This window comes from Staurois parvus, unplaced genomic scaffold (assembly GCF_062004578.1).
Source record: "Staurois parvus isolate SC_StPar_1 unplaced genomic scaffold, SC_StPar_1.0 ptg000195l, whole genome shotgun sequence".
Lineage (NCBI taxonomy): Eukaryota > Metazoa > Chordata > Amphibia > Anura > Ranidae > Staurois > Staurois parvus.
In genome coordinates, this window is record NW_028317991.1 from 8,572,646 (window position 1) to 8,644,734 (window position 72,089).

A 72,089-nucleotide genomic window follows, 5' to 3' on the forward strand; every position below is an offset into this window, starting at 1 on the left:
AAAACCGATCTCTTCAGGGAAGCCTATCCCGCCCTCTGCTAATACTGGAATCCTCTACTCTTCCCCCACAGTTATTACCTTTTGTACCACTAACCCCTCCCTCCTAGATTGTAAGCTCCAAGGATCAGGCCCTCAAATCCCTCTTGTATTGAACTGTATTGTTGCTGTATTGTCTCGTGTTATTTTGTAAAGTGCTGAGCAAAATGTTGGCGCTATATAAATCCTGTATAATAATAACTCACATTCATACATACACATACCAGGGCCAATATAGACAGGAGCCAATTAACCTACCAGCATGTCTTTGGAGTACCCAGAGGAAACCCACACAGGCACAGGGAGAACATGCAAACTCCAGGCAGGTGGTGCCGTGGCTGGGATTTGAACCGATGACCCTAGTACTGCCAGGCGGAAGTGCTAACCGCTTAGCCACTGTGCTGCCCATAGGTTTGCCCTCATATTATATTTTTTTTGGTAAATCCAAAGCAAAAATCTCAAGAAAATTGTATAATGTATGGTTAGCCTAAATCTACTGCAAGATGAAAATATACCATTTACATTTGTTTCGTAGCGATGCATTCCCACCCCCCCCCCCGGCTTTTCTGTTGAAACCAATGGAAACACATCAAAACGCATGTCAACAAACATTATTTTGTGCTGTTGCTTGTTTTCAATGAGCATTGCAATGCACTGTATTTGATGTTAACAGAAGTCATAATGCGCATTGACGTGCGTCATGATACATTAAACTTTACGTGTGTTGTGACATGTAGCTGTGTATCCTGTTATGTGTTGAGATGCGTTTTTGGTATGTCTTGTATGATTTCAATGGAAAATGGCATCATGCAAAGATGTGATTCAGCCTAAGGGTCCTTTCTCACGGGCGGTCCGTTTTTTTCACCAGTTTAGTCATGTTTTTTCCAAGAAAAGACAGATCAGTTCACATCAGTTTTTTCATCCATTTTTTTACATATGTCTTGATGTGTTTCCATTGGTGTCAACAGAAAAGCCATTGGGGAGGGAATGCATAGCTACAAATCCAATGTAAGTGGAATTTTTTCATCTTGCAGTAGTTTTAAACCAGTCCTTGCCATGACTTCTAGTAATGCAAAAACGAACCGCATGTCCGTTTACATCCATTTTTCGTACATTCACTTGCATCCGTTTTTCGGCCATTCTTTTCTTCTTTTTTTTTCATGGAAGAACAATAGGGTTTTCTTCCATTCAAAAAAACGGATGTTAATGGATACGGACATTAATGGATGTAAACAGATAGTCATCCGTTTACATCCGCTAGTCCATAGAAATACAAGGGTGTCCATATTTCATCCATAAACGGACAGATGAAAAATGGACATACGGAACGCCCGCGTGAAAGGGGCCCTAGACTAGTTTCACATCTCTGCAATGTGACAATCAAGACGCACTGATGTGCACTTTACATGCATGACTGTGTGTTGCATTAAGGCAACCCATATATTTGAATGGGCTGCCCAACGCAGAGAAATATCACCAAAGAAGTTCATGTACTTAAAAAATGAGCACACCACAATGCATGGAATACATTTTGGGGTGCTGAAACGCAAGGTGCAGTGGGGTGCCATTAGAAATGAATGTCACCGCAGCACACCTACAATTAAAGCATGCATTTTTACATAGCTCCTAACTGTCCCAGATTTCAAGGGAATGTCCCTCATTTGGAACAAAATTCTGCCTTCCTCCTCATTTGGTCTGATCTATATATGAGGGGTCTTCAAGTCATACCAGGACTTTTGAGTTTATATAATTAAAATAACAAATTGCAAGGAGTGTAAACTGCATTTATTTTTCAACATACTCCCCTTCTACAGTTATACACTTATCCCAGTTTTTAAAAGAGAAGTATCCCCCCCCCATTATACTTACGTAGGTGGATGAAGCATCAGTCCAGTGCTTCATCTGTCCCCCCGGCAGCTCTAAGGATCACATGACCCCTAATCCTTGAGTTCTCCTCTCCGCTCTGAGAAGACAATGGGACTATCATTCAATGGGGACACTAGTTCCAGTGAAAACTAGGAATTCCCTTACTTTTACGGATTTTCTCTCACTTCCTGTTGTGGTCATGGGACAGGAAGTGAAGGGAATTGTCATCAGTGGGACAGAGATGGCAAAAAAAAAAAAGAAATTGACAGGGGTTATGACCCTCCCTATCCAAAATAAAAAATAAAGTTTTGCCATTAGTTGTACTTTAAAATAGATATAGAAACTAAATAAGCGAACCTTGCAAATTAAAGCCGAGCTCTAGTTCCATCTGCCTTCCCTCTCTGCCAATCCCTCCACTGGCTTCCCATTGCCCAACGAATAAAATTCAAAACATTAACAATAAGATATAAAACCATTTATAACTCTGCCCCAAATTACATCACCAATCTTGTCTCCAAATATCACCCAAACCATCCTCTCTGCTCCTTCCACAACCTCCTGCTCTCTAGCTCCCTTGTCTCCTCCTCCCATGCTTGTCTCCAGGACTTCTCCAGAGCCTTCCCCATCCTCTGGAACTCTCTACCACAATCTATCCGACTATCGCCTACTCTGCCCACTTTTAGGCAATCTCTGAAAACATATCTCTTCAGGGAAGCCTATCCCACCTTCAGCTAATAATGGAATCTTCTATTCCTTCTACCAGTCCATCCCCCACAGTTATTACCTTTTATACCACCAACCCCTCCCTCTTAGATTGTAAGCTCCCAGGATCAGGCCCTCCTAACCCTCTTGTATTGAACTGTATTGTTGCTGTATTGTCTCTCTTTATATTGTAAAGCGCTGAGCAAACTGTTGGTGCTGTATAAATCCTGTATAATAATAATAATAATAATCTGCAAAAAACAGACAAAAACTGTAGCTGCTGACTTTTAAAAAAACAGCCACTCACCTGTCCCACCAACCAGCAGTGTGTTTACAGCAGCCAGGTTCACCGGCTTCCCCTCTCCCTCCCACCGACATCTTAAGTGTGACAGTTTGCAGCTTCACCAGCTTCACAGCCGGGCGCCCAATGTGGGGGGGAGACAACTTCCGCTTCCTATCACCTAGGAGGTTGGTACCTTGGGATACCCCCCCCCCGCTCCCCAATTCTTCACAGGTCGCAATTGAAAGAGCCAGGGACCTTAAAGCATAACTTCCCCTTTGGGTTGGAGCTCCACTTTAAGTCCCCATTCACACGTTTTGTATCTTACAGGTCTATTCTGGTGTAAATGAGGTACATGAGTTAATTTTGAAGCAGATTTTTGTCCCTTTGACTTCAATGGCAGCTTGCAAAAAAATAAAAAAAACCTGTTATGCATATTTTTCAGATGCTCCCATAATATTCAGATAGACAAAAATGTGCTCTACTGCTAATTACTTGGGGGACTGGAAACTGGGGCTCTGGCCCGCATGCCTTTAGGCCAGAACAATAATCTATGGATACAATGAAGCTGGCTACCCGGAGCAGGGGCGGACTGACAACTCATGGGGCCCCCGGGCAATAGGGGATCATGGGGCCCCTGTGTCTTTGCCCAAACTCAAAAAAGCCTATGAAAAAGGTACCAGGGGCATCTCATGGGGTCCCCTACTGACCCCGGGCCCTCGGGCAGTGCCCGAGTTTCCAAATGGTCAGTCCGCCCCTGACCCAGAGTCATCTATCGCAACGCGTTTCAGTGTGTCATCCATTGAATTGCATTTCAGCCAGAGCCTTACTCATAGCATGCTGTAGCAAGCATTGCAGAATACTGTACATAACAATAGTCGAAGCTGCACATTTGTATCAGTATTATATTTGTTGTTGTTCTATTTCAATTGCAGGTCAATGAGAGAAAAGCTCCGGGAAAATGGCCGCCTCCTTCACTGAGGACACTCTGAGTAGAAGCAGAAGTTTGGCGTTGTTTCTAGTGTCAGTGATGTCATGACTGAGCAACCAATAGATAGCGGCGCTTAGAGCGGCAAACCGGAAGTGGAAGTGTGTCTCCCACGTGTGGTCTTCACTCTGTCCTGTGCATACAGAGAAGTGAATGTATTTACAGCAGGACGCCGTACTGTGGCCGGGCGTGAGCCCTCTCCACCCACCATCACAGGGGACATAGCATGTCTAAGAGGTACACGATGCATGCTTGAGGGGGTTTTGCTTTTTAAACGGATAACCAAGTTAATAGCAGCTGTCATGCGCATTACCAATGAACCCTTTCGTTGCCAGAGCAAGTTTTGCATTTCTTGCACACATGGGCTAAAAGTCTAGAAGATGCAGAATTCCAGTAAAAACACGTGTGAATTTTAGGGTTAACAAATGCAATAAAATTCGCAAATTTTTAGTAAAATATAAAAGACGAGGTTGTGCCGAGTAAATAGATACCCAACATGCTAAACCTTAGATTTGTGTGCGCCCATGAAATGGTGACAACCTTCAGTACCCTATATTTACTACAGGGGGCGCTTCAAAAGCCCCCTATAGGTCATCAGTTTAGTGTTACGGAGGAGGTCTGGTGCCAGAAATTATGCTCTCACTCCGGCATATGCAGCGATATGTAACATGGATCGCAAATTATGTTTTAACGTGTAGGCATCCAGATGTGTGCGTTTATGTTCCTATGTGCGTTTATGTGGTGGGCCTCAAAAAACATTTTTTTTGGGGGGGGGCTGTTATGTGCTTGGGTCTAACTTTATTCTTTTGCAATAGAAAAAATTTACTTAACTTTTTTTTTCATCACACAGTCCCCTACGTGATGATTTTTAAGTGACAGGTTCTCTAAAAGATTCCCAATGTCTCCTCTAGGCTCCATTCAATGTATTGCAATGCAGACCGGCTGTGCTAACTGAGGAAGCGGCAGCGATGACCCAGAATTGACGTCACACACGTCGCCTTCCAGGTCTCAGAAAGAAAGGGGAGGAGAATAGACTCTCCTCTTCATCCGCTGTCACCCAATATGGCGCTCCCCGGGCCCACAAATGGGCAAGAGGGACCCGGATACATGGCGAAAGCATGCGCGCCAGGGTTGGTTACCGGGGGGCTGTGGAAGCGATTGGGCGGCAGCGTAGCTGCATGTCTGCTTCCATCCGACATGCAGGAGTCTGCCCGTCAGTTTTATAAACAATCCTGATGGCTGTAACCACCAGATTGTGTATGAACCCCTCCCCCCGCTGTCAGATCTGTACATTGTACAGACCGGGCAGCGAAAGGGTTAAACAACATACCTTACACTTACCATATACAAACATCAAATACTTTTACGTGAAAAATAAAATAGTGTTTTGAATAAGAGTGGCTATGCAAACAAGGGCCCCCAATAGGGGCTCTGAAAAAAAAAAAAGAATTCCCACAAACGTTGTCACCCTTTTGCTGCCAGTTCTCTTTTTGCTTTTTTTTTGCACACATCCTAGGCCTGAAGATTAAAGCAGAGTTCCACCCAAAAGGGGAAGTTCCGCTTTACAGATTGGTCCCCCACTCCCCATTAAGGATTGGCACCTGTGGGGGTAAGGGGGTACCCGAATTTGACAGGTACCTGCTCCCACTTAAACTGTGATCGCCTAGGCGATCGGAAGCAGAAGGTGTCCTCTCTCCGTCCCTCCCCGTAGTGTTCTGGGACACGTGACAGGTCCCAGAAGACTACAGGACCATTCAGGAAGCTCAGCGCTTCTCACGCATGCACAGTGGGCACCCAGCTGTGAAGCCGCAAGCTGTCACAGCCGGGTGCCCACACTGAAGATGCCTGTGCCCAGGGAGAGAAGACGGCTGGTAAAACGAGCTGCAGGGGACACACAGTGGGACCGAGAGACAGGTAAGTGTGTGTTTTTTTAAAAGTCAGCAGATACAGTTTTTGTAGCTGCTGCCTTTTATTTTTTGACAGGGTGAGTGGAACTCCGCTTTAAGTACTACCCTCAAAGCATATATTTACTGAAAGCAGACACCCTAGAGAATACAATAGTGGTCGTTCCAATTTTAAAAGGCCCACAATAAGAGTGCATCAGTTTACGAAACTTAACATTTCAAAAATGCATTGAATTTTAGGGCACATAAACCCAATATATTACCTTATTTTTGGTAGAATAGAAAAGATGAGGTTGCGCTGGGTAAATAGATACCCAATATTAAAGCAGTGTTAAACCCAAAAGCAAACATTTGTTATATTTCAGCTTATCAATTCTTAGATGTGATTGCTGCATTAGTTTCATTTGTTTAGGTTTTTTTTTCTTCCATTTTCATTTGGTGATCCAGACAGCAAGTCTGTTGTTTTTCACAAGCTCAAGCTTTCCAATAGAATATCAGTTTACAAGGATGAGATAAACCGCTTAACGCTGGCAGGGGTGTGTACAATGATCAGCTTTTATTTATTCGTGCAAAATCTTTATCCCAAAAGGAAAAAAACTGTTTGCTGTAACTTATTATAAAGTGTGATCTGCAGTTTGGCTTCAATTTCTTATTGTAGCTAAATCTGTTAATACATTTAACACTCCTCTCCCGCAGGCTGACAAAGCTGCTGTCTGCTGTGCCTCCAGCGCTTATTCCTCCAGAGTTGTGTGTCACTAATGCAGGTCGTGTGTTAATGGCCAGATCACCAACTGAAAAGAGGGGAAAAAGCCAAAGAAAAGAAAACTGATGCAGCCACCACATCTAATGATTGATAAGCTGCAATATAATAGATTTTTGGGATTGGTTTAATATCTCTTTCAGCCTTAAAATTGCGTGCTTCCGTGAAGCAGCAACAAACTTCAGTACCCTATATTTTCCATAGGTAACAATTTAAAAGCCCCTACAGGTTATCAGTTTAGAGTTGGTCAAGCAGGTAAGCAACTCCAGTGTCTTCAGACTCTGCATTAAAAACCCTGCCTGTTGGCCAATTTGTTCTTTTTTTTCTTTAAATTTACACTTTAACTTGTACTGTAAACGTAAATAAAATATGTTCTGCATTTCAGGCTGGTCAGTGGTTCTTCTATGTCAAGTCTATACATCTACCCTGTAGAGTCGATATGAAGAAGAAAAAAGGGCGCACAGGCCGACGGAGGACACGGAAACGCATGGAAGTATCTGCAGGTAGAAGAGCAGCCTCTGTTTTGTTCCATAGAGTCATTCAAGCCAAAGATACTATAGTGGGAAGAGGAGAATTAAAGTGGCGTTCCACTCACGCTGTCAAAAAATAAAAGTCAGCAGCTACAAAAACTGTAGCTGGTGACGTTTAAAAAAACACCCACTTACCTGTCCCTCGGTCCCGCAGTGTGTCCCCTGCAGCCCGTTTTACCGGCCGTCTTCTCTCCCTGTGCGCCCGCATCTTCAGTGTGGGCACCCGGCCAGGGGCGTACTGACAAATCATGGGGCCCCCGGGCAATAGGGGTCATGGGGTCGCTGTGTCCTTGCCCAAACTCAAAAAAGCCTATGAAAAAGGTACCAGGGGCATCTCATGGGGCCCCCTACTGACCCCGGGTCCTCGGGCAGTGCCCGAGTTTCCAAATGGTCCGTCCGCCCCTGCACCCGGCTGTGACAGCTTGCAGCCTCACAGCCGGGTACCCACTGTGCATGTGCGAGTAGCGCTGCGCTTCCTGAATGGTCCTGTAGTCTTCGCGTGTCCCAAAAGACTACGGGGAGGGAGGACACCTTCCACTTCCAATCGCCTAGGCCAGGGGTAGGCAACCTGCGGCTTTCTAGCTGTTGTGGAACTACATTTCCCATGAGACATTGCAAAATTGACAGTTACAGCTGTGACTTGCAGAGGCATGATGGAACTTGTAGTCCTGCAACAGCTGGAGAGCCGCAGGTTGCCTATCCCTGGCCTAGGCGATTGGAGCGGAAGTGAGAGAGGGTACCTGTCAAATTCGGGTACCTACTCCCCTGCCCCCCAAAGGTGCCGATCTTTAATGGGAACGTTCCATTTTGGGTGGAGCTCCGCTTTAAGCAGAATGTCATCCAACATGCTATGTTTGGGCAGCTTATGCCTTCATAAGCTTGCCAGACCATTCCTACTATTTATATTGGCCTACCTTTCTGCAGATGCATGACCCATAGAGCTGATTCACATATATGCGGTGCGGATTGCACCTCAGGTTTCACAGCTTATTGATACAGTAGCTGTTCACAGGTTCACATCAGGTTTACATCATGTTCAGGACAGGATTAGCTCAGGCTTTTATCTTGTTCATACATATGCGGTTTAGGAATGGTTCCCATATAAGTCAATAGCCTGTAATCCGCATCTTTACTGGACCGCACTGCTCAGACATCGAACAGGACTCTTTTTAAAACTGCACTGAATCTTCACCGGCCATGCACCAGACATATGTGAACAGGCACCATATGAAGCAATGTTATTTCACGTGTCATGCAGATTGGATGCGGTTCTAACCGCATCCAATCCACATATATGTGAACGGCACTCACAGATATTTAACGTTCAGCTTTTATCATCTCTTGGCTAAAAAAGTTTGCATATGCTCATTTGGCATTAATGCTGAGTACCGGGAAAAGATCAAAACTACCCTTGTGGTGGGGATTCCCCCTCCTTGCAAGGGTTAAATGCTTATTTTTGTTTAGGGCAGTTGTTGACAACTCATTTGCTAAAGGGGACCACAAATGCAGCCCTTGGCTTCACCAAAGGGCTGCTCATAAAGTTCAATATATGGTATGTAATGCCTAAGAGGACCGTGAGAAACTGCAGACCTTATAGAGGTCCTGAGGGTCAGAGAGTGTGGATATGATACATTTTTGGTTGGGGATAAATTGCAGACAATATGAAATTGGGAACTTGTCATGAGGCTAGTAGAGTTCAATGCTGGTATCCTAGTCAATGTTCCCACTACAGACTGCTGAGGTCTGAGGGCTGCACATCATATATCCAAGGGCCTCATGCAGCCCTTGGGTCTCAGATTGGGCACCAAGGGTCTAGGGTATCATTCAAGAGAAACTTTATTTACCTAATCCCTCACTCCCACAGGCTTCCACCTCTTTGCGTGACGTGTCCCTGAAAGACTCTTCTCTTTGGTGCTCCTTTCAGTTGCACTTTGACATTATCACATACAATGGAAAACCAGCATTACACCATTGTAAGACTTCAATCTGAAGGGTGCTGGCCATTTGTTTATGGGACTTGAGCTGCCAGGTGCTGCAAGAAGGCAGCCCATGTAAGTGTATGTGGATGCAGCGACTGCACGGACACATCTGATTATCCTAATATGACAGGTGTGTGGGTGAGTGGCCCAGGACGCACACATTTTGGGTTTGGGATCACCTACTCCTGCACACCTGTCAAATTAGGAGAAGCAGCTGTGTCCGTGTATCTGCTCTTTCTCCATACACTTACATGAGCTACCTGCATGCAGCGCCTGGTGGCTCAAGTCGCATAAACAAATGGCCTGTACATAGTCTGGCTGAAAAAAGACAAAAGTCCATCCAGTTCAACCATAAAATATAAAAAAAAAAAAATAAAAAGTTCTAATTCTATATCCACAGTTGATCAAGAGGCAAATAAAACCCAGCAAAGCATGATCTAATTTGCTCCTGCAAAAATTCCTTCCGGATCCCCCAAGAGGCTTTTATGGTGTATGGGCCTCACCGCCCATGTGAATGAGGCCTAAGTGAGGATGCCGAGGGTCTGCCCTCGGAAAGAGGAGAAGCTGGCTGCCAGGGGAGGGAAGTGAGAAGTAAAAGTGCTTGTCACTGGTACCCTAGACAAAAACAACAATTTATCCGTTCCAGTGTGGGAGAGCCCCACTATAAGGGTAGTTTGAAAATTTCCCAGGAGTTCAGCTTTAATGACTGCTCATCATCAGTTGTCATTGACGTAAATATGCAACGCTCCAAGAATCTGAAAAAATCCAACCCAGCCAAGCACAGATGTCACACCTTGCTGGTTTTGTGAATGGAACAGCAAAGCTTGAAGTGTTATTATTATAATACAGGATTTATATGGCACCAACAGTTTGTGCAGCGCACAGTTTGTGCAGTTACAATACAACTTAGTACAAGAGGAAACAGAGGGCCCGGCTCCTTAGAGCTTACAATCTATTATTCTTATTATACAGTATTTATATAGCGCCAAAGGATATGCTCAGCACTGTACAGTAGCAAGGGGGACATAACATGAGACAAGACAGTAACAATACACTACACGAGGGGTTCGAGGGCCCTGCTCTTTGGAGCTTACAATCTAGGACAGCGGTTCTCAACCTGGGGGTTGCGACCCCTTTGGGGGTCGAACGTCACTTTCCCAGGGGTCGCCTAAGACCATCGGAAAACACATATTTCCGATGGCCTTAGGAACCGAGACACCGCTGCTCTATCCGTCTCCAGGTGTGGGCGGGATGACATGCCGTCCCTGTCATCTGGGCACACCCCTGGGATCAATCCTTCGCCGGTGATTGGCCGCCGGAACTGTAGCTCAGGAGAGGCACACGGGCGGCCAATCACCGGCGAGGAGGTGGAGCTTGGAGAGGAGGAGCCGAGCGGCACCGCGAAGATCGAGCGAGTGAAGAGGAGGAGAGCGGCCGGAGAAGGAAGACATCTGACCGGTAAGTGTCTGTACCATGGGAGAGGGAGGGAGCGAGCGAGCCCAGGCTGGAGCAGGGGTCAGCAAGGTAAGTATCATTGGTGTCAGTGGGAGGAATAGTGCCCCATCATTGGTGTCACTAATACCAATGATGGGGCACTATTCCTCCCCCCACTGACACCAACGATGGGGCACTATTCCTCCCCCCACTGACACCAACGATGGGGCACTATTGCTCCCACTGACACCTATGATGGGGCACTATTGCTCCCACTGACACCAATGATGGGGCACTAATCCCCCCACTGACACCAATGATGGGGCACTATTCCCCCCACTGACACCTATGATGGGGCACTATTCCCCCCACTGACACCTATGATGGGGCACTATTCCTCCCACTGACACCAATGATGGGGCACTATTCCCCCCACTGACACCAATGATGGGGCACTATTCCCCCCACTGACACCAATGATGGGGCACTATTCCCCCCACTGACACCAATGATGGGGCACTATTCCTCCCCCCACTGACACCAACGATGGGGCACTATTGCTCCCCCCACTGACACCAACGATGGGGCACTATTGCTCCCACTGACACCTATGATGGGGCACTATTGCTCCCACTGACACCAATGATGGGGCACTAATCCCCCCACTGACACCAATGATGGGGCACTATTCCCCCCACTGACACCTATGATGGGGCACTATTCCCCCCACTGACACCTATGATGGGGCACTATTCCTCCCACTGACACCAATGATGGGGCACTATTCCCCCCACTGACACCAATGATGGGGCACTATTCCCCCCACTGACACCAATGATGGGGCACTATTCCCCCCACTGACACCAATGATGGGGCACTATTCCTCCCCCCACTGACACCAACGATGGGGCACTATTCCTCCCCTCACTGACACCAACGATGGGGCACTATTCCTCCCCCCACTGACACCAACGATGGGGCACTATTGCTCCCACTGACACCTATGATGGGGCACTATTGCTCCCACTGACACCAATGATGGGGCACTAATCCCCCCACTGACACCAATGATGGGGCACTATTCCCCCCACTGACACCTATGATGGGGCACTATTCCCCCCACTGACACCTATGATGGGGCACTATTCCTCCCACTGACACCAATGATGGGGCACTATTCCCCCCACTGACACCAATGATGGGGCACTATTCCTCCCACTGACACCAATGATGGGGCACTATTCCTCCCACTGACACCAGTGTAGGGGCACTATTCCTCCCACTGACACCAGTGTTGGGGCACTATTCCTCCCACTGACACCAGTGATGGGACACTATTCCTCCCACTGACACCAGTGATGGGGCACTATTCCTCCCACTGACACCAGTGATGGGGCACTATTCCCCCCACTGACACCAATGATGGGGCACTATTCCCCCCACTGACACCAATGATGGGGCACTATTCCCCCCACTGACACCTATGATGGGGCACTATTCCCCCCACTGACACCAATGATGGGGCACTATTCCCCCCACTGACACCAATGATGGGGCACTATTCCTCCCACTGACACCAATGATGGGGCACTATTCCTCCCACTGACACCAATGATGGGGCACTATTCCTCCCACTGACACCAATGATGGGGCACTATTCCTCCCACTGACACCTGTGATGGGGCACTATTCCTCCCACTGACACCTGTGATGGGGCACTATTCCTCCCACTGACACCTGTGATGGGGCACTATTCCTCCCACTGACACCAATGATGGGGCACTATTCCTCCCACTGACACCAATGATGGGGCACTATTCCTCCCACTGACACCTGTGATGGGGCACTATTCCTCCCACTGACACCTGTGATGGGGCACTATTCCTCCCACTGACACCTGTGATGGGGCACTATTCCTCCCACTGACACCTGTGATGGGGCACTATTCCTCCCACTGACACCTGTGATGGGGCACTATTCCTCCCACTGACACCAATGATGGGGCACTATTCCTCCCACTGACACCTGTGATGGGGCACTATTCCTCCCACTGACACCTGTGATGGGGCACTATTCCTCCCACTGACACCTGTGTTGGGGCACTATTCCTCCCACTGACACCAGTGATGGGGCACTATTCCCCCCACTGACACCAGTGATGGGGCACTATTCCCCCCACTGACACCAATGATGGGGCACTATTCCTCCCACTGACACCAATGATGGGGCACTATTCCTCCCCCCACTGACACCAATGATGGGGCACTATTCCTCCCCCCACTGACACCAATGATGGGGCACTATTCCTCCCCCCACTGACACCAATGATGGGGCACTATTCCTCCCACTGACACCTATGATGGGGCACTATTCCTCCCACTGACACCAATGATGGGGCACTATTCCTACCACTGACACCAATGATGGGGCACTATTCCTCCCACTGACACCTATGATGGGGCACTATTCCTCCCACTGACACCAATGATGGGACACTATTCCTCCCACTGACACCAATGACGTGGCACTACTCCTCCCACTGCAAAATTACAGTTATGAAGTAGCAACGAAAATAATTTTATGGTTGGGGGTCACCACAACATGAGGAACTGTATTAAGGGGTCGCGGCATTAGAAAGGTTGAGAACCACTGATCTAGGAGAAGTACTTCTGACTGCCAGTTGGAGGATGATTGGGCAAATTAGAATAAGCAATTTCAGTGCAGGAGGAGAGCCTGCACAACTGTGCAAGACTGAAGGGAAGAAACCTTAGCTTTGTGAGAATATACAAGATGCTTGCTATTACCTTTGTTAAAAAAAAGTCACCTCTGTGCTAGTTTCAGTTTGTTACTGGGTCCTGACTTTTCCTTACTTATTAACTTATGCCCCGTATACACGATAAGAAAATAGTATGAAAAAGTTCGCCAAAACCACTGATCGAATGATTTTCTCTTTGTTGATAAGCCGGATGTTTTAACCGATAACGATATTGTGAACGAAAAAATCCGGTTGAACAACAGTGAAAAATGTTGTCGTTTTGCATACGATCGACCGATTTTCTATGTGTTGGTATGACGGTCGTACGAGAAAAATCTATCAAGCGCTGTCACGCATGAGTGGAAACAGAAGATGACCCGGATGTTTATGTCCAAGGAATCTTCATAAACACGAGCAAAAAATCCAAATGTTAAGAGTAGATTGGCCGAATGAGATAATGAAACCAGAATCCTGCAGATTATATTTTATGTATTACTATTTATGTATATAGGTCATGTAATAAACTGTATTATACTCATTGCTGGTAATTGTTGTGTATATCGCTCGTTCTGGCCGGAAGGGCGTGGCTACAAGGTCACATGCACACTGCATCACTTCCACTTGTACGGAAGACATCAACACTACGTATTGCCCGACGATGATTTTTTTAGATTGGTTAATGTGGGCCACGATTTCGACCAACGAACGAACGCCTGATTTTCAGTTGATTTTCTAATCGTGTATTCCCACTTTAAGACCTGGCAAACCTGTATAGTGAAATTGTCCTCCTGTCCACTTAGGTGCCCTCATTTGGAAATGGATAGTAGTTGTCAGGGTTTATGGACTAACACGGACATATGGATGAATGGATGGATACTCATATTTATTTATTTTTGAACTTGAACGGCTCACCCTCTGACGATGTGCGTGGCACGTAACGCGTAAGGAGGACCCTGCTCGTGCCGTTGACGTCACGCCGTCGGAGCATCGTGGAGCTCCGGCAGCCATTTCCTTCTAGGGACGGTTAGTGTTTATGTTGCTATCTGCCGTTCCTATTGATATCCATGGGTTAAGTTTGTTTCACTCTCAGATTTCACATTTAATTGATTTCATAGTCATAATTGGCATTTGTTAGCGTCGTTCTTCAGCTGTAGTATTTTGCGAGGGTTCAATGACTTTGTGTGCTGCAGCTTTATTCGTATTAACATATTGGTGAGCGCGAGGGATCTTGTTTATTGAGCTGTCAGGGTTTAGCCATGGTAGCCATAGTTAGGGAAATCAGGCCCCAGTAACAAAGTGACACTTAATCAGAGGAGGGCACAAAACAAGCTGTTCTGGCTTGTAATATCGGGCATTTTGCAGTATCTGCTCCTTGGTAGAGCATTTTACTTTTACAAAAGAGCAGAAGTTCATTTTAATAATTAAATGTGAGCTGATATCCAACTGGTCCTACAGACAGCCCAACGTTTTGTTTTTATATTTTCAAATCAAGTTGCACTGTAACGTACTATATATATATATAATGCACCATGCATATAATCTTTCTTCTTGTAGTGAACCAAAGCTGTGACATCCGGTACGTTCAGCTGAGAAAGTGGCTGAAGAACAGGGGCTTCCGTGAGAGCCAGCTGAGGGCAGTACATTTTCCAGGTAAAATTTTCAGATGCACTTAGGGCTGGTTTACACCATAGAAATGCAGTCCTGATACATTCTGGATGCATTTCTGTATGCATGGTTTTGATTTTGCCCTACTATCCCTCTTGTATTGAACTGTATTGTTGCTGTATTGTCTCCCGTTATATTGTAAAGCGCTGAACAAACTGTTGGCGCTATATAAATCCTGTATAATAATAATAATGTGTTCTGGTTCATTTTTTCCCCCCTCTCTTTTTCTTCCACATGTGTGTTTTTGGTGCATTCCGGATGTGTTTTACTGCGTTCCAGTATAGTTCAGTGCAGAAAAAATGCAGCATGTTCTACTTTTTTTTCCCTGGAACTAACCACACTGGTGTGAACTATGCCATTGGAAACCATGTAACCTACTATCAATGCATTTTTGATGCAGAAAAAAAAACGCGCAATTCCACTTTTGTTGAGAAAAAACATTCCCTTCTGGGTGATCTATATACATTGCAAGATTTTGCCACACTTTGGTGCAGATTCCTACCTTTTTTAACCCTAGGTTCACATCTAAGCATTTTCTGCAGTGTTTTGCAGAAACGCCGTACAGTCCATTTAACATGATTTCCTATGGGACATGTTCACACCTGTGCGTTTTCACCCGGTGTGTTTTTTGGAAAGGGTCATGGACTTTTTTAAACGCAAAAAGTTGCATTTTTGTTTCTATAAAATTCAATAGAAATGCTGCAGAAAAGCATGTATTGATTTTTTTTATGCATTTTGCGTTTTAAATCTGCCTAGCAACAAGAAAAATTAGGAAAAAAACAAACAAACCGCAAAACGCGGCAAAAACGGCTCAAGCACAGCCTGCATAGGTGTGAACCTAGCCTTATTCTGAAGTAAGAGATGGATGTTTGCCTTTGTTCATGTGCACAATGAATGGGAGCGGTTCCTAGTTCCTAATCAATCAGCTGCTGCACTTGCAGGGCTCTAATGAGGAAAATTGCTGGGTCTGTATCCCTTTTAGATGGGATTTCCCTTCAGAAGTATCACACCAAAAATGGTGTGATGTCTAAAATCTGACTTGTATCTGCAGATTTTTGGGAAAATCAGTGAGCCAATCACACAAGCAGGAAATGATGCTACTGGGGGCTGTTCTGTACACATTCTGTGTACAGAACACCTCCAAGTTGGCATTATTGTATTTTACAGAAAATTACAGAGCTTATGATTGAAAAGGAAAGTTAATTTTTAATAAAATTCAATTACAATATGACTTGTGTCACAATTGTATATGCTATAATATAATTTTTTTTATTTGCTATTTTTTTCCCACGAAAGTGGAGTTACCCATTAAGTCGAAATTACAAAAGGAAGCCTTTAGGTGTTGCAGCATGGCCATGAGAGGGGTGGACTTAAAGTGAACCTGCACTTTTCTTATGCAGGGCAAACAACGGGTTCTCTTTAATGCCACCCTCCTCAGCAACACATACTCACCTTTGCTTTGCTCCCCCCACTGTACTGCTCAAACTATGATGTTCAGAAAAAAATATGACTGTTTTGTTAAATCTATCCATGTGAAACCTCTCATATCATGGCATTTATTTTTTTTTAATTTTCCTCTTTTAGATACAGGTAGGGGCCTGATGACAACACATCTACTGCAGGTAAGGTTAATATCGTCATACTACTTGTAAGATGTTGTATCTGTTTTATTTTTTTAATATACAGTATATGTACATTATATGACCAAATTTATGTACATACCCTTTTAATTTATTAAGTTCAGGTGCACACAGCCAGCTCCATAATGGCATGGTTTGTTGAGTTTGATGTGGAGAAACGCAAGGTGACCTGGACAGAGTCCTGACCTTGACGCTACTGAACACCTTTTGGGGTGAATTGTGGAGCGAATTTTGGAGCTTAGTGTTCTAGGCCAATTTCAGTACTCGCCCTCACAAATGTCGATTTGGCTGAATACACACAAATTCCCACAGATATATAATTGTGGAAAGCTTTCCCTAGAGTCAAAGATGCCTTAGCCACAAAGGTAGGGGAGAGTGGTCAACCATGGCCATGGTAGTCTCCATATTGGCCATTTAGTATATATCCGTGTACTGTTTATGTGTGTGTTTCTATATATATACATATACATACCAGGGCGGACTGACCATTAGGGAACTCGGGCAGGGCCCGGGGTCAGTAGGGGGCCCCATGAGATGCCCCTGGTACCTTTTTCATAGGCTTTTTTGAGTTTGGGCAAGGACACAGGGGCCCCATGATCCCCTTTTGCCCGGGGGCCCCATGAAATGTCAGCCCACCCCTGTGTATGTGTGTGTATATATATATATGTATGTAAAGGTATGCTTATACACAGTACATTCAGTAAAATAGTAGTGATTCTGCGTTAAAATGTTCACTTGTGTTCTCCAGCCTAGAAATATAAATTAAAATTCACCTGCTACAAATGCTGTGGCTGCTGACTTTTATTATTAGGACACTTGCCTGTCCAGGAATCCAGCGTGGTCCTTGCCTAATCTGGCTCTTCAGCAGTTTTCGGGTCCAGACATCGGTATATTTACTTTGGGAAGCCGCCTGTGACTGCTTGTGGAGTCACAGCCGGCTTCCCACTGCGCTTTTGCAAGCCGCGCTGCGCTTTGTGAATGGTCCCACAGCTTTTTGGGACCTGTGATGTGCCTCAGAAGGCTGCAGGGGAAGGAGATGGGGAGAGCGATCTGACCGAAAGTGAAAGGAGGTACTTGTCAAAACAAGGTACCCGCTCACCCCCAAAAAAGAAACAGGTGCCAAAACTTAAAGGGGGGGGGGAGTGGAGGTAGACAAGTAGAACTTCCCTTTTTGGGTGAAGTTCCACTTTATTCTGATCAATTCATGATCTTATACCAATCATATCTGATAACAGTCTAAGAATTTAGAGCATTTTTCAGCTATGTTCTTATTCCTTTGAGTTAAAAGGAAAAGATTTAGGTGTTTTCTATTGTTTTGAAGTATGTGGTATGATGTACTGAATGATCTTTTTTCTTGTTCAGTAATGTTTATTAATAAGATTTTTAATACAAACACAATAAAGGCAAAGCCCAAAATGTTTTTCAATAGAACAATCTTTTTACAGTTCGGTATTTTACTACATGCAGGGGAAAATTTGTAATGATGATGTCTTAAAACATAATTCTATAATGACGGTCAAATAAAAAAAAGAGACAGTAAAAACATATTTAAACGAAATATGATTCCAAATGTACAACCTTCCAATCAGAAAAAGAAATGCAGCTACAGAGACAGTGTTTTTTTTTTTTTTACTAAAGCTGCAGAGTGCAAAATATTTGAAAAGTGTGGCGTGCATTTGTATTCAGCCCCCTTTACTTTGATACCCGTAACTAAATTCTAGTGGAACCAATTGCCTTCAGAAGTCACTTAATTAGTAAATAGAGTCCACCTGTGTGCAATTTAATCTCAGTTTAATCACAGCTGTTATGTGAAGCCCTCAGAAGTTTGTTAGAGAAGATTAGTGAACAAACAGCATCATGAAGGCCAAGGAACACACCAGACAGGTCAGGGATAAAATTGTGGAGGGGTTTAAAGCAGGGTTAGGTTATAAAAAAAATCTCCCAAGCTTTGAACATCTAACGAAGCACTGTTCAATCCCTCATCTGAAAATGGAAAGAGTATGGCACAACTGCAAACCTACCAAGACATGGCCGTCCACCTAAACTGACAGGCCGGGCAAGGAGAGCATTAATCAGAGAAGCAGCCAAGAGGCCCATGGTAACTATGGAGGAGCTGCAGAGATCCACAGCCCAGGGGGGAGAATCTGTCCACAGGACAACTATTGGTCGTGCACTCCATAAATCTGGCCTTTATGGAAGAGTGGCAAGAAGCAAGCCATTGTTGAAAGAAAGCCACAAGAATTCCTATTTGCAGTTTGCGTGAAGCCATGTGGGGGACACAACAAACGTGGAAGAAGGTGCTCTGGTCAGATGAGACCAAAATTTAACTTTTTGGACTAAAAGGAAAAGGCTATGTGTGGCGGAAAACTAACACTGCACATCACCCTGAACACACCATCCCCACTGTGAAACGTGGTGGCAGCATCATGTTGTGGAGATGCTTTTCTTCAGCAGGGACAGGGATGCTGGTCAGAGTTGATGGGAAGATGGATGGAGCTAAACACAGGGAAATCTTAAAAGAAAACCTGTTAGAGTCTGCAGCAGACTTAAAATGGGGCGGAGGTTCACCTTCCAGCACGACAACGACCCTAAGCATACAGCCAGAGCTACAATGGAATGGTTTAGATCAAAGCATATTCATGTGTTAGAATGGCCCAGTCAAAGCCCAGACCTAAATCTAGTTAATAATTTGAGGCAAGACTTGAAAATTGTTGTTCAAAGCAGGTAGAGACATCCCCAAAAAGACTTGCAGCTGTAATGGCAATGAAAGGTGGTTCTACAAAGTATTGACTCCGGGGGGCTGAATACAAATGCACGCCACACTTTTCACATATTTATTTGTATAATGTTGAAAACCATTTATCATTTTCCTTCCAGTTCACAATTATGTGCCACTTTGTGTTGGTCTAATACATAAAATCCCAATAAAACACCTTTACTTTTTTTGTTGTAACATGACAAAATGTGGACAAAATTTCAAGGGGTATGAATACTTTTTTAAGGCACTGTAGTTGTGTTTCCCCATTCCTGTGGGGGAAATAAAATGATTACTAATTATTCACTCTGGAAACTCCTTCAATAATTGGAACTTATGTTTGGACATGCTTATTATTGATCTTTTCTTATCCACCTACATTCCCCGCTTGTTAGCAGTGCTCAAATTAGTCACACACAGGGGCGGACTGACAATTCATGGGGCCCGCGGGAAATAGGGGATCATGGGGCCCCTGCGTCCTTTCCCAAACTCAAAAAAGCTTATGAAAAAGGTACCAGGGGCATCACATGGGGCCCCCTACTGACCCCGGGCCCTCGGGCAGTGCCCGAGTTTCCAAATGGTCAGTCTGCCCCTGGTCACACACCTTCATTTCTAGAATGATGATTGAAAAAAGGACCATTGTAATGGTGATTAAGAACCATTAGGAATTAGGACCTTTTTAAACTACACCTTTGAATAAATGCATCAAAAATGCATATGCTACATTTCCAGTGCGTTTTCTGGGTTCCTATTACCCAGTATGCACCTGTGAAAGTTGGGCATGTGACTGAAAAAATACACCAAAAGTGCAACGCATTTTTGCTGCGTTTTTGGTGCATTTTCTATTACTTGCATAGGGATTTGCATGTTTTGTGCAGTTTCAAAAACCGCACCAAAGATGCTGCAAGCAGGACCTTTTAAAATGCACCACACCCTCAGCACAGCGGTGTGAAGAGCCCCATAGGATTTAAAGGGAAACATTTTTCCTGTGTTTTTTAGCAAGGTAAAAATGCAGCAAAAACATTTAAGTGTGAAAGGGCCCTTAGAATGCTCTGTAAAAATAAAGATCACAATGAACCTTAAACAGACATTTTTATATGCTAAACTTTGACAAAGGAAGCGAAGATGGCTTATACAATCTCAGCCAATCTCTTTGTCTCTTCTCAGCCAGGGGATCTGATCATTTCCTTACCGGAGTCCTGTCTACTTACCACGGACACCGTCCTGGAAAGCTACCTTGGGAATTATATCAGAAGGTTGGTATTACAATGGAAAGCCTTCTGTTTTTTTTAAATTCCTTGAAAATTTTACATTTCAGTTTTTCAGTGTGCAAAGCCCCACCTCCTCAGTGTAAATGTGCGGCTGCAGCTGGTGAGAGTGAAATTTCTCTCCATCCGCAACTAGAGCAGTGGATGCCGACTGGTGACATCAATGTTCTATAGGTCTGTCTGCACATTTGTGCTGAGGAGTTGGAGCTTTGCGGCTTCCAAAAAAAGAAAAAAAGGCATTTATGTAGCAATAAAACAAAAAATAATGTGGCGCTACTACCATATAATTCCTTCACATATTAATACACTGAATTTGCATAAATATAAGTGAAATAGTGCAAATGAGTGAAAAAAGACCAATCAACAATACATAAACCGTGATGGACGACAGTGTAAAGTTAACTCACACAATAACACATGTAACAAGTGCCAGCCAACAGGTCCAAAATTAGGGACCAAACTTAGGATAATAGTCCTCAAAATGATCCTATTGGATCTAATAGTGATCAACAAACAACATAAAAAAGTCCCAAAAGGGATTCAGCATAAATATGTGCTGCAAAACCTCCCACCAGAACAAATAAATTATTCCAACCACACATAACAAAAAAAATCACAAGTGCATTCCAAAAAACATAATTGTGTCTATTCATGCAAAATATTACATATATAAACGCATAATAAAACAGATAATATAGTAAAAAAAAAGTCCTGTGAAGTGAAAAGACACCTATCAGCAATCTACAAAATAAAGTCCACATAAATTGTTTGAACACAAAGTGATAACAGGTGTGCGAAGATATCCAAAATGGCTGAATTGCCTGCTCACTTCCCTCTTGCGACCCACACAGGGTCAAAGAGCCTTTAGGATCACTAATAACTGGATCCTTAATACTCGGGACTCCTGCACAGCTCTCCACACTGGTCTCCTCTCAAGCACAGGCTCAAATACAGGCTCACAGGACAGCAGATCTCCTTCCAGGCATTTATACAGCAATGTATACAGGGTAATGGAAAGCATCATTTTAGGCTGGGTTCCTGTGCAAATCAGATACGATTTGTGTGCGGTGCAATTGGAGCCGTACATTTTGTATAGCTCAAATCGCACAGCACCCGCACTAAAAAGGTTCAGGATCCTTTTTTGGGTCCGCACTAGAATCAGATCGCATGGGTATTCACACCTATGCAATCCGATTCTGCACATCGCGCCGCGTTTTGCGGACCAATTTCGGGGTGTTGTTAACTTAACATACACACACGCAGCGGTTCGCATGAACAGGGTGCGATTCTGATGCGGTGCGGAATTCTCACAGAAAATGCTGCAAATTCCGCACCGCATCAGTTTGAACCCAGCTTTAAAGTATGTTTATTGTTTGGCCTTTCCTGCTTTCCTGCTTTAACCCTGTTTACATAATTTTCCCCATACACTTTCTTAAATCAGTTTACTGCAAGAGTCTTAAGCTGGTGCTATTTTTTTTCCTGCATCCATGGGTTTTAGTCACTCGATTCCCCCATCAACACGGTCATTGTTGCAAGGAGAATAGCTCCCTCGGAGCTATTGTGATCTCCTGGCGAGCGGGGGGGGGGGGTTTGGTGTCTGTCCTGGCCAGGTGGAGAACACACAATCATTAATAAATAATACAAAAAAGTGTAGTGCTACCTCATTTTTTCCAATATATGTGAATTTTGGTGGAAGCCTCCTGATTATGAGTAACTCCTTCACTGACGGGAATAATGGTGGAAAACTCCTATACAAAAAATCAGCTTATCACTCCTTTTTTAATGATATATTGAACCACAATACATGAAAAGTTGTCAAAAAATAAATACGAATAAATTCCTATACCATACACCTTGCTATTGTGTTTTTATACTGCAGAATAACATAAAATACATAGTGCTACCTGAATATTAATATCGTAACACGAATATTTCAACAACATATAGTGCATATAGTAAAATAGGGGTGTAAACCTCCTGATTATGAGTAACTTTACTGATACGTGAATAATGGTGGAAACCTCCTATCCATCATTATTCATGTATTGTAGTTCAATATTTTATTGATAATAGGAGTGATAAGCTGATATTTTGTATAGGAGGTTTCCACCACTATTCACACATTGAAAAAATTGAGGTAGCACTACACCTTTTGTATTACTTGGTTCAGTAAGTGTTGAGCAGCAAGTCCAGTAATATAACAGTCTAATGCTTTAAACTTTTCATAGGCGCATGGCGATACTTGTACATATATAGATTTACACAGTGATTATTGCTAACAGCCATAGCTGCCAGCAGTAATTGGAAGAATCTGACAGGTTGGGGGGATCGATCAAATTGGGTACATTCAGCCTGCCCATAGATAGAATCTTGGCTGGTCACTGCTGAACTGGCAAAGATTCGAACTGTCTATGGCCGGCATTAGGCCCCTTCCACATGGGGACGTCCAGCAGCTGTGCATCCCTCCTAGTGTTTTAATGCGCCCAGGAGGGACACGTGCAGCATCCAGCCTTGTTGCCTGCAGTTTAAGGCAGGCTGCAGCTGTCCAAGGAGCTCCTTGATTCCAAATTTAATCTGCAAATAGACCTGGGCTTTATTGCAGCCTGGAGCTCTACTCTTCCCTTCTGCCATTGTACAGCTTATCTTCTTTCCCCATGCCTGCCATTGCTATGCCTTCTGGCACTATGTATGACTTTACTCAAAAGTAAAAGTACATTTTAAAGTAGTAGTAAACCACAAAAAATTAAACAAAACTAAAAAATTCTCCCTGCAAGTTAAAAGCTAGTTTGCATCGCATACTAGCACATTATGAAAGACTTAACTGAAAAGAAGCCCTCCAGAGGAGTGCTGTCACTGCTCTTCAGGGCTTCCATCTTCCCCCGGTCTGTTGTCCGGGTTTGCAGGCTGCAGTCATTTGACTGGCCGAGCTGCAATGTTTTCACTCTTGCGCATGCGCATAGGAGTATTGGCATGGCACGGTAAGCCGCAAACAAAACAAAAAAAAAATCTTCTCCCTGCAAGTCAAAAGCATAGTGTGCTAGTATGCATTGCATACTGGCACATTATGAAAGACTTAACTGAAAAGAAGCCCTCTAGCGGAGTGCGGTCACGGCTTTCATTTTCACCCAGTCTTCTGTCCGGTTTCACAGGCTGCGGTCATTTGACTGGCCAGACTGCAATGTCATTGATCCTGCACATGCACGTAGGAGTATGGGCACGGCTCTCTCAATGGACGGCACGCCATCCATTTAGAGCGCAGTGCACATGTGCGGGTGACATCATCAGTGCTGCTAAAGTGAATAGCTCCTAAATGGTGCATGTTTAGAAGACATTTACTGTACCTGCAGGTAAGCTTTATTATCGGCTTACCTATAGGTATGAAAAAAACTGAACTGATCACTACCACTTTAAGCTGCTATCATTAAATAATTATATGTTTACTGAATATTTTGTCATTATTCTTAGGTGGTGTCCCCCTGTCTCCCCTATGTTGGCATTGTGCACTTTCTTAGTCACAGAGAGGTACGCTGGTGACCGCTCACTGTGGAAACCATATCTAGACGTACTGCCCAGCAGTTATGACTGCCCTGTATATTGGGATCCAGAAATAGTGACGCTCCTTCCAGAACCTGTCAGACAGAAAGCCGAGCAGCAGAGGAGCATCGTTCAGGAATTCTACTCTTCGCATGTGTTGTTCTTCAGATCGCTGCAGTCGTTGTTTCGGGAGAACCCAGAAAGCATCCTGAGCTATGACGCCATGCGCTGGGCCTGGTGCACGGTCAACACTCGTACAGTGTATATGAAACACGCACAGAGAGACTGCTTTTCTTCTGAACAGGATGTGTATGCATTGGCACCATTCTTAGATCTGCTGAATCACAGCCCTGGTGTGCAGGTAGGATCCCCAATATTTCCACAGCTTGTATACCAGGATTTTGTTCTCGTTTACCCATATCCCACACGTTAAGGATACGTCTACATTGGTGTCTCCTTTCATGCAAGTTTAACCACATGCCGTCCAGCCACTGTAGAAATACGGCGGCAGGGCGGCACGGCTGGGCAAAAGCACGTTTTAAAACGTGTGTTTTGAAAACAGGTAGGGGGCGTGTGCGAGGTGCGCCGCTGCCCTACCTGTCCCGCCGATCACAGCCATGGATGTCATTCGCCGGGTCACAGCCGGTCGTTACCGGCTATGTCCCGGCGATCGGCGGCAATCGCTGACAGAGAGCACAGCTGCAGTAGCTGTGCTTTCTGTCAGTTCCCTGACAGCTCCAGGACACGCTGATCGGGACAGAAGAGTTTCTCTCTCCCGATCAGCAGTGTTCCCTGCAGTACACACCCCCGCCCCCTAGTAAAAAACGCACCTCACACAGTTAACCCTTTCACTGAATAATAAAGTTAACCCCTTCCTCCCCAGTGCCATTAGTACAGTGTCAGTGGTTTTTTTTTTTGCACTGATCACTGTATTGGTGTCACTGGGGATGTCAGTGACCCCAAGTCAGTACCCCCCAATGTCAGAATGTCCGCCGCAGTCCTGCAGTCCCGCCATAAGTTGCTGATCGCCGCCATAAGTCGCTGATCGCCGCCATTATTAGTATAAAAAAAACCTAAAAATCCCAGTATCTTTCCCGCCATTTGTAAACGCTATAACTTTCACGTAAACCAATTAATTTACACGTATTGGTTTGTTTTTTTTTAGCAAAGACATGTCGCAGAATGCATTTTGGCAGAAATTTATGACTAATTTTGATTTTTAAATTTTTTTTTACTGGACGTGTTTTATAGCAAATAGTCCAAAATATTGTTTTTTTTCCTTTAAAATTGTCAGACTTTTTTTTTTTTATAGCACAAAAATAAAAACCGCACAGGTGATCAAATACCACCGAAAGAAAGCTCAATTTGTGGGAAAAAAAAGGATGTAAATTTCATTTATGTACCGTAGTGCATGACCGCTCAATTGTCCGTTAAACTAGCGCAGCGCTGTATAGCAAAAAAATGGCGTAAATTGCAGTATCTATACCATAGTTTGTAGACGCTATAACTTTCACACAAAGCAATCAATATACACTTTTTTTTTTTTACCAAAAACATGGAGCAGAATACATTTTGGCCTAAATTTATAATCAACTTTGAGTTTACTATATATTTTTTATAGCTGAAAGTAAAAAATATTGTTTTTCTTCAAAATTTTAGTTTTTTTTTGTTTATAGCGTGAAAAATAAAAAGCGCACAGGTGATCAAATACCACCGAAAGAAAGCTCTATTTGTGTGAAAAAAAAGGACGTAAATTTCATTTGGGTGCAGCATTGCATGACCGCGCAATTATCAGTTGAATTAGTGCAGCGCCGAGTAGCAAAAAGAGGCCTGGTCATTAAGGGGGGTAAATCCTCTGGAGCTCAAGTGGTTAAAAAGCAGTCATGATATACAGTATAAGAGTACGGTGACCACCCAGATATCATCCGTACTCAGTGAAGTGAAATCTTCTATAACATTTTAAAAAAAAAGTCTGCCCTCACTTTCTATTCTTTTTTTTTTTTCCCTCTGGCTGGCCATTCTGGGGGGGGGTTAATGCAGTGCCGCCGGCAGCAGCTGCAGGGGGAAGGGGGCCCCTTTGTACATCACCGGAGTCCCCATTGCTACTGGGAGATCACACCGAGGAGGACAAGAGATGAAGCCACCCTCCAGCATAGAGCGGGGACAACTGTCCCGCCTTCGTTTTCCTTTGTCCTTCTCCGCCTGGCCTCAGACCTGCCACCATCACTTCTCAGCTCCGGCCTGTATCACGGCTCACACCCCCTCACCTCCCGGAACCGTCCTATACTCAGCTCCGCTCAGCACTCCTTACCCTCACTTTCAATGACATCAGCTGATATCAACTTTATTGTTCTGTACAAAAGGTACGCTTTCCCTGAGCCTCCTTAACCAAGATATAGAATTCTATGACTAAGCCCTGTCTGGATGAAAAAAGTTAGAGTGCCGAGTGCCTGGGTGGACTTTCTCTGTTGTTTGTATGGAACAATAAAGATGATTTTACCTGAGATCATTGGAAGTGCGGCCAGACGTTTTGCTTGTACAGAGCATGGAACACCTCCATTCCACCAACACCATGCTCTCACGTGGGCAGATACTGGTCTGAAGAGTGGCAGTTTTCTTTGCTTATTCTTTGCACATTACAGTTAGTCTTTTTGGTGCCCTTATTATATTATTTAATTATTTATTTATATTATGGAGTATTTTGTAGAGTATTTTGTCACATGGGATGAGACTCTCACGAGGGACTGCTGCAGGTACAAAGTTCAGGTGTCTAGAGGTGCACATACCTTCAGCAGCCTTCCAAACCTTCCTGCCTTCAAGATCTTGTGACGGGGAAAGGTACTTAATTTACTTTCTATAACTTGTTCCATTCAGGTGGAAGCCGCATTTAATGACGAGATTCGACGTTATGAGATTAGGACTAAAGTGCAGTATAGGAAGTACGACCAAGTGTTTATTTGCTATGGACCCCATGATAATCATCGGCTTCTGCTAGAATATGGATTTGTGGCAGCTCATAATCCCCATCAGAGTGTCTATGTGACTACAGGTAAGTGTATGCTAGGGCTGGATTTTCTGCCCAAAAAAAAACAACACGGAGGGTGGATTTAATAAAGGCAAGGGACTTTAAAATTTTGAAGTTCAGTTGCACTCATTTTCCCCAAAGCTTAGCGAATGCGGTAAAGCTCTGCTGATTTCCATCAACCAATCATGTACAAGCAAAAATACTGTTTTTTTTTTTATTTTCCTTGCATCTATTTGGGTATTCTTTACAAATTGAAGCTTCACCACATTCACTAAGCTCTGGGGAAAATGAGTGCAACTGCATTACCAATGTGCACAGTCTGTTTTGCTTTAGTAAATCCATCCTAAGTAGTCATTGGTGTACAAAACCTGCAGGCCTGTGTAATTGTAACCTGTAGTAGCCAATCAGGTTCCTGTTTTCTCAGTGCAAGTTAGAGCTTCCCAATCTATATCTGCCATATGGCCTGCTTTGAATAACGGATAGGTTTGCTGACTGTGCTTGCTTCTCTGCCCATCTGAAAATTTTGGGTGTGTGATTGTGTGGTCTTTGATCAGGATAGCCAGATCGCTTAGTAGATGGAACAACACCTAGTCGAAACTTCTATCTCACTTGATATTTGCTTAAAAACGTAATTCATTAACTTTATCTGCCCTTGATAGAGAAGCCTTGGAAAAGCCATTGACCTTGGAAGACTTACAATTTGCTGCTGCTAGTGTTCCTAATAATAAATCCCTTGGAGCTGATGGCCTACCAGGAGAAATGTATAAAACTTACGGGGAAGTCCTTTTATCAGAATTGTTAAAGGTATTTAAGGCTGCCTTTGATACTGGGTTTCTCCCTCCCTCTGTGAATGAGGCTGTCGTCATTGTAATACTTAAGCCTGGCAAAAACCCCAAAAGCCCTGACTCTTATCGTTGGATTTCTTTACTTACCGTTGACGTTAGGCTTCTGGCAAAAATACTAGTTACACAACTGCTGAAATATATTGCCAAGATAGTTCACCCAGACCAGTCCGGTTTTATCCCAAATAGGTCAACTGCCATGAATATCAGGAAATTATTCCTGAATCTGCAAATTCTAACTGATAACATTGGTAATAGGGATATATTGTACCTTGATGCGGCAAAAGCCTTTGACAGTATATGCTGTGTTTTTTTTCTGCACTGTCTATGGAAATTTGGGTTTGAGTCCCAATTTTTACAATGGTTGCAGCTTTTTTATGCAGCCCCAATAGCTAGGATGCAGGTTATCGCCCATATTTCAGACTCCTTTCCATTACAACGGGGCACAAGACATGGATGCCCTCTGTCACCTCTCCATTATGCTCTTGCCATGGAACTCTTAGCAGCCGCCATTTGTCGATCCCCAGACATTATTGGGATTTGTAGGTCCACGGGGAACGATAGCGTTGTATGCTGATGATACCCTGTTTTTTCTGGGAGATACTTTATCCTCACTAGCTGTAGTTATTTCCCTTATTATCACATATGGTTCCTACTCCAGTTTACTATTAATTGGGACAAATCGGTCCTTTTACCGTTTGACCCTCTTTCAGTAGAGTTGCCCTCCAATGCCACACAAAAATCAGTCGTGTCCTCATCTAAATATTTAGGAGTCTTTGTCACCCCTCAATTGACTGATGACAGGGAGCAGAATCTGGATCCCATACTCCCTAGGTTAAATTGCCCCAATAGTAATAGGCAGAGGCAATTTAGTGAAGATGGTATGGATGCCACAGATACTGTATCTTTTGCATAATTGCCCCATGTGGCTTCCTCAAAGCTTTTTTCAAAGAGAACATTTAATTCAGATCTGCGGCTTTTGAAACGGTTGACCACCCCCTCCTCCTCAAAAAACTACATTCTCTTGGCCTCAGAGACTCCGCTCTCTCCTGGTTCTCCTCCTATCTATTTCCTATCTATTGCAGTGCTCCTTCAGTGTTACCTATAACGCTGCCACCTCCTCTTCACTCCCTCTCTCTGTTGGGGTCCCTCAAGGTTCTGTCCTCGGACCCCTTCTCTTCTCCATCTGCACCTCCTCCCTTGGCCAATTGATAAATTCCCACGGCTTCAATTACCATCTGTATGCTGACGACACACAAATCTATCTCTCTACCCCTGACCTCACCCCTTCAGTCTCCGCTCGTATCACAAGCCTACTAAATGACATATTGGCTTGGATGTCAATCCACTTCCTCAAACTCAATCTTTCCAAAACTGAGCTTCTAGTATTCCCCCCAGCCCGCGCCCCCCCCCCCGACTTCTCCATCAAGACCAACAACACTATCATCAGTCCCTCCCCTGAAGCCAGAGTACTAGGTGTCATCCTAGACTCCAATCTGTCCTTTCAGCCCCAGGTCCAATCGCTGACAAACTCATGTAGACTTCACCTCCGCAACATCTCCAAGATACAACCGTTTTTAACCTCGGAAACCACTAAGCACCTTATTCACTCCCTGGTTATATCTCGCCTTGACTACTGTAACTCCCTCCTTATTGGCCTACCTCACCGCAGGCTATCCCCAGTTCAGTCTATCATGAATGCTGCCGCCAGACTCATCCACCTTACAAACCGTTCCATATCTGCCACCCCTCTCTGCCAATCCCTCCACTGGCTTCCAATTGCCCAATGGATAAAATTCAAAACGCTAACACTGACGTATAAAGCCGTTCATAACACTGCCCCAAATTACATCACCGATCTTGTCTCTAAATATCACCCAAACCGTACTCTCCGCTCCTCACAAGATCTCCTACTCTCTAGTTCTCTTGTCTCCTCCTCCCATGCTCGTCTCCAGGACTTTCCCCATCCTCTGGAACTCCCTACCCCAATCCATCAGACTATTGCCCACTCTGCTCACTTTAGGCGCACTTTGAAAACCTATCTCTTTAGGGAAGCCAACCCCGCCCTCAGCTAATACTGAAATCCTCTACTCTTCCAACCACTCCATCCCCCAGAGTTATTACCTCTTGTACCACTATCCCCTCCCTCCTAAATTGTAAGCTCCAAGGAGCAGGGCCTTCGAACCCCTCTTGTATTGAATTGTATTGTTACTGTACTGTCTCATGTATTGTCTCCCACCATAATGTAAAGCCCTGAGCAAACTGTTGGCGCTATATAAATCCTGTATAATAATAATAATCTCTTTATCTCCCTCGCAACACCTGAATCAGCTGTTCATAGTCCATAGAGTACATCCAACAGAAACTACAATCCTGGGGGAGGGTGGTATCTCCACAATGCCCTAGATGCACTACAGCCACAGGTACCCTTATGCACAATTTGTGGCGTTGCCCTAAACTCCATTGATACTGCAAGTCTATTTTTACAACCCTTAACGTACTTTGTTCCACACAGGTGTCGAAGGACCCTAAAATCACTCCCAGGGAATAATCCAGGAGGAAGTTCTTCTGGTTGAGCTGCATTTGATTTTGGCAAGATTCTTATACTTGGCTTGTAAACTAATTCTGCAGAAGTGGATCTCATTCACGCCTCTATCCCCTCATTCTATGGCGCAATGCGCTTAATTTTAATTTAAGGAGGAAAGAGCTTATAAACATAGAGGATGCTCTAAAAAAATTCAATACCCAGAGCTGATGAGGGGAGCTAGATACCTGTTATGTCAATAGGATAAGCTAATTACTATCTTACTTTACCTGTAATGGCTATATTGTAGGAGCCCACAGGTAGAATACAGTGGGGCAAAAAAGTATTTAGTCAGCCACCAATTGTGCAAGTTCTCCCACTTAAAAAGATGAGAGAGGCCTGTAATTGGCATCATAGGTAGACCTCAACTATGAGAGACAAAATGAGAAAAAAAATCCAGACAATCACATTGGCTGATTTGGAAAGAATTTATTTGCAAATTATGGTGGAAAATAAGTATTTGGTCACCTACAAACAAGCAAGATTTCTGGCTCTCACAGACCTGTACCTTCTTCTTTAAGAGGCTCCTCTGCCCTGCACTCATTACCTGTATCAATGGCACCTGTTTGAACTTGTTATCAGTATAAAAGACACCTGTCCACAACCTCAAACAGTCACACTCCAAAATCCACTATGGTGAAGACTAAAGAGCTGTCGAAGGACAACAGAAACAAAATTGTAGACCTGCACCAGGCTGGGAAGACTGAATCTGCAATAGGCAAGCAGCTTGGTGTGAGCAAATCAACTGTGGGAGCAATAATTAGAAAATGGAAGACATACAAGACCACTGATAATCTCCCTCGATCTGGGGCTCCACGCAAGATCTCACCCCGTGGGGTCAAAATGATCACAAGAACGGTGAGCAAAAATCCCAGGACCACACGGGGCACCTAGTGAATGACCTGCAGAGAGCTGGGACCAATGTAACAAAGGCTACCATCAGTAACACACTACGCTGCCAAGGACTCAGATCCTGCAGTGCCAGACGTGTCCCACTGCTTAAGCCAGTAAATGTCCGGGCCGTCTGAAGTTTGCTAGAGAGCATTTGGATGATCCAGAAGAGGATTGGGAAAATGTCATATGGTCAGATGAAACCAAAATAGAACTGTTTGGTAGAAACACAACTCGTCGTGTTTGGAGGAGAGAGAATGCTGAGTTGCATCCAAAGAACACCATACCTACTGTGAAGCATGGGGGTGGCAACATCATGCTTTGGGGGCTGTTTCCCCGCAAAGGGACCAGGATGACTGATCCATTTACAGGACAGAATGAATGGGTCCATGTATCGTGAGATTTTGAGTGCAAACCTCCTTCCATCAGCAAGGGCATTGAAGATGAAACGTGGCTGGGTCTTCTAACATGACAATGATCCCAAACATACCGCCCGGGTAATGAAGGAGTGGCTTCGTAAGAAGCATTTCAAGGTCCTGGAGTGGCCTAGCCAGTCTCCAGATCTCAACCCCATAGAAAACCTTTGGAGGGAGTTGAAAGTCCGTGTTGCCCAGCGACAGCCCCAAAACATCACTGCTCTAGAGGAGATCTGCATGGAGGAATGGGCCAACATACCAGCAACAGTGTGTGCCAACCTTGTGAAGACTTACAGGAAACGTTTGACCTCTGTCATTGCCAACAAAGGATATATAACAAAGTATTGAGATGAACTTTTCATATTGACCAAATACTTATTTTCCACCATAATTTGCAAATAAATTCTTTCCAAATCAGCCAATGTGATTGTCTGGATTTATTTTCTCATTTTGTCTCTCATAGTTGAGGTCTACCTATGATGCCAATTACAGGCCTCTCTCATCTTTTTAAGTGGGAGAACTTGCACAATTGGTGGCTGACTAAATACTTTTTTGCCCCACTGTATTTCTGGGTGATAAAAGGTACCATCTGCTATGGGAGTTATGCACGATCTTAGAGTCATATGTCTTCCTGGTGCTTTGTACTATAAATTATTTTATGTTCATTTGCTCTTTATTTGATGCTCATTCTTTTTGAAGAATATTGTTCTTTGTAAAAGTCATTTTTGTATATGGTAAAAGAAAAATTAATAAAAATTACCTAATTAAAAAAAAAGAAAACCTTTATTTGTTAGAAGCATCAGATACAGCCAACAAATTTTGGGGTAAAGGACTTCCCATTACCTTAGGACTTGCATAACGATTTATAATACAATTTTTATGAAATAATTTAGAGAGCCTTAAATTGAATCAGGATTGAAGCTAGTGTATCCGAATGGCGTGTCCAGCCAGATATTTACTTTCTTTTAGGACAATCAAGCCTCAGTTGAAGACCTGATCTATAGTATTTCCAACTGATTGTATTGCAAATTGTTCTACAAATCCTGAAGAGGAAAGTTCCCCTCCCCCCAAAGTGTGTCGGTTGTATCTTATGTTCCTAACAAATACAGATTTGACACAAATTTCAAGATGAAAGTTTGTACTAGGGGCTCTTAACCAGACACCCAGACGTTATTCATCCACTGAGCGACTTGACTATCCTGCTCAGAGATCCTTACCATAAACTAAACTCTAGCAACAATAACGCACTTTATCTTTTATTAGTTTAAATCAGTGTTTCTCAACCTTTTTTCAGTCAAGGCACCTTTTAAAATTATGGAAAATCTCAAGTCACCCTTTAAAATTCCGCACAACCTTAAGGCACCCCATTCTAAAATGTAAAAAAACTATTCTACACCCATTCGGTACACCCATTGTTAGAGGTGTGGCTCTCTCATTTTCTTTCCCTCACTCTGCTAATGTGACCCCAGTGCTGATGGAGAGGGGCAGGGGAGGGCCAAACAAGGATGATGTGTATGCACCCAACGTCCTCCTTATCAACTGATGATGTCATTGGTTAGGATGCTGGCAGCTAGAAGGTCATAAAAGCGCACAATGAAAACCTGTGGCTGATCCACCTGCTGGCTTGTATACATTTATTGGGCTCTTTGCCAAGGCACCCCTGAAGAAGCCTGAAGGCACCCCAGGGTGCCTGGGCACCCTGGTTGAGAAAGGCTGGTTTAAATGATCCTCCATTCACATCAGTCCAGTGCACCTACATGCCTATCAGGCTATATGTATATAATCACCTTGTGCCTTCCTATGATTTCAAGGAGTAAAATATTTTACTTTAGTCCCACAATGAGACAAAATTGGCCACCCTTGCCCAGGACATTTTGCTTTGTCTTCTTCTGAATAAAACTGCTAGAATCAACCTAGCTAACTAGTGGTACTCTAATCCCACCCCTCTTTGAAAGGACACAGCCCTTCGCTCTTTAGCTTTTACAGCTTGTGTTGATGTCAGCCATACTGTACACTTTTATCTATATGTCTATATATTACAGGGAGACAACAGAAATACTTGAGGTTCTGTAAATGAAAAGTTGAGATGTTATCCAAAGCAAAGAATAGTATTTAATCAGTAGAACATAGACAGTACACAGCTGTGACATCTGACATTTGCCATCAAGTTGCAGCTTCCATGCACACATGCCTCATGAGCAAAAGAGTACCTGTATATCCAATCAAGAGATTACTGAAAGTGGCCATGGGAAGCAGGACTAGGACAAGGTCCTTCAGCACCCAAGGCAAAAAGGCCAAAGTGCATCCTTATCCCATCCATTTTTTTATAGTTCCCAGAATATTATTATTATACAGTATTTATAAAGCGCCAAGAGTTCGCTCAGCGCTGTACATTACAATGGGAGACAATACATGAGACAGTACAATAACAATACAATGCAATACACGAGGGGTTCGAGGGCCCTGCTCCTTGGAGCTTACAATCTAGGAGGGAGGGGATAGCGGTACAGGAGGAAATAGCTGTGGGGGATGGAGTGGTAGGAAGAGTGGAGGAGATCGGGGTGGGGTAGGCTTCCCTGAAAAGGTGGGTTTTCAGGGTGCGCCTAAAGGAGAGTAGAGTAGGTGATAGTCTGATAAATTGGGATAGGGAGTTCCAGAGTATGGGTGACGCCCTGGAGAAATCCTGGAGGCGGGCATAGGAGGAGGAGACCAGGGAACTAGAGAGAAGGAGGTCTTGTGAGGAGCGGAGTGTGTTTGTTGGGTGGTATTTGGATATCAGGTCGGTGATGTAATTTGGGGCAGTATGGTGGACAGCTTTGTACGTCAGTGTTAGGATTTTGAATTTGATCCGTTGTGCAGTCGGAAGACAGTGAAGGGATTGGCAGAGGGGGTGGCGGATATGGAGCGGTTGGTAAGGTGAATGAGTCTGGCTATCGTATTCAGGATCGACTGAAGCTGGAATAGCCTGTGGTGAGGCAGGCCAGTGAGGAGGGAGTTGCAGTAATCGAGTCGTGATATGATGAGGGAGTGGATGAGCTGATTAGTGGTGTCTGGGGTTAGGAATGGGTGGATTTTGGCGATGTTGCGGAGGTGGAGTCTGCATGAGTTTGTTAGTGATTGGACTTGGGGCTGGAAGGATAGATTGGAGTCAAGAATGACACCAAGTACTCTGGCCTGCGGGGCGGAACTGATGGTGGCATTGTTGGACGTGATGGAGAAGTCGGGGGGGGGGGGGTGCGGGCTGGGGGGAAGACTACGAGCTCGGTTTTCCCCACAGACATCCTTCCCTGCCTTTATATAGCCTTTCTGTACATACATTTACCCAGGTTTTGCATTTTATTGTATTGTATTTTCTGTAGGATCAGGCGTTAGGTTGGTAGCTGGCTGGCAGAGGAGGCATGCTTCTTGTTCCAGCTTAAGTGGCAGCCACTGATGTTTAGAGGGTTTATGCTGGCCATAGATGTCTCATATTTTTTTTTAAATGAACAGTTTCTTCATCCACACAAGTGAGGTGGATAAAAGAATCCTCATCGCTGTGACATTGTCCTGCTGTCAAAATACTATGATCTGCAGTTTGTTGCAGCCCGTGATTGAAAAACCTTTTCCAGTATTCCTGTTCTACAGAAGTCATTCTATCAAATGTCTTCTACCAAATGGGAACAGCTATACATGGATTAAAATTTAGCTGGTCCTTGCTGAACTTGCTGAATTTTGATCCATCTATGGCCAGCTTTAGGTTCACTTCAACCAGGCCATGACTGAGTATTTGCAAAAAAAAAAAAAGTAGTCCTTGATGAGGGCAATTCAGTCCTGCAGAGGGATGATACTAGCAAGGTACTACAAATTTCCTGGCCTGACAGCTGGAATCTGATTGGTTGCTGCAGATATGCATATCTTTGTTTTGACAATTTTTTCTAACTGTTCTGACAGTATTTTGTTGTTCTCCACTATTTGTAGATGTCATCCTCCAGTATTTATCTTGCACAGACAAACAGCTACAGAAGAAATGGTCGCTACTGAAGGAAAATGCATTTTTAGAGTAAGTTGAATGTTTTACTGATTGCATTGATATTAAAGTGATTGTAAAGTCTCTTCTTTTTTAATAACAAACATGTTATACTTACCTGATCTATGTAATGGTTTTGCACAGAGCAGCCCCCGATCCTCTTCTCAGGTTCCCCACCTGCGCTCCTGGCTCCTCCTTTTCTCGGTATGCCACCATAGGAATCTATTTTCTATGGTGTTACACCTGTGGGCTTGATCCCAAGCTGCACTGTCTGCGTCTAATAACACAAACAATGCGGCTCAGCCTTGCCCCCGCTCCTTTCATCACAATAGTTGATTGACAGCAGCAGCAGCCAATGGCTCCCACTGCTATCAGTTGGCCCTGTGAGGTGGGAGAAAGCAGAGAGAGCCTCTGCTCTGGGGCACATTGCTGGATCGAGATTGGGCTCAGGTAAATATAAGGGGGGGCTGGCGGGAGGAGCTGTGCACAGAAGGGTTTTTTTTTCACCTTAATGCATAGAATGCTTTAGGGTAAAAAACCTTCTACCTGAGCAAAAAAAAGCAAACAAAAGGTTCACTTATCTTCCTACATTCCCAACAAGCACATAGTCTCGTACCATTATGTTCAGTCTCCAAGTCCTGATTTGTCATGACCTTGTGATAGTGCTTGGCCAATCCACAGGCACCTTTGCTTTTATGCAGGAGAAAGAGGAATCTCGTGCTTCCCCTTTAACTGAAGTACTGGGTATTTCTCTTTGTTTCCAGAATGGTAGGGGAGTGGAAAAAAGTGAGTATACCGTATGTTGCTGAGGAGAGGGAAAATTAAGAAATCGTGTCCACCGATAACTTCCTGTGCTGCACTCTTATCATTACATTGTCCTCACCTGTCTCTGTAGAACTGTAGCCCTGTCCTAGGGTGACAACACTGCTTCCCCATAATCATAGTACTGCTAGAGGGTATGCTGATAGGGTATGCTAAAAATTAGCATAGATAAAGGGTATACTAGAAATTTGTAGAGTCAGTGCCGTTCACCCCAGAGCATGGTGCAGGAAACCCGCGTTATGTGCAAGTTTCCCGCACCACATTCAAAACACACTGCGGTTGTGATCTGCAGCGGGTGCCAGTGTTAAGTTAACTACACCCCAAATGCAGGTCACAAACGCAGTCCGTTTGCCTGCACAGGATTGCATGTTACAGATACATGCAATCCGGTCGCAGTGTGTTTTTTAAAGTAGTGCATGCTCTACATTTGCTGTGGTCCAGTTCAAAATGAATGGGCTGAAATCACACCGCTTGTGAATCACACAGGAATGCGCAGCTCGTTCTTATGAGATTCCTGGTGTGCACCGACCCTTAAAGCGGGTACTGGAAATCTTGTCTTGTGGTATCTTCCTGTGCTCTCTGCCTGTTCTGCACTCTTACAGTGACATTGTCTTCATCTTTCTCTAAAGCAGCGCATTGATTATGCAGTTTACTTTCCTTCCACCATGGGTACTATTATATAATATTGACTGTGTTGATGGGGGAATCCCTCCTGCAGCGCTGTTGTGTTCTTCCGGCAGAGAGCCTTCCCTCCCAGCAGAACACAGTGGTCTCTGCTGGTGGCTATAGCTGGATCATGAAGGTTAAAATAATGGGAAAAAGATTATTAAAACTATCACAGCTAAGGACTGTAAGCGAAATATTACGTATTTCATTGTTGGGTTATATACACTTTAACTGGACCAGCATGGCAAAGTACAGGCTCACTTTAAATCCAGCATGTATTCATTACATGTAACTTGAAGTTAAAGAGTATGTAAATCTCAGCAACATATTTCTATTAATTGTTCCTTTTTGGTCCGTTCAATATGCCATTGAGAACATTTTCTTATACCTGTTTTATAAGTGCAAAAATACCCGTTGATCCTGACAGAAATTCAAAGCTGTCTTAGTCCTGTGCAGACTTCTTGTGTTATCTCCAAGAAAACATTGCTCAGTGGCTGAGCAATTGAGCAAAAGACAATGGGCAGGGCTGACACCACTCATTTAACTCAGTTCACAATAAGACGTTAGGAGCTGAGTGCATTTCAACAGGTATTTTTCTGTACTTGCAGGGTCTGGAAAGAGATAAAACATGGGAAATGTACATGTATTGCACATATTTAATGCATATGTGTTTATATTTTTGCCTTGACATATGCTTTAACAAAGCTACAGATACCTCCCTTGTATGACGGTACAAAGTTTCACTTTGTTGGATGATGAAACTACCATAGTATTATAAGAGTTTAGCATGCTTACCTTATGTGAGTTAGTAGCCTATCCATTGGTTGAATTTGGAGAATGAAATAAGGTCTGCATGTGACAGACCACTTCAATGTATCTAAACTCAAAAACAGAAATGTCATAAGATTGCAGCTTACCAGTAACACATTTTCTATCTTAGGCTGATAGTGTTCACTCACTGTGCTGCTTACAGGGTTGTCTCCTTAGGACAGGGCAGAACACCTCCCCCTTTCCATACAGTTGCAAGAAAAAGTATGTGAACCCCTTGGGATTACGTGGAGTTTTGCATGAATTGGGCATAAAATGTGCTCTGAACGTCATCTAAGTCAGAACAATAGAAGAACACAGTCTGCTGAACATAATACTACACAAACATTAGATGTTGCCATGGTTTAATTGCACATAACATGTAAACATTCACAGTGCAGGGAGGAAAAAGTATGTGAACCTTTGGACTTAATAACTGGTTGACCCTCCTTTGGCAGCAATAACTTCAACCAAACGTTTCGTGTAGTTGCAGATCAGACCTGCACAACGATCTGGAGTAATTTTGGACCACTCCTCTTCACAAAACTGTTTCAGTGTAGCAATATTCTTGGGATGTCTGGTGTGAATCGCTCTCTTAAGGTCATGCCACAGCATTTCAATCGGGTTGAGGTCAGGACTCTGACTGGGCCACTCCAGAAGGCGTATTCTGTGCTGTTGCAGCCATTGTTTTGTTGAATTACTTGTATGCTTTGGGTCATTGTCCTGTTGCATCACCCATCCTCTGCGGAGCTTCAGTTGGCGGACAGATGGTCGTACGTTTTCCTGCAAAATGTCTTGATAAACTCTGGAATTCATTTTCCCATCAATGACAACAATCTGTCCAGGCCCTGAGGCAGCAAAGCAGCCCCAAACCATGATGTTCCCTCCGCCATGTTTTACAGTGGGGATGAGGTTTTGATGTTGGTGTGATGTGCCTTTTTGTCTCCACACATAGTGTTGCGTGTTCTTCCAAAACAACTCAATCTTGGTTTCATCTGTCCACAGTATATTTTGCCAGTAGTGCTGTGGAACATCCAGGTGCTCTTTTGCAAACTTCAAACGTGCTGCAATATTCTTTTTGGACAGCAATGGCTTCCTCTGTGGTGACCTCCCATGTACTCCATTCTTGTTTAATGTTTTCCTTATTGTAGATGTGTCAACAAAAATGTTAGCATGTGCCAGAGATTTCTGTAGGTCTTTAGCTGACACTCTGGGATTCTTCTTTACCTCATGCAGCATTCTGCGCTGTGCTCTTACAGTCATTTTTACAGGACGACCACTCCTAGGGAGAGTAGCAACAGTGCTAAACTTTCTCCATTTGTAGACAGTCTGTCTTACCGTGGACACATGAACATCAAGGCTTTTGGAGATACTTTTGTAACCCTTTCCAGCTTCATGCAAGTCAACAATTCTTGATCGTAGGTCTTCTGAGAGCTCTTTTCTGCGAGGCATGGTTCACATCAGACAGTGCTTCTTGAAACCAGTAAACCCAAAACAGGTGTGTGTTTTTTAAGGGCAGGACAGCTGTCAGCAACACATCCAATATCATCACACTGATATTGGTTGGCAGGAGCCAGGAGTGAGTCAAGGTTGGCTCACTCCTGGCTCCAATTAGCTCTGGGAGAAGTCATTAAGCTAGGGCCTCACATACTTTTTCCTCCCTGCACTGTGAATGTTTACATGTTATGTGCAATAAACCATGGCAACATCTAATGTTTGTGTAGTATTATGTTCAGCAGACTGTGTTCTTCTATTGTGACTTTGATGACGTTCAGAGCACATTTTATGCCCAATTCATGCAAAACTCCACGTAATCCCAAGGGGTTCACATACTTTTTCTTGCAACTGTATCTCTATAACATGAAGGATAAGTTATGTAGTTCTCAGAGGTAACCTAGGCAGGGCTGATAAGACTCCTTGGGATTTCAGTGCAGAGCAGGGCTTGTGTTGGCAGCTCCCTTCAGGAAGTTGTAAGCTCACTAGATTTCTGTCAGGACCAGCAGGCACTTCTTAAATGAACATGCCAAAATGCTTTCAATGGTATATTTCAAAAAGGAAGTAAATAAAATACATTTATTTTCAGGGTTTGCATACTTTGTTTATAAAAACGGTATCGACCATTTGCACTTCCATACTTGCAAGGAGGCAGCCACATTTGCTCATCTATACTTAATGCCTGCTTCCTGTGGACATTGTCTGTGCTTTGCTGATCCTGTAATCTCTCTGTATGCTGCCAAAGTGTTTGAAATAAGTAGCTTTTCTGCAGTAATAATCAGTAGCCATAAATCATGTGATCTAGGCTCCCTGGGTTTGGAAACAACATTTCGTTATCATTAAAATAATGAAGATATTGTATATTTCTTTCAAAAATAATATTGTGATTTGGTAATGGTGACGTGCCCTAATAATTTATGTGAAAGATGTTTGTTTTTTCTGTGATCGCTCCACTTAAAATTATTCCTAAGTAATGCCCTAGGATAGAATAGAATATGTTAAAGAAATTATGCTAATTATGTTTTATTTTAGAAATTTGACATTTGGACAGGATGGGCCCTCCTGGAAGCTTCTAACCGCTCTAAAACTGCTGTGTCTGGGTTCTGAAGAGTTGTAAGTTACTCTTTCAATGATATATATAATTTTCTATTGCGTGTACGAGATTTATTTCAAGATTGACATACAGTTGTGTTCAAAATAATAGCAGTCAGACATCACTAACCTGATCAATCACTGTTTTTGGTAGAAATTATATTTCTACATGGCAAATAATTTACTAGCAGGTGTAGTAGAGTAATAGAAATCCAACAGACCCAACAGTCATGACATGCATGCTGCTGATTCTGTGTAATTGAATCACTAATTGAAAGGGGCATGTTCAAAATAATAGCAGTGTGGAGTTCTATTAGTGAGGTCATTCATTCATTGAAAAACAGGTGGCAATTATTGCCCTTATTTAAGGAAGGAAGGCAGCAAATGTTGTACATGCTGGTTACAGTGCATTTCTCTCTGAAATTCTGAGAAAAATGGGTCGTTCCAGACATTGTTCAGAAGAACAGCGTACCATGATTAAAAAGTTGATTGGAGAAGGGAAAACATATAAAGAAGTGCAGAAAATGATAGGCTGCTCAGCTAAAATGATTGCAAATGCTTTAAAAGGGCAACCAAAACCTGAAAGACGTGGAAGAAAGCGAAAAATTACCATTCGAATGGATAGAAGAATAGCCAAAATGGCAAGGACTCAGCCAACAATCAGCTCCAGGAAGATCAAAGAAGGTGTAAAGTTCCCTGTGAGTACTGTTACAATTAGAAGACGCCTATGTGAAGCCAAGCTATCTGCAAGAAGCCCCCGCAAAGTCCCACTGTTGAAAAAAAGACATGTGCTGAAGAGGTTACAATTTGCCAAAGAGCACATTGACTGGCCTAAAGAGAAATGGCGCAACATTTTGTGGACTGATGAAAGTAAGATTGTTCTTTTTGGGTCTAGTAGCCGGAGACAGTTTGTCAGACGACCCCCAAACACTGAATTCAAGCCACAGTACACTGTGAAGACAGTGAAGCATGGTGGTGCAAGCATCATGATATGGAGATGTTTCTCATACTACGGTGTTGGGCCTATTTATCGCATACCAGGGATCATGGATCAGTTTGAATACATCAGAATACTTGAAGAGGTCATGCTGCCTTATGCTGAAGAGGAAATGCCCTTGAAATGGGTGTTCCAACAAGACATTGATCCCAAACACACCAGTAAACGTACAACATCTTGGTTCCAGACCAACAAGATTGACGTTATGGAGTGGCCAGCCCAATCCTCGGATCTTAATCCAATAGAAAACTTGTGGGGTGACATCAAAAATGCAGTTTCTGCGGCAAAACCAAGAAATAGAGAAGAACTGTGGAATGTAGTCCAATCATCCTGGGCTGGAATACCTGTTCACAGGTGCCAGAAGTTGGTTGACTCCATGCAACACAGATGTACAGCAGTTCTCAGAAACAGTGCGACTACAACCAAATATTCATTAAGTGATTCAAAGGAAAGCAAAATCTTCAAACATTTTTCAGTTTATATAGTGAATGTTTGAGTTTGTAAAGAAGAATACAAACACTGCTATTTTTTTGAACAGTCTAATATTCACTTTTCTTCAGTTTTTTTAGAGGAACAACACAAATTTGATATATTTTTCTTCATGTTTTGATTTGGAATAGAATGTGTCGTGTTCCCAATGCATTTGTGTGGATGGAAATAAAAGCTATTAGAAGGATTTTGAGCTGTATTCACTTTTTTCAACACACTGCTATTATTTTGAACACAACTGTATTTATAGTTCATTATATAATAAACATATTTAAAGCCATAGTTTACCTTTTTATTTGGTGATTATAGCTAAACTATGTACCAGTAAAAATATGTAGTACCTCTTTCCTAAGATTATTATCATTATTAAACAGGATTTATATAGTGCAATCAGTTTGTGCATTGCTCTACAAAATCACAAAATGACAAGGATTGTCAAAGCAAAGTTTAAATGTGGGACCAGACCCATTGTATCTATCACTTAGCTGGGTTCAAACATTTTTTACAGGCAGCTAGTCAGGAATCCTGTGTTCAATGCAGGATGTTCAATAGCGGAGTCCTGTGCGCTCAGGTTTTCATATTGTTTCACTTTGGTAAATCTAAAGTTGATTGTATCATCAGAACCTTAAGCTGGTCATTGATGAAGCGATTTTCTTTTCCTGCAACCATAGGTTGCAAAAAAGAAAACTGCTCAATTCCCCCATAAACACAGTCAGGGTTGATGGGTGAATCCCTCCCGTGGAGCGATTGTGTTTTCCCGGCAGGAGAGGCCATCCCCGCAGAGAGAACACAGCGATTTCTGCTAGCAGCTATAATAGCCGATAGCAATAATCGCTTGTAAAACTCAACAGGATGGTTGTACCCAAGTTGATCGATCGATCTACTTGGGTACATTCAGCCTACCCATACATGGTTCGAATCTTGGTCGGTCCCCAATGAACCAGCTGAGATTTGAATCGTTTATGGCCGGCTTTAGAGGTACTCACATCAGCAGCCTTCTGTAAAACGTAGAGAGAATGAAGTGTTGGTGTAGCACTGACACTAGTGTAAAGAATACCTTTGTAAAAAAAAAAAAAGAAAGGTGCACCCAACAAAGGTCATTGTAGCGATGCAAAAAGACAGTCAGGAAGTGAGAGCACTAAAGTTTAATAGGTCCAGTGGATTTTTATTTGCTCGCCAGCCCTTCATATCATTATAATTGCAGAATAAACCACTAGGTAGCATAGTGACCAAGATTAAATGTTTAAAAAGGATCTAATAACATGCAGGAAGGTTCGATCAGGGTGTCCATCAGGCAACCAGGCTATGTGCCCGGCACCCTGAATGAGCCCTCCTGCTATGTTGGCTACACCTGTGACTCATTAATTGGACCTAATAAACTTGAGCGTTGGTGCTCTCACTTCTTGTGCATCTTCCTTATAAAAAGTACAGCTTTAAAAAGCAGTTATCTATAGAAATTTTTTTAAACTTTTGGATAGTGTCAGGGCAGGGTCATGCACTGACTGACGACAACCACCACCCACAGACCGGAGTCCCTCAGGGCGCGGAGTCTAAGTCCCAGGCTGCCCTTCACCAGGGCCCCTGATGGTGGGGATGGACTTGACGCAGCCAGGAACCAGGTCGCGGCCCCCGAGACACCCCAGCTGCGGTAATGGCCTCGCCAATGGCGTGTAGCTGGTAGGGACCAGATTAGACAAAGAGTAGTCGGGCAGGCCGGGTCGATGACAACGGTACAGAACGGTAGACAAGAATAACAGGTCACAGGCCGGGTTCAGCAACGGAAGGTCAGATCAATGGAAAATGCAGAGAATGGTCAGTCAAGAGCCGAGTCAGATTCCAGGAGAGCCGCGAGAGTACAAACAGAGCTATAGTCACACTAACACAAAAGACATGAATGCAGAGAGCACTTGCAGACAGCAAGCTTAAATGTGATATGAACCACACCCTTCTGAGGAGGAGCCGCAGAAGCCTGAAAGCATAAAGGTTCCCACCATGCTTTGCAGAAACCCAAGATGGATGCCAGCACATGGGATGCACAAGCTCTGAGGAAAGGTAGGACCTTGACAGATAGTAAAGGGGAAGGCTAATATCCCTGTCTTGTTATCTGCTTTCTATATGACCATTATCTGTTTCATATATATATATATATATGTACATACAGTGGATATAAAAAGTCTACACCCTGTTAAAACGTCAGGTTTCTATGATGTAAAAAAATGAAACAAAGATAAGTCATTGCAGAACTTTTTCCACCTTTAATGTGACCTATAAACTGTACAACTCAATTGAAAAACAAACTAAAATCTTTTAGGGAGGGAAGTAAACATAAAAAAACTAAAATAATGTGGTTGCATAAGTGGACACACCCTCTTATGACTGGGGATGTAGCTGTGTTCAGAATTAAGCAATCACATTTAACATCATGTTAAATAGGAGTCAGTACACACCTGCCATCATTTAAAGTGCCGCTGATTAACCCCAAATAAAGTTCAGCTGTTCTAGTAGGTGTTTTCTGACATTTTCTTAGTCGCATCCTACAGCAAAAGCCATGGTACGCAGAGAGCTTCCAAAGCATCAGAGGGATCTCATTGTTAAAAGGTATCAGTCAGGAGAAGGGTACAAAAGAACTTCCAAGGCATTAGATATACCATGGAACACAGTGAAGACAGTCATCATCAAGTGAAGAAAATATGGCAGAACTGTGACATTACCAAGAACTGGACGTCCTTCCAAAATTGATGAAAAGATGAGAAGAAAACTGGTCTGGGAGGCTGCCAAGAGGCCTACAGCAACATTAAAGGAGCTGCAGAAATATCTGGCAAGTACTGGCTGTGTGGTACATGTGACAACAATCTCCCATATTCTTCATATGTCTGGGCTATGGGGTAGAGTGGCAAGACGGAAGCCTTTTCCTACGAAGAAGAACATCCAAGCCTGGCTAATTTTGCAAAAACACATCTGAAGTCTCCCAAAAGCATGTGGGACAATATGTTATGGTCTGATGACATCAAGGTTGAACTTTTTGGCTATAATTCCAAAAGATATGTTTGGCTCAAAAACAACCCTGCACATCACCAAAAGAACACCATACCCACAGTGAAGCATGGTGGTGGCAGCATCATGCTTTGGGGCTGTTTTTCTTCAGCTGGAACTGGGGCCTTAGTCAAGGTAGATGGAATTATGAACAGTTCCAAATACCAGTCAATATTGGCACAAAACCTTCAGGCTTCTGCTAGAAATCTGAACATGAAGAGGAACTTCATCTCTCAGCATGGCAATGACCCAAAACATACATCCAAATCAACAAAGGAATGGCTTCACCAGAAGAAGATTCAAGTTTTGGAATGGCCCAGCCAGAGCCCAGACCTGAATCCGATCAAAAATCTGTGTGGTGATCTGAAGAGGGCTGTGCACAGGAGATGCCCTCGTAATCTGACAGATTTGGAGTGTTTTTGCAAGGAAGAGTGAGCAAATATTGCCAAGTCAAGATGTGCCATGCTGATAGACTCATACCCCAAAAGACTGAGTGCTGGAATCACATCAAAAGGTGCTTCAATATTAGTTTAAGGGTGTGCACACTTATGCAACCAAATTATTTTAGTTTTTTATTTTTACTTTCCTCAACCTAAAAGATTTCAGTTTGTTGTTCAACTGAGTTGTACAGTTTTATAGGTCACATTAAGGGTGGAAAAAGTTCTGAAAAGATTTATCTTTGTCTCGTTTTCTTACACCACAGAAACCTGACATTTTAACGGGTGTGTAGACAGCACCACACTTCACATTTTTTTAATCCCGAGGGAGATTTTGTGTTAAAACATGCAGTTGTGGCACAATCCCATTGACCGGCAACGCTGCCTGTCAAACTCTGCAAGCCCAGATAAAAATTGCTGTTGCATGTGTACAGCCCCACCTGGTTGCAATAGTAGAATTCAGCTGGGTGGTAAAACCAAGGCTCAACTGTCTGTTTTTACTGCTCTCTGACTGCCCGTGTGAAAGAGCCCCTATTCTGTAATCCATCACGATTTACAGGAAGGTGCAATAAAGGCATGCACTTTGCAGTAAATATAAAACTAACTATAAAACCAGCCTATTTTTCTTTCCACTGCAAGATCTTGGTGTAGTTTCGGTGACTATAATCTCTGTGTTGTTTTAGCACATACTGGAAAAAAGTTCTTCTGGGAAGTTTTGTGTCGGAGTCCAATGAACAAAGCTGCATGGAACTTGTGAGGAAGATTTGCCAACATTTACTAGAACAGACTTCATGGGCTCTACAGAAGGTGAGTCAGGCTGCTGCTGGAATACAGCGATCGACTTTAAGCGGCATTTGGCTCGTTCCTGGAAGGTATAGCCTAAAATCTTAACCCTTCTGTTCCTCAGCATGGCGTTCAGTAGATCTATAGGGGAATTTGTCCTGCTGTGATAATCAGAATGCTGTGAATGAGGACAGAAGAGGCCATTTTTTTTAACCCCTCGCCTACAGGGCACTTATACCCCCTTCCTGCCCAGGCCAATTTCCAGCTTTCAGTGCTGTTGCACTTTGAATGAAAATTGCGCGGTCATGCAACATTGTACCCATATGAAATTTTTTATCATTTTTTTGTGACAGATAGAGCTTCATTTTGGTGGTATTTAATCACCTCTGGGTTTTTTTATTTTTTCTTAAATAAACCAAAAACCACAGAAAATTTTGGAAAAAAAAATTTTTTCTTAGTTTTTTGTAATTTTAAAAAATTTTTGCAAATGAGTGAATTTTCTCCTTCACTGATATGCGCTAATGAGGCTGCAGTGATGGCACTGATAGGCTGCACTGATGGACACTGATAGGTGGCACTGATGAGGAGGCACTGGTAGGTGGCACTGATGGGCATTGACAGGCATCACTGATGGGCACTGATAGGCGGCACTGACTGGCACTGTTAGGTGGCACTGATGCGCACTGATAGGCGGCACTGACTGGCACTGATAGGCAGCACTGATAGGTGGCACTGATTGCCATTGATAGGTGGCACTGACTGGCAGTGATGGGTGACAGTGAAAGGCAGCTCAGATGGGCACTGATATGTGGCACTGATGGGCACTGGCACGAGGCACTGATGGACACTGACAGGTGACGCTGCTGGGGCTACACTGATCATCAGGGCACACTGATCATCAGTGCCCTGATGATCAGTGTACATGTCCCCTCCACGGAAAGCCGATTACCGGCTCTCCTCTCCTCTGTCAGCGTGACAGCTCGAGAGGAGAGAAATGCCAATAACCGGCATTTCCCTGTTTACATGTGATCAGCTGTGATTGGACACAGCTGATCACATGACTGAGCCGACATCTTCAGCTCTTTCCGTGCCAGTCACTGCGCGCTCCCTGAGCCTCGCATGCGCGGTGAGAATGGGAGGACGTCATATGACGTCCTCCCAGAACGAGAGAACCACCTTGCGTCCATCATATTACTGTATGGCAGGCGGGAGGTGGTTAATGATTATGTATTTAGTTTTGCTAAGATCCAACATCCTGCAATATTCAGGCAAAAATATGAGACACGCAACTGAGTGTTTATGTAGAAAGCAGTCCGTTTTCAGCAGAGAAGACAAGGGTTAATACTGCAGTTCTCCTTACTCTTCCTATGTAGCACAGGGGGAGACTTATTCAGGTCATACGCGGGTCAAATTCCGAACGAATTTCGTTTAGACAATCAGAAATTTTGTGCATTTTGTAATCCAATGGTGCCACCCTTGATTTTGAAATTCGACCAGCCAAGCCTTTAATTTCACTTCATGTTGCTACAGAAAACAATTTTCGTGGCCAAGAATTTTCTTTTTTTTTTCCAGGTCACAGCTCATGCTTCTTTTTTGATTACATTTCTCGTACGATTCTCCCATCATTGATTAGAAATCCATTCGTTTTTCAAAAAATTTCCGACATGCCAGATCACTCAAATTCGTTGGTAGCACGCAAAATCGTCTGTTGCTGTGGTCCACTAATGGTGCGAAATTCGAACGAAAATTTTTAGAAAAGATTTTCGAAAGAAAATTCTTTTGGAATTCGACAAATGTATGGCTGGCCGTACTAAAACTGGAACACACAGAAACTGGTGCGGCTGTGCATAGTTACCAATCAGCTTCTAACTACAGCTTGTTCAATTAAGCTTTGACAATTAGCTCCGGTTCACATATATTCGGCCATGCGGGCCGCGTTTTGCGCAGGCACGAGAGCCCATTCATTTGAATGGACTCCCGTGCCCCGTAGCAGGCAGGGAAGAAGTTGTCCCTGCACTTCTTCTAAAAACGCAGCCCTCACGGGAACCTCGGTTCCCAGTGCAGGCGGCGTGCCGGTAGAACTAATGGCACTCGCCTGCGGGTCCGCATTTCTTTGTGCGGGTGGTGCGGCTACACAGATTTTCGTGTGGATCCATAGCGGCACCACCCACACAGATGTGAACCTAGCCTTAGTCCTCATGCACATTAGACATTTTTACAGCGGCTGTTTTTGGCTTTTGATGTTTTTTTTACAGCCAGTAAACTCCCCAGCATGTTATCCTATGTGTCCATGCACACAGACTGTAATCAGCGTTTTTTGGCTGGAAAAAAAAACAGAACTTGTGGGTTTCTAGAGGAGTTTTTTATCTGTAAAAATGCTCTAATTCTGAAAACGCAGTAAAATCATTGCAAACCAGCGTTTTTGGACTTTTTTGAGCAAAAAAAAAAAAATGTTTTTGTTGGAAAAAAAAAAACGCTAAATAACGCAAACACGGTAAAACAACACTAATGCAAAAACAGTGAAAAATGCACGTTTTTAATGTGACTTTACACAGCTAACGTTGCCAGCGTTATTAAAATTCCCCGTGTGCATGGAGACTAGAAGCTGACTGGTTACTATGCACAGATGCACCAGTAAATCTCCTCCATAGTATCCTTAAGCCCAGGTTCATACTATTCAGTGTGCGAATTACATACAAATGTCAGCACAGTGCGATTTGAGCCATACATTCTGTATGGCTGAAATCGCATCCTCACCAAAAAAAGGTGGAAGACCCGTTTTTAAATCTGCACCTAATTCGCATCGCATGGGTGTTCTCACCTATGCGATGCAATTTCTGGCAATCGCATTGTGTTTTGCGATCTGTTTCGGGGTGTCATTAATTTATCAGTGACACCCGCACCAGATCGCATGAACACGTTGCAATTGCAATGTAGTGCAGGAAACGCACAGGTTTCTCAGCATTTCCTGCACTGAATTGGTGTGAATCCAGGCTAAAGAATATGTCAAGACAAAAAAAAAACATGCAGTACATCTGTGCAATACATGCGCATTTCCCCATGTTTTATCTCTCTACCTCTTGCTGCCAATGGGATCCTGCCCTTTAAGCAGATCTTAATGCCAGAGGCTGGTAGCAGAGGCACAACACCGTGACTGGGAGCTGTCAGTGGCAGCTTGGTTACAGTGCTGGAGGCACCAAGTAATTGCATTGCCAGCCCAATGTTAAAGCTCACCACTGTGCTGTCACACATAGGCATATGGCCAGCAGGACAGAAAGTCATTGAGTACAGAATATTTACTTTTGATCTGATAGAAATTACCTTAGCTTTTGCTGTATGACCACACACAGCATTTTTGTGGATTTAGTGGTGTCAGCCCTATACATTATCTTTTGCTAAACTACTCAACCACTCCAACTCTCAGACCTCTGTCACATAAAGGCTAGTCATTCTATAGTCCATGATAAGAAATAGGAGGGCTTTTACAAGAAGTGTGGAGAGGACACAGGAGAGCTCAAGAGTTCTGACATGATCAACAGGGCTTTTTGCATTTATCAAACAGTTATTACAAAACTCTTTCAATGATATACTTGGGTCTAGTACACATTGGTGCATTTGCCATACATTGTATAAAACGGGTATATTTTGGAGGCACAGGTGGTGCATACAGTTCGCTGTCAGCAACCTGTCAAAATCTCCAGAGGATTTACCCCCCTTAATGACCAGGCCTCTTTTTGCTACTCGGCGCTGCACTAATTCAACTGATAATTGTGCGGTCATGCAATGCTGCACCCAAACGAAATTTACGTCCTTTTTTTCACACAAATAGAGCTTTCTTTCGGTGGTATTTGATCACCTGTGCGCTTTTTATTTTTCACGCTATAAACAAAAAAAGGCCGAAAATTTTGAAGAAAAACAATATTTTTTACTTTCAGCTATAAAAAATATACAGTAAACTCAAAGTTGGTTATAAATTTAGGCCAAAATGTATTCTGCTACATGTTTTTGGTAAAAAAAATCCCAATAAGTGTATATTGATTGCTTTGTGTGAAAGTTATAGCGTCTACAAACTATGGTATAGAAACTGCAATTTACGCCATTTGTTTGCTATACAGCGCTGCGCTAGTTTAACGGACAATTGCGCGGTCATGCAATACGGTACATAAATGAAATTTACATCCTTTTTTTCCCACAAATTGAGCTTTCTTTCGGTGGTATTTGATTGCCCGTGCGGTTTTTATTTTTTGTGCTATAAAAAAAAAGTCTGACAATTTTGAGGAAAGAAAACAATATTTTGGACTTTTTGCTATAAAACATGTCCAGTAAAAAAAAATGTAAAAATCAAATTTAGTCATAAATTTCTGCCAAAATGCATTCTGCGACATGTCTTTGCTAAAAAAAAAAACCCAATACGTGTAAATTAATTGGTTTACGTGAAAGTTATAGCGTTTACAAATGGCGGGAAAGATACTGGGATTTTTAGTTTTTTTTATACTAATAATGGCGGCGAACAGCGACTTATGGCAGGACTGCGGCGGACATTCTGACATTGGGGGGTACTGACTTGGGGTCACTGACATCCCCAGTGACACCAATACAGTGATCAGTGCAAAAAAAAAACACTGACACTGTACTAATGGCACTGGGGAGGAAGGGGTTAACTTTATTTTTCAGGGAAGGGTTATCTGTGTGAGGGGAGTGTTTTACTAGGGGGTGGGGGTGTGTGCTGGATGGGGACAGGCTGATTGGGAGAGAGAAACTCTTCTGTCCTGATCAGCTTGTCCTCGAGCTGTCAGGGAAGTGACAGAAAGCATAGCTACTGCAGCTGTGCTCTCTGTCACTGATTGCCGCCGGGAGATAGCCGGTAAGGACCGGCTGTGACCCGGCGACTGACATCCGCGGCTGTGATCGGCAGGACAGGTAGGGCGACGGCTCGCCTCGCGCGCGCCCCCTACCTGTTTACAAAACACACGTTTTAAAACGTGGTTTTGCCTGCCCGTGCTGCCCTGCCAACGTATTTATACAGTGGCTGGGCGGCATGTGGTTAACAGACTGCTGACAGCGGGCTGTATGCACCACCTGTGCCTCCTAGGTGCCATAGTTGGCCCGGTTTTTATGCTGTAGGGGCAAATACCTCCCTGTGCATGAGGCCTAAAAGACCAAAAGGGGGCAAATAAGAGACGTTCATGGTTAGGGTTTACATAAACTTTAACAGAGGTGAAAAGAACTGGATTTGCTTTGGGTTATTAAACCTTTCCAAATGCTTTGTAAATCCAATGCCTGAAAACATAAAAGTAAAATATTATATTGTGTATAGTTCATAATATGTGTGCATCTCTTTGCTTCATGCTGTTTTTAGTCTCACTAGTAACATTTGGCAAGTGCTGGCAACTTTTAAAGCGACTCAGAAGTGTCTTGTACTCTTTTGGGAAGCTTTTGCTGTAAATGCATTTTGTTCAAAATAAAGAAAAAGCACATCGGGGTTCATTTACTAAAAGCTAAACAAACTGTACACTTTGCAAGTGTAGTTGCTCCAGAGCTTAATAAATGAGGGGAAACTCTCATCCTCCAATCATGTGCAAGCAGAAATGCAGTTTTTTTTTTTTATTTTCCTTGCATGTGATTGGGTATATTTTGCAAAGTGAAGCTTCACCTCATTTACTAAGCTCTGGAGTTTCAGAGTGCATAGTCTGTTTGCTTTTAGTAGATCAACCCTATTGTGTTTAATTATTTGTCCGCACCCCTGAGCGCAGTCCACCTGGACAAATACTTATCCTTCTCCTTGATCTGGCGATCTTTGCTGTGCAGCCCTGCGAGTGCTACACAGCCTTTCCATTGGAAATATCCCCTTCTTAGTGTGCACACATGGTGCAGCCTTATTCATCCCTATCTGTAAGCCATTCCCTGTGCTGGACAGCTGGAGGACACCATGGGGGAGGTTTACTAAAACTGGGGGGTGCAAAACCTGGTGCAGTTCTGCATAGAAACCAATCAGCTTCCAGGCTTTATTGTCAAAGCTTAACTGAACAAGCTGAAGTTAGAAGCTGATTGGCTGCCATGCACAGCTGCACCAGATTCTGAGTGCACCAGCTTTAGTAAATATCCCCATGAGTATGGATTACCTATAGCAGTAGTGGGCAACTGCGGCCCTCCAGCTGTCAAGGAACTACATGTCCCTTGAGGCATTGAAAGGCTGACAGTTGCATCATGACTCGCAGAGGCATGATGGGACTTGTAGTTCCACCAAAGCTGGAGGGCCACAGTTTGCCCACCCCTGACCTATGGGAATGAATGTATAGATTTGATTTATTTTTTTCAACCAGACTAACTATGTAACTATGAATGGGACCACAGAGCACATGCGCAGTAAGAAGATGACTCCGCGGGGACACTTTCACTGGAAAGGTTGAGCGACGCGGGACAGGGCCACACAGTAAAGATTGCTTGATCAAGGAGGAAGGTAAGTATTTGAACTGGTAGGTTGTGCTCATGGCTGGGGGAAATTATTTAAAGGACAAATGTAGCTAAGGAGTACTTTATCAAGGCGCTCTGAAAACTTTAGACAGCATTTTAAAATGTGCCAGAAATGTGTTTCAGTACTATGTATAGCACCTTGCAGGCCCCCACTCCCCAGCCACAATTTGCTTGTATTGCTTTGAAAAACACAGAGACCTTGTGATGATGTCACTGGTTCTAAGGTAAGATATGTAAAGAAAACAGGTTTTATTTAATAATTTATTTTTCATGTCGATGAGGAAAGGATGAACCACGAAATGCAAAATACAAACAGGTTAAACTTCAGCTTTAAAGTGTACCTGCAATTCTCAGGGGAAAGGGATATCTGTGTATTGTATATATGTTTGTTCTCAATAAAGTGTGTGTGTATATATATTAAAAAAAAGGGAGAGTCACTCCCTTGTATATCTTACTCCAAATTCAAAAAGAGATAAGGAGATTGAATCAATGGTGGGTTCTTATTCATCCACCAATATAATCAAATTATCTGAGGATACATACTCCTACATTCTGCTCTTCAACAAGCTGTAGGTAACCTTGAAAATGTGCAGTCGCTATATGCCATATGGAATGTAAAATACATGATGCTTCTTTGAAGTATAGACTAGTTTGGAGTATGTATCCTCAGTTCATTTGATATATTTTGTTTCTTTTTTTTTAGATCTCTGCTTGGAAAAACGAGCACACAACAAATCCTCATCTTGCTTTAGTGGAAGCATTACGACTAGAAGAACTGAGGATTCTGCAAAGTTCGGACAATCTTCTACTGAACAGGGACCTTCTGTCGCTGTAGATCTGTACCTGTGTGTGATGTGTTTACATATACACATGTATCAGAGCACCCTTTCAGTTTCTCACCCTTTTTCAGCATACCTCAATTTGAATGTACCTATGTTTATGTTGGAGGCTGCACTACATAGAAAGAAAGCAAAGAAGAATGAAAATAGGCCAATGTCCATCAAGTTTAATTTATTTATTGCTATTACTGTTGATCCAGAAAAGGGCAAAGCTAACTACAGGGAGGAAGCTGTCAACAATGCAAGAAGTCATTTTCCTCTTGACCTTGGACAGATTAATTCTACAAATATAACTTACTGAGACCCTGTCAAATAAGTAAAATATTTGAGCAAACCACATAACTGTAAAGAAGAAACAAAATACTTACTTCTCCTTCAAATCACACTGCGGAACTTTGCTCTGATCCAGAGTAATCGTCAAATGAATACAGCTGGGAAACTAACACTTCTGGGAGTGACAATCTCCTTGTTCCCTCACAGCTCTCACTGGTTTTTCCTGCCAACCTCCCCATGATCACTATCTCCTGTAATACATGAAGTTCACAGGAGAATCAATAAGTGATGCAGGGGACCAAGCTGATCAACATCCCTTTAAAATGGAAATAAAGTCCTCAATACTCACCTCCCCTCCAGCGGTCTGACATCTGCGGGGTTGCTTGCCAGTGCTGGCATCTTCTCCCTGGCTTCTTCTGGATGCCAGGTTTTCAGCTGTCTTGATTGGCCATTGTGAGGTGATGCAGCTTCTGTGCATGTACAGCTTAGCGGCTGTGAACAGGCAGGTATGTTTATTTTATTGCAGAAAGAACACTGCATGCCACTTCTGCATTAAGGAGCCAACCTGCTCGTAAGTTTTTTATTTTAAATTTTAGTTCCACTTTAAGGCTGGGTTCACACTGATGCGGTGCGGAATTTGCAGCGTTTTCTTTGCGAATTCTGCACCGCATCAGAATCGCACCCCGTTCATGCGTAGCAATGCAGGTGTGTATGTTAACACCCCAAAATCGGTCCGCAAAAGGCAGTGTGATGGGCAGAATTGGGTCGCATAGGTGTGAATACCCATGTGATCTGATTCTAGTGCGGACCCAAAAAAGGGTTCTGCAGCTTTTTGATACAGGTGCGGTATGATTGAAGCCATACAAAATGTATGGCTCCATTCGCACCACACACAAATCGCATGTGATTTGCACAGGAATACGGTGCGGTTCCTGTGCGAATCACATGTGATGTACCGCACCGCATTAGTGTGAACCTAGTCTTATGCCCCGTACACACAATAAGAAAATTTCACGGAACCACTGATCGAATGATTTTCTCTTTGTTGATGAGCCGGATGTTTTAACCGATAATGATATTGTGAACGAAAAAATCCGGTTGAACAACAGTGAAAAATATTGTTTTGCATACGAACTATACAAATTTTCTATGCGGTGGTATGACGGTCGTAGGAAAAAAATCTATCAAGCGCTGTCACGCATGAGCGGAAACAGAAGATGACCTGGATGTTTATGTCCAAGGAATCTTCATAAACACGAACAAAAAATCCAAATGTTAAAAGTAGATCGGCCTAATGAGATAATGAAACCAGAATTCTGCAGATTATATTTTATGTATCACTATTTATGTATATAGGTCATGTAATAAACTGTATTATACTCATTGCTGGTAATTGTGTATATCGCTCGTTCTGGCCGGAAGGGCGTGGCTACAAGGTCACACGCACACCACATCACTTCCACTTGTATGGAAGTCGTCAACACTATGTATTGCCCGACGAACAATTTTTTTAGATTGGTTAATGTGGGCCACGATTTTGACCAACGAACGCCTCTCGGTCGTCGGATGACCGATCGGTCGATTTTTCTAATTGTGTATTCCTACCTTAAGTGTCTGTTTGCCAGACTGTGGAAGACGATTTCTCAAAATATTTACCTTTCCCTGTCTCAGTGCTACTGAACTGTGCTCCATTGCTATTTCTTCTTAACAGGTATGTAGTTTACTCAAACTTTTTACTTATGTGACAAGGTATTTTTAGAGGAATTACAGGTATAGATATTTTATACATAGTTATATTAGTCTGGCTTGGAAGCTTGAAATTACTGAAGTAGAGAAAAGAAAGAGAGAGAGGTGCCTCTAAGTGTAGACGTTCATAAAAGTTTTTGACGCAAACAAATAATTGACAACTCACATATAAGCAGGTACACAAGGCACATCTTAAATTCTAAAAGTAATTTTAAATGTTACTGTAAATATTTAACAGATATTTTTCAAAAAATATATTTTGTATATCAATAAACAAAACTTGTATATTTTTTTTCAGTGAACACAACCCTTTGGATAAAATCTGCTACAGGGCATAAAGAGAATGCAGTATTTGTATAGGCCTAGGTTTACACTTTGAATTACATCACATTCCTGTGCAATTCATATGTGATTCAGTGCGGTGCAATTTAAGCTGCAATATAGTACATTTTTAGTTTTGGGTCTAATACTGCTTTAAAGTAGAAAAAACAACAAACGTGTCATACTTAACTGCTCTGTGCAATGGTTTTGCACAGAGCAGCCCCAATCCTCCTCTTATCAGGTCCCCCCTGCTGGTGCTCTTCTCCCCTCCTTTCTGCCGAGTACCCACAGAGCAAGCTGCTTGCTCTATGGTCACTTGTCTATGAGACGCACACAGCGATTCGGCCTGTCCCTTGCTCCCTCCTTACTGGCTGTGCACATTGCTTAATAAGGATCAGGCTCAGGTGAGTGTAACAGGGATCTGAGGGGGGAGCTGCACACTGAAGTCCTTTTACCTTTATAGAATGCATGAAGGTAAAAAAAAAAACCTTCAGCCTTTAGAACCACTGTAAACCCATACACCTCCTCCTCCTTCAGTGCATGACCTGTACAATAATGAAGCACTGCATCTAATGCACCATTACCAAACTCCATGTTTTAATTCCCTCAATACCAACATGTTTCTTAATTTTCAAAAACATTTTGTCAAAACAATAGATCACTTAGAGGTGACTACTTACTGTTTTGTGGTTGTTTGTACTGTCCTGGCATTTTTATATTTTATTATTTATTTCAGGTACTTGTATAGTGCTGTCAATTTACGCAGCATTTTACATATATATTGTTTGGTCATATCAGTCCCTAACCCTCAAGGGGTGTACAATCTAAGGTCCCTAACTCACATTCATACATACGCATACTAGAGACAATTTAGACAGGATCCAATTAACTACCAGCATGTCTTTGGAGTGTAGTAGGAAACCAGAGTACCCGGAGGAAACCCACGCAGGCACAGGGAGAACATGCAGACTCCAGGCAGGTGGTGCCGTGGCTGGGATTTGAACCAACGACCCTAGTACTGCCAGGCGGAAGTGCTAACCATTTAGTCACTGTGCTGCCCATATATGCTTTATGACAGAAAGTAAGGCAAAGATTTTTTTTTACAAAATGTTTGTTTTTTTTCCTTTATATAGTAAAAATGAAAAACCCAATAGATATTTAATACCACTAAAAGAAAGCTCTGTATGTCTAAAAAAAAATGACATACAAGGGGTATATAAAGGGCTGATACCCAAGTGGTTATAAGACAGTTATATCTTAAAAAAAAAAATATATATATATATATATATTTTCACTCTGAGGAAGTCACGTGGATCGTGACGTAAACGCGTTAAGGTACGCACTGACATCATTTCCGGTGGCGCGGTGATGTCATTTCCGGCGTCGGCGCCATTTCTGGAGGGATTGTGGAGCTGCAAGCATTTCTTAGCATGAGAACCATGGAAACACACCCATGATATGGGAAAAAGCTGATCTTTGTCATTTTACATGTGAGTGGGCATTTTATTTATTTATATTCATGTTATTATTAAAACTGGATTACACTATGGAGGATCTTTTTTGTTTTTAATGGTATCTTAAACGGTTTTGTGGAAATGAGTACCTTGGAGATAGGAGAAGATATTGGAGGGATCTATCCATACGTTCCATCCTTTGATGATACCTTATTGGGTGTATAAGGTCACCTACATAGCTGTTTGGCCCAGTGGGTCGCATCAAGGAGGTGAGGGGCCATCTTGGCCATCTGGATTGACCGCACACTGAGTGGCACTGTGATCACCTCACTGGAGTTTTGCTGTGATTTTTCACCATCATTGGCATTTATGGACTGCTGCACATAGTATTCATTTTATGAGCACCTAACACTGAATATTTATTGTGCATTCTATATGTGATACTTCCATTTATCTCTATTGTATTTTAGTATAGGTTGTTAGCGCTGCACTATTTTTTGTATTTTTATGTTCTTTCCTTGTGGTTAAGGTGAGTGTGTGCTGCTTATTAATAGGTGTTCCATTGAGCGCAGGAGTTTTTTTCATTTTATATATATATATATATATATATATATATATATATATACATATATATACACACACATTGTATATCGTATACATTACAGTATATTGTTTGTTCTCTTTACTATGCACAGCAGTTTGCCTTTTCACTGCTAGATGGCACTGTTGACTTTGGATTTCTTTGCCCCACACACATTGCACAACCTTTGAACTTCTGCAATTTATGAGGAGCAAAGAGAGGAAATGTCTCACACATTATAAAGTATGGAGTGGAGTTTCAAGGGCTTCCCATGATGTCAGCCTGATAATAAATTGCTCTGTATATTTCAGCATTTTACAGAAGAGTTTGGCAGCGTTGTGCCTTTATATTTGGCAGTCGTGAGTAGCTGAGCTACTGTCTGCTGTAAGGTGAGGGATGGAGAGTGAGGTCAGAGGCTCCACGGCGCGGGAGCAGGGAAGGAGCAATGGAGTCATACCAGGGACAGGCCACTGGCTGTCATTTCAGACGGCAATGTTAATATGGTTAAAGCAGAACCTAAAACTATACGATGAAATGAAAATACGTATTCCGGGAGTCCCTAGACACCAAGCCAATGAGAAACTTACAGAAAACTAGTTGTGGACTCAACCGGAATAGGGAATTTGTAAATACTCAAGAATAATAAATGAAACAAAGGAGAAGGTGATCACTTGACGAAGCAAACTTTTTTCAGCCTACCTCTGAGGCAGCCGGTTGTACCGGCGTAACCGGTCAGGAATGGCGCAATACCACACTCCCAGGTCCTACATTGAACTTTCCATGGACTTCTACTTCAAGACAACTACCCTTTTTGGCTATGGCTGCTCCTCTTAGTGGCTGTAACTTTCCTATTCCATGCTGTTATCACCTGGAGGGACTGCTGGCTTTACACTCTATGCCTACTTCTCACTCACTATGTTCTGTTTGACTTACAAGATATCTACAAGGCTCTAGGCTTCAAGGTGTTGTTTTGCCTCTAAAAAAGGGGGATTGTTTGGTGTCCATCCTAAAACTGAGAAGTTACTGTATACTCTGATTGCTTACAAGCTACACCATATGCACCTCTGTGTACTTAAAGGAACTGTGCCTCAGATAATGCTGTCTCTTTGATTGAGGAGTCATCACATACTTTGCTTATAAGTTACATCATATGCACCTCTGTGCAGTTAAAGGGACTGTGCCTCAGGCAATGCCATTTGTTTGATTGAGAAGTTACTGCATATCCTGACTGAATACAAGAAAAAAAGAACCACAGCGCCCAGGACCACCTTCCCAACACCCTCTTTACGTGAAATGCAGCTGTACACAGGTATAGAACCACAAAATTTCTTCAACTTAAAAAACAGCGCAAAAACACAAAAACAATCAGTATATGTGAAATACCTTATCCTATAAATAATGTTAATACAAATATTACAATTTTATATGTGTCAAAAAAACAAAAAAAATCCAATGACACATACAAAAAACAAAAAATCAGTGACACATACAAAAACAAAAAGTCCAGTGACACATACAAAAAAACGTCCAGTGACAAAAAAAACTTATATTTTCATAAAATTCTTCAGTGCCAATAGTAATCCTTCCACCATCCACCAGTGCAAAACCAACATGAACTGCACTCACCAGATATTTGGTGAGTATAACGCCTTTCAGGATTATTTAGGGCTCCTGGACCCCCTTTATAACCTCCAAATATTGCCACCTCTAGGATATAGAAAAATCCTCCGCTTACTCCCCTCGCCGACTCCACCAGATTCCAGGAAGAAGAAAAAAATCTAATAGTGTGATACCGTTATAACCTTCAATCTTAGTTAGCTTTAAACCAGACCACTCACATTTTAAAAGGTAATAACCAGCATTTATTTGTATATAAAAACACATTTTCCACAGATCCTGTAGCAAAACCTCACAGCCAGGTACACAGCAGGATGACAGACCTCAGAAACAGCCTCCTCCACTAAGCAAGATGGCCCCTTGGAACGCACCGCTCGGCGTGCGTTCCACTCACCGGAAATGACGCAGGACACCAGGACGGCCAGCCGGAAGTACGTCAACGCGTTTCGCCCCACCCACAGGGCGTTCTCAAGACCAAGCATATCCTGACTGCTTATAAGCTATACAACGTGCACCCCAGTTCACTTAAAGGGACTGTGCCTCAGATAATGCCATTTGTTTGATTGAAAAGTCACCACATACTTTGCTTACAAACCACACTATGTACACCCCTGTGCATCTAAAGGGACTATGCCTCAGATAATCCCATTTCTTTGATTGAGAAGTCACTGCATATCCTGACTGCTTATATGTACATCAGCTGCATATTTTATATTATTTTATATTTATATTTTATATTAGCTAATCCTCACTGTAAATACATCACTAAAGAGAATCTATATATTGCCTTACACACATGTAACAGAACACTTGGTAACGGGCGGACTGACCATTTGGAAACTCGGGCACTGCCCGAGGGCCCGGGGGTCAGTAGGGGGCCCCATGAGATGCCCCTGGTACCTTTTTCATAGGCTTTTTTGAGTTTGGGGAAGGACACAGGGGCCCCATGATCCCCTATTGCCCAGGGGCCCCATGAGTTGTCAGTCCACCCCTGCTTGGTAATTTCTACTAACTCTCCATTCACACTTCTGCAACTTGTCATGCGACTTTGGACACTCAAGTCGCATTACAAGTTACACCCACATGCTTTTCAATGACAACCTTTCAAATATGTGCGGAGTTCCAGTGAAACTAAAAAAATAAAAGCAGCAACAAAAACTGTAGCTGCTGACTTTTAGAAAACAGCCACTCACCTGTGCCTGGATCCTGCGGTGTCCTCACCACAGCCTGTTTCCCTGGCCATCCTGTGTTCCCAATACCGGCATCTTCAGTGTGGCCAGCAGGCAGTAACAGCTTGCGGGCTTCACAGCCGGGTGCTCACTGCGCATGCGTGAGTAACTCTGCGCTTTGTGATATGTCATATGTCCCAGAAGACTACAGGGAGGGAGGACAACTTCCACTTCTGATTGCCTAGGCGATCACAGCGGAAGTGGGAGCGGATACCTGTCAATTTCTGGTACTCGCTCCCCAAAGGTGCCAATCTTTAACAGGGAGTGGGGGACCATTCCTTAAAGCAGAACTTCCCTTTTTGGATGGAGATCTGCTTTAAAGTCGCAGCAACTTTAAGAAGGTTCCTGCACTACTTTGGTCTGACTTTCATGCGACTTGAGTGCCAAAGACTACAATGTAAACCCTCAAAAATCACATGAAAGTCACACCTGATTTTGATACATGTGCCAGTTGTGTAACAGTTGTCTATTATTCTGGTCAAAGACAAAGTCACATTCAAGTTTCACCCAATCAAAGTTGCACTCGAACGTGTTCTATTTTGGAGTCACACTAGTGTAAATGGATTCATGCACACTTTTACAACTTCGATGCAACTTAGATGTAACTTTGGATGGGTGTGACTTGGATGTGACTTGTCTCTCTGCAAAGTTGGACCTACTCTTGCACAACTGTTGCATGTAAAACATTCAGGTGTGACCTTTTTCCAGCAAGGAGGGTTTTATAGGTGGGGAAAGTGTGGACCATGTTGGTCAACTTCACACATGCCTAAGAAAGTTACCACTTTTATGTCCCACAAAACTTACATACAGTATACCATTAAACCTTTTATTACCTGCCAGTCTAAATATGTTACTTATATACTGATGTGCACTTGTGGATATCAGTATATAGTTAGAACAACCCACAAACTCACTAAGAGAATTAGCGAACATATTACCAGTAATAAAAAAGGATACCCCAAACACAGTATATCCAACCATTTTAGAGTGGCACATAATAAGGACCCTTCCTACCTGTCCTTCTTTGCTATAGACAAAATAGATAAACACTGGAGAGGCTCACATATGATCAGGGAAATTTAAAAAAATTTAACTCAGTGGATTTACGAACTTCAAACTTTATCACCAGCAGGGTTAAATGTAGAAATAGACCTGAACTGTTTTTTTAACCAATTTTTAGGGACCTATACTATTAGCCCCATTTATGAGGTATAAGGAATTATCATCTAGTCTACCTATTGTATAGATGGATGCCTTTTGCATTATATTTAGAGTTCCCCTTTAAGGCCATTACTGTATGGGGGGGGGGGGGTTTGGTTTGGTATCATATCCCAAGATTATTTATTAGTGACTCTAAAACCAGGCAATGGGACTATTAAATTTAGTTTCATCCAGTCTGAGTTTCCCCTTAAGGGGGATTAAGGGTCGATCTTGGACTCCATACTATATTTATATATAGATAGGTACCCATATTCCATAGATTGGGTACCCCCAATTCAGAAACATGGCTCTTACTCAGGGCTAATCAACCTGAGTGGACTGTCCTCTATTAGATTTGTAATTATATAAGACAGCTCCATTGAACTTGGGAAAGCACATTCCCCCTTTAAAAAAAGTTATTTTTGCATTTAGATTGCTATCTATTATCCCTTTTTTATAGACCGTATCTAGAGTACAGCTTACAGTATGTAACATCCTTTATTCTGGGAGAATTGGTCTGAGTGGCTTGTCCCCTTTGAGTGTTTAAACAAAAAAACTTATTCCTGCGCCAAAGCTTTCCAAATAACACTCTAAAAATGCTGCTGTGCCAATCGTGAAAACACAAACAATAAAAATATAAATAAACAGCGCAAATTTAGATAATTAATCAATATAATAAATCATTAAAATAAGTGCATAAATTATTCGTGTTTCCCCTTAATAATAAACAAAAACACCCAAAAGTCCATGTGCTGAAGACATAATTAAATTGTAGAAATAAAAAATAATAAAATGAAAGTGCCAACTTCTTTTCTTCAAAAAATATTTTCACCTTCCACCAGTGCACACACCAACATTGAATACACTCACCAGAACTTGGTGAGTAAAAGACCTTTTAAGGAATTTTAGGGATCCTAAACCCTCTTTGGTGCCACGCTAGGGAAAATCTTCACCCTCCGAATAGACTCCACCATCCAACCAAAAGAAAAAAAACTCACATAGCATAATATTGTCACACCATAGTAACTTATTCCAAATAGAGATTAAGGCCACTCACATGTTAATCACTTGCTAAAGGCATGTTTATTATGTATAACAGGCTTCAGTTCCAGCAGATATACAACCTTTTCCTTCCAGGACTCTCACATCCACAATGGAACAAGGACAAAACTCCTCTTAGACCAAACAATGAACCAAGATGGCCGCTGGAACGCACCGCTCCGCGTGCGTTCCACTCACCGGAAATGACGTCAGGCACATAGAGTGTGGACCGGAAATGCGTCAACGCGTTTCGCCCCTCCCATAGGGCGTTATCAAGACCTTGATAGCAAGTGATTAACATGTGAGTGGCCTTAATCTCTATTTGGAATAAGTTACTATGGTGTGACAATATTATGCTATGTGAGTTTTTTTTCTTTTGGTTGGATGGTGGAGTCTATTCGGAGGGTGAAGATTTTCCCTAGCGTGGCACCAAAGAGGGTTTAGGATCCCTAAAATTCCTTAAAAGGTCTTTTACTCACCAAGTTCTGGTGAGTGTATTCAATGTTGGTGTGTGCACTGGTGGAAGGTGAAAATATTTTTTGAAGAAAAGAAGTTGGCACTTTCATTTTATTATTTTTTATTTCTACAATTTAATTATGTCTTCAGCACATGGACTTTTGGGTGTTTTTGTTTATTATTAAGGGGAAACACGAATAATTTATGCACTTATTTTAATGATTTATTATATTGATTAATTATCTAAATTTGCGCTGTTTATTTATATTTTTATTGTCCCCTTTGAGACCAATTTTTATTTCCATCATGCAGTTTAGTAAAGCTTGGGAGAGTATATTCCCCTTTAATTAGTTTTTCCAGCATAGAGAATGACACAGAACAGTTTTTAAACTGTATGTAAAATACAGCTGAAAGTATGCAAACCTGACAGAATTTATGACTCCCTTTGGGAATATACTGTGTTGGTTTAACATCTTTTTAATATTCCGTTAAAAAATTTAGGCATTATTGGTAAGCGGGGTTTTTTCCCTTTAAGAACCCCATCGCTGTATTTTATGCACTAAATTTACTTTATGATTTAATTTTAAGTTTCATTTACTAGCCCAAGCATATCCGGCATTTGTAAGCTGTATTCAGCAATGTTGCAGGTAATTATGGATAGATTCGGGCAAGTAATGAAGTGACATAGCTGCAGCAACTGATTTAATCCCTGCTGTGTCTAAATACCATCTCCAAAATGACAGATCTTGCACTTCCTGATGGCGACCTATTGATTGAAACCGGTCGAGGTTTGACGACGCCACTTCTGTTGATGTAATTTCCGCCCTTTGGAACACACGCGGGAACTCTGTGGCCATCTTGGTTCCTATTCACAGGCAGCAAGGCTGAATACACTGAGTGCCAGGTTATGGGCACTTTGCTTGTGAGTTTTATTCTTATAATTTCTCCCCATCATTACAGTTTTTTTATGGTTTTACACTATGGGATGTTTGCTTTTGTTTCTGTTCACATGCTGAAACTTGGTTTACTGCCTGAGAGGAGAGGAGAAAGTTTAAAAAGGCGCTTTTGAAACTACACTTTCATTTATATCCACGCTGGTCTTCATCCTAATGGTTACTATCAGCCAGATCACATGATTCTTAGGAATTAATATTGGTGCCATTCTAGCCATCACGTATTGGGCTAGTCCCTAACCATGCGCTTAAGACCAACCTAGAAATTGGTGGTCCACGGCTAATGGTGAGTGCACATCCATGTGGGGCACTGATTGAGCACAGAGGGGAACCTGTCATTTTTTTTTTGCACGAAGTTCACCAATTAGTATTCAACACCCGGGCACTTTATTTTTTCGAATTGGGACTGAATGTTACTATTATTCACTTTGTATATGTGAAGCAATATTACTCATGTATTGTCAAATTTAATGCACTTAATTTATGCGCGGTCCACATGGTATTTTGATGACTTTCATGCAACTTTTGAGGGATAACATTGAAGTCTATGGCCCCCAAGTTGCGTGAAAGTCGGACCAAAGTAGTGCATGAACTACTTTGAAGTTGGTGCAGCTTTAACCTCCGTGGAGGTATTCCCGAGTGTAGCTCTGGGTAAAGTTTCAGTACCAAAAGCGGTAACCCCGAGTTACACTCGGGAATACCCTGCAGCATTGCTGCGGGATCTCTTCTGCACTTACCTTGTCCTTCGCTCCCGCGATGTCCCTCCTGCAGTGTCCTGGCAATGTCCTCCGGCCGATGCCGGCATCTGTCATCTGGGTTCCGTTCCCTGCGAGCGTTGGGACGTACGGGGGACGGAACAGCAGGAAATTAAAAAATGTGAAAAAGTGACATTCACTAACTACAATAAAATCACATAGTAAAACATTACTGAATCAAAGCATTTCACATACATTTTGTCCCGAGTGCTTTGTCCTGTGCCCTGCCTGCATTTTTACTGTTCTTTCTGGCTGGAAACTGAGAAACGTCCATGGAGTCCAAAAAGCGTCCCTTTAGGTCAAAAGCAATTTTAAACCAGGTAGAGAACAGCGATAGTAAATCAGAACCACTTGCAGAATTGAGTGATAATGATTCGTGGGGAAATTTGTCATGAGACACTGAAAACGATTTTGCGACTTTGCTCAGTGATGTGCGAACTTGGCGATATATTTTAAATTTCAATGTTTTTGGTTTGATTATATTATTGAATTAAATGTATTATTATTATATTATTATTTTTTATGATTATTTATTAAATTATAATTTATGATTTCGTGTTTCAAATTTTACCATACCCGGGATGTTTACTAGACTCTTGTTTGGACAGATTTCAGTGAGTTATTCCTAAAAATTACAGCCTACAATAAAAAAATACACATTTCCATGCAAAAAAATGTACCGCTATGAGCACAGAAATATGGACATAATCAGACTGCTAGGGAGGCTACAAGATAAGTTCACCTTTGGGAACATGTTACACGTTCCACCCACTTTTAGGTTGGAACATGTAACATGTTCCCAATGCTGTACCCCCCCCCCCCGCCCTGCGACAGAAGTATGGGGAGACATTTTGCCGTACTATCTGTCAGATTTGAAAACAGCGCGGCTGTGCGAGGCTCCGCCCACATGGCCACCTCATTCATTCACAGAGTTCTGTGAATGAATGAACTGATAGTCCTGACAGCCTTAGCAACTGTCAGCTTGTAATTTTCAATGAACTACCACAGCGCTGTGGAGCACTGTGGTAGTTCATTGATTCTTCCTGTCAGTATATCTGCTTGCTTTTACACCCCATACCGGCAAACAGATATAATGACAGATCTGCAGGAGACTTGCATGCTTTCCAGGCTCCTGCTGACAAAAATAATAAATGCACATTTTTTTACCTGCAAAAGGTACACTTTTTATTTTTGTGCAAAAGGTACACTTATCCTTTAAGCCATACACATACGAATGGTTATCATTGGAAAACATGGGGTACAAATTGTCTTGCAAGGTTGATGTCCAAAGTCTCATGACATGTCGCACAAGTGTAAAAGGGGTCTCACACACACAGACGCAGTGAGCTGAAGATGTATGACAACTCCTGTAACCATTTTGAAAATTCTGCACTAAATCCATTTTATAAAATACAAGGTATTAGAATTGTTGTCAAAAATATAGAAATAAGACAAATTACCAGCAGTGAGCCCCTAATAAATTCAGCAGCTCTGGGTGCTGGACGGGATGGGCCATAGTGACCACCTGACACAGTCTGGCCAGTAATGTCATATGCAGGACTGACAACTCATAGGGCCCCTGGGCAATGGGATCATGGGGCCCCTGTATCCTTGCCCAAACTTAAAAAAGCCTATGAAAAAGTTACCAGGGGCATCTCATGGGGCCCCCTACTGACCCCGGGCCCTCGGGCAGTGCCCCAGTTTCCAAATGGTCAGTCCGCCCTTGGTCATATGTGAACTCTGCTAGGTAAACCTTGAGATCCCCCCACCCCCCAGGGGTTGTCATGTGGTCTGCTTGTCATGTGGAAGGTGATTTGGCCTTTTGATCTCCTATTATTACACTTCTGTATTGTTTTAACATTTTCTTTTCATCTCTAAAGAAAAAAAATGATCTAATTCTAGATTGCTGGATATTTCCTCTGCCAAAAGAAACATTTCATGAAAATGTGAGAATTTTTTTACTTAGAGAGGCCCAGTCACCAACTTACAAAATGCAGGTTAAAGCACCAAAAGTTAAGTATTTTGAATACTAACTTTCAGTGTTTTTTTTTTCCTTTTTATAAACTATTTTTATTCACTTGTGATATACTTTTAAACTTGCTAGATAATTTTACTATTTCAGGAAGAGTCTATTCCCTAGCATGGGCTCCTCCCTCTTTGCATGTCATAGCTCTCTCCTCTTCTAGAAGTGTCTACTTTTTCTGTGCTGGCCCAGCTACTCTGCTGCTTTCCTCACCTCCCTATATTATTATTATTATTATTATACAGTATAAAGCGCCAATAGTTCGCTCAGCACTGTACATTACAAAGGGGGACAGAACATGTGACAGAACAACAACAATACAATGCAAAACATGAGGGGATCGAGGGCCCTGCTCCTTGGAGCTTACAATCTAGGAGGGAGGGGATAGTGGTACAGGAGGAGATAGCTGTGGGGGATGGAGTGGTAGGAAGAGTGGAGGAGGTCGGCAAGTTAGCAGGGGGTGGGGTAGGCTTCCCTGAAGAGATGAGTTTTCAGGGTGCGCCTAAAGGAGAGGAGAGTAGGTGATAATCTGATGGGTTGGGGCAGGGAGTTCCAGAGGATGGGTGACACCCTGGAGAAGTCCTGGAGGCTGGCATGGGAGGAGGAGACCAGGGAACTAGAGAGAAGGAGGTCTTGTGAGGAGCGGAGTGTGCGTGCTGGGCGGTACTTGGATATTATGTCATTGATGTAGTTCGGGGCAGTATGGTGGACAGCTTTGTACGTCAGTGTTAGGATTTTGAATTTGATCCGTTGCGCAATTGGAAGCCAGTGGAGGGATTGGCAGAGGGGGGTGGCGGAGATGGAGCGGTTGGAAAGGTGAATGAGTCTGGCAGCGTATTCAGGATGGACTGAAGCGAGGATAGCCTATTAATATATAATATTAATATAACCTATTATGTAGCTGACAGGATAGGAGAGATTGGAGTAGTGTGTCATCTAAATGAAGGCTCTGAGTCTGCTGGAGCTGTCAACATTGCGGGGCCCAGCAGAAGTCATAGGAGTTTTGGATGTCTTCAAAAGAGAAGATTTTACAGGTAAATAACATGCAGAAACTGTGTTCAGACGCATATAAACTTATGGAAAGATTGTTGTTGAAATAAATGATCTGGCCACAGGGTCTCCTTTAAGCAGAAATATATCAACCCCCTTGCCACCAGGAATGCGACGACTGCAAGCTCCCTTGCCAGCGCCGACATCTTCAGCCAGTTTTCTTGGGATGATGCGTTTCCCATACATACATGGGAATTCATTAATCCTGGCAATTGCTGAAATGCAGCTCAGTGTACGTTATAAATTAGAAGATAAATGGTTTGACCAATCTAATGATCTTTTCATGGGATTCTGGGTATTTAAACGATTGTTTGTTGGGGGGGGGGGGGCGGGGTGAGGGGTGTGATGTAATTTTAGTTTTTGGTTTAAATAAAGACAAAATGTAAAGCAATGTTTTTAGTAAACACAGACAGCTTTCAACAAAGTTTAGCAATATTCTGTTTTTATTTGTACTTGAATTATTAACCCCTTGCCCTCCAGAGGATTTATCCCCCCTTCCTGCCCAGGCCATTTTTTGCGATATGGCGCTGTGTTACTTTAACTGACAGTTGTGTGGTCATGCAACGCTGTACATAAATTAAATTTACATCCTTTTTTCCCATAAATAGAGCTTTCTTTCCGCGGTATTTGATCGCCTGTCCGTTTTTTTTTTTTTTCGCTACAAACAAAAAAGGCCGACAATTATGAAAAAAAAATCTTTTTGACTTTTTGCTATTAAACATGTCCAGTAAAAAAATTGAAAAAATCAAATTTCATCATACATTTAGGCCAAAATGTATTCTGCTCCATGTTTTTGCTAAAAAAAAATCCCAATACATGTAAATTAATTGGCTTATGTGAAAGTTATAGTGTTTACAAATGGCTGTATATATACTAGAATTTAAAAAAAATATTTTTTTTACTAGTAATGGCGGCAATCAGCGACTTATAGCAGGACTGTGGGACTGTAGTGGGCATTCTGACACTGGGGGGAACTGACTTGGTGTCACTGACATCCCCAGTGACACCAGTACAGTGATCAGTGCTAATAAAAAGCACTGAACCTGTACTAATGGCACTGGGCAGGAAGGAGTTAACATGTGGGACAATCAAAGGGTTAACTGTGTGCTGTTTTACTGTGAGGCTGTGCGTTTATTTCACTGTAAGCACACACTGCTTTGTATAAAGCAGCGTGCAGGAGCTGTCAGGGGAGAGATCTGTATTGTTTGCATACAGGTCTCTCCCCCGTCGGAAAACCTCGGAGATTGCCGGGGACCTGGTGATTGACAGCCGAGGCTGCGAATGGCGACACGGGTAGAGCGCACGCCTCCTACCCAGAACTGAAAATTCATGTGTATATATACGTGATTTTGCGCACCTGTCCCTCTCTGTAGCAGTATTTCTGCTATAGGGCAGTGCGGACGCGGTTAAATCAAGACACCTTTTAAAGCAATGTTTAGTAAACACAGACAACATTCAAAAAAGTTTAGCAATATTTTGTTTTGTTTTTTTGTACTTGAATTATTACTGCTGTGCATACCATAAAATATGTAATATCTGTACATAGTTTGTATATTCTCCCTGTGTCGAGCACTCCGGTTTCCTCCCAAACTCCAAAGACATGCTGGTAGGTTAATTGGCTCCTGTCTAAATTGGCCCTAGTATGTGTATGAATGAATGTGAGTTAGGATCTTTAGATTGTATGTTTTTTGAGGGTTAGGGAATAATGTGAATGTATACAGTAGGTAAAGCGCTGTGTAAATTGACGGCGCTATAAAAGTACCTGAAATAAATAAATAAGTTTGCCACTTGTAGTCTTGAGCCTGCATGACATGGTGACAACACTGGAGCACAATTGGGTAATAATAAAAATATGAAAAAAATTAAGAATGACAATTGTAAATGCGCATTGCTTTATTTGTACCAAAAGCAAAGTACTAGTGCACAGGTCCATTATTATATACATACCTTGTTTTTCTCTTGATCTGTAAATTCATTGAAATATGGTTATATTTCAAATCTTTCTGTATATGGCCACCTTTACCATAGAAGAGACATAATGAGGTGGATTCACTAAGGACAAATAGACTGTGCACTTTGGAAGTACACTTGCACTCATTTTCCCCAGGGCATACTGAATGTGGCTTAGCTCTGCTGATTTCCATCATCCAATCATGTGCAAACAAAAATGCTGTTATTTTTAATTAATTTTTGTTTTCTTTGCACCTGATTGAGTCTTCCTTTTGTAATGCCCTCTAGTGTAAGATAGTGTTGTTTTTTTTTTTGTTTGTTTGTTTTTTGTACAGTTAGAGGCTTGCTATCAGCAAGGCTTCTTGAGGTTAAGGCTGAAGGTCTCTACAGGTCAGTTCTCTGATACCTCCCCCTGTTCTAGAAACTTGGAGAAGTTTCTCGTAGCCAGTAGGCGGGGTTGAGGAGGGGCTGATCTGCATAATTCGGGGAATCTGGCCAATCCCCAGGCAGGAAGCCTTGCATGGTGGCTAGGTATTCCCTTAAATAAGTGAGAGCCTGGTCAGTAGCGGAGTTGGGTGAAACATGGAGTGGGGGAGTGCAGCTGGTGTGGAGCCTGGGAGGGGCCCCAAAGGAGAGGGATATGCCTACAGGCTGGAAGCTGGAAAGAAGGACCTCCACTCTCCCACAGTCTACAGGGGAAGGACAGCCTGTCAGCAGGGAAGGAGCCAGCCCAGGGTAAGTTCTGAAAGCAGCTTCAACTCTTAAAGCTACAGGAACAGAGTGAGTATTTCTACACCCCCTGGGCTTACAAGGGAGAGTGCGGTCAGATGCAAAATCAAACTAGTTCTCCTTGGGACTACATTACTTGTGTGTCTCGGAATCCCCTGCCTTGGGATACTCTCAAGACTGCCAGGTGGATGAGGAGACTTTCATTTGGGGTCTGAGGTTTATTTAAGGGGACCAAGTTCTCCTCGCAAACAATGTATTCTGATTCTTCAGGAGATAGGAGCCACTTCTGAAGGAGTAAATAGCCTAGGGTCCGTTCCTTTGTGTTTTTTGCTGAATTTTTTTTATCCTTTTTGTGCCTCAGAATTTGTCCTCTAAGTTGTTTCCATTCCATTGGTAATCCCATATACTCCTAGACCCCATCCGAGTTGTTAACTCCTAAAAACAAGCTCATGGACTGTTTACTGACTGAAAGTGTGGAAAATGCGTGTTGCCTGGCTGTGCTGAGCTTATGGGGACCCAACATTTCAGTGGCCCTCAAGAGGGCAGCGCTACATTTCCAAAATGAAGCTTTACCACATTACTTTTACTAAGGAAAATTAGTGTACCTGCAGCAGCAAAGTGCACAGTGTTTAGTAAATCAACCCCAGTATGTCTCTTCTGCCATGAAAAGCTTGTCTGGTCGCCCCTCTTCAACCTCTTGCCAACCACATAACACATATGTACAGTGCCAAGTAGGGTGGACCTTAATCCTGCATGTCACGCATATGCATACATGGCGGTTGAGGTTTCTGTGCTAAGAGCGCGATCACACCCTGCTTCCAGCACAGTGACTGAGCTGTCACCAACATTTTTGTTTTTGGCTTCAATACTTTACCTGTGATAAGTGTGCGGACTTACAGCAGGTAAGGCCTCATTCACA

At 42.8% G+C, this 72,089-nt stretch overlaps 1 protein-coding gene across 1 annotated transcript; it reads left to right on the forward strand.

The window, feature by feature from the left end:
- The first annotated feature begins 3,954 nt into the window (after positions 1-3,954).
- On the forward strand, positions 3,955-55,449 carry SETD4 (SET domain containing 4). The gene is made up of 11 exons (XM_089677933.1): positions 3,955-4,109; positions 6,922-7,039; positions 14,789-14,884; positions 16,484-16,521; positions 20,462-20,550; positions 24,028-24,457; positions 26,971-27,145; positions 35,812-35,893; positions 40,682-40,762; positions 46,381-46,504; positions 53,658-55,449. Exons 2-11 carry the CDS (start codon positions 6,976-6,978, stop codon positions 53,787-53,789), a joined length of 1,311 nt encoding a protein of 436 aa, XP_089534059.1. The 5' UTR covers positions 3,955-4,109; positions 6,922-6,975; the 3' UTR covers positions 53,790-55,449.
- The last annotated feature ends 16,640 nt before the right edge of the window (positions 55,450-72,089 follow it).

Bases quoted from the DNA above. Each gene is read 5' to 3' on its own strand.
- SETD4 (XM_089677933.1), top strand. From the start codon at position 6,976: ATGAAGAAGAAAAAAGGGCGCACAGGCCGACGGAGGACACGGAAACGC. The intron at 16,522-20,461 runs GTAAGGTTAATA...GTCTCTTCTCAG, and splicing joins TGACAACACATCTACTGCAG to CCAGGGGATCTGATCATTTC. The intron at 35,894-40,681 runs GTAAGTTGAATG...GTTTTATTTTAG, and splicing joins AAGGAAAATGCATTTTTAGA to AAATTTGACATTTGGACAGG.